The 54,279-nt window shown below is 43.9% G+C and overlaps 1 protein-coding gene across 2 annotated transcripts; it reads right to left on the reverse strand.

The window, feature by feature from the left end:
• Positions 1-32,311: 32,311 nt before the first annotated feature.
• Positions 32,312-38,491, reverse strand: LOC115046173 (transcription factor Sox-18B-like). 2 transcript variants are annotated; one of them, XM_029506372.1, is made up of 3 exons: positions 37,675-38,491; positions 35,713-36,274; positions 32,312-35,631 (listed from the first exon to the last, which is right to left on the reverse strand). In XM_029506372.1, exons 1-3 carry the CDS (start codon positions 38,054-38,056, stop codon positions 34,956-34,958), a joined length of 1,620 nt encoding a protein of 539 aa, XP_029362232.1. In that variant the 5' UTR covers positions 38,057-38,491; the 3' UTR covers positions 32,312-34,955. The 2 variants fall into 2 exon arrangements, with proteins under 2 accessions (XP_029362232.1, XP_029362231.1); XM_029506371.1 differs by having other exon boundaries at positions 32,312-36,274.
• Between the last annotated feature and the right edge of the window lie 15,788 nt (positions 38,492-54,279).

Here is a 54,279-nt window from a genome sequence, read left to right on the forward strand (position 1 = left end):
GAAGCCTGCCGAGTAGCCACTGATCTGAGAATCTCCCAAAATGTCAGCTCTCTCACCGGATCGCCCCATTAGCATTTGTCTTAAATCCCATCATCAGTCTGGTGTGTTCAAACGCCTGTGGGGTCTGTAGGAAATACTCCAAACTCATCAAAGACGTTGAAATTGTTGCTGAGAGCCTGTCGGGACGCTGCAGTTCTTCGTGTGTTCCCGAGCTGTAGCTGCATAGCTAATATTAGCTTCAATAGCTGTTTACCTTTTTGGTAAAGAGGTATAAAATTCACCATCTGGATTTATCTGGTTCCTCTCAACGGAGGACGACCTTCCTGCTTTTCTTCTCTGTCTCTGTGAAATCAGCATGCTAACCAGCTAGCCCTAGACGGCGCCAATGGAGAAAAAGGACGGTCAATGCTGCCGCCATCTTGTTTTATCGTTTTAATTAGGATGAGGTTTAGATAATGGAATGATTGAGTTGCTTATTTATGAAAAAAAGTAGCTATTCTGATCCATCAGCTCAGAAAGACTACGATTTGGTGCTTTGGTGAGAAAGCTGTCTTTCATTTTCAGGTTTGGAGCTCCGTGGTCTTCAGCTGACGGCGGCTGTGTGAGTACAGCTCAGTCCATTAGCCGAGTCCCATCGGCTAGCTAAGCTCGCTGCTGCCTCCTCATCAGGGACCATCCGCGCTGGAAGCTTTGCCACGGAGAAATTTACCCCCAAAGCACTGAGCATCCACCCTCACTGTGTTCCCAGTAAAATGCTAAACATTTATTTTGTGCCAAATTTGTGGGACTTCAAGTAGATGATGTTTTTTGCAGCCCGCTGGGTTTTTAAAGAAAATATATAATATTAAAAAACCTCAATGGGCTGCACAAAGAAATAAATAATGGATAAGTAAAGAAACCAGTAAATAAAATCCATCCCTCGGCCTTTTCCCACTTGTCAAGTCCTTCTTATAGTTTGTCTGAAGAGTGTTCAAACAATGCAAAGAAGCGCTGGGGAGGAAAATGTTCAGCATAAATCGAAATGTGTTTGCACACCAAAATAAAACCTTTATATTTGCATCTTGTGCCTCTGGCATTTTCCACCTCTGTGGTCTAAATTCCCAGAGTGTCGACTGGAAGGCCGTTCCTGCTCGGCGTTGCAGCTGCATAATCTCCTCTGCTGTTGTTCGACACCGTATCTTGACCAGTCGAGGTACGGTGGCTGCGATGTGACAATCCAGCTGAGCGGTGGGATGAAAACAAAATGAGGTGGTGTGGTTTTATTTTGTACTGACTGAAGGAGTACCACGGATGGATACCGTCATTTATATTAGAAAAGGATTTTGTGGACACTTTTGATGAGACTGTAGAAAAAGTCAAGAACATGACACGAGAGCCGTGTTCGATTCCCACGGTGTTATTATTGTAATCCCGACAACAAAGATCCAAGAAATTACGGAGTTCAACACAAACTGCCGTCTCCTCCTGAACGGCAGAGGAGAGACTGAAGTCGTGGAGACAGAGCTCAGCCTCCAACCTGAGATGTTGTTAAATTTACGCCTTAATGGTTCCCATTACTGTGTATTTCCTGTTTGTGGGAATATGTTCACTATTCCGGAACATTTCTCTGCTTCTTCCTGCGCCTTCTTTTAATGCTTGCAGACCAATTACATTTGAAGAGGGGCAGTTCATTTACCCCCCCTCTGCAAATATAGACTTCTTCTGGAATGCATGAGGTAATTATCATGATCACACAGAATAATCAGTGTGATCCGAAGAGACACAAACAACCTGGGATGAGTGTATTCTCTCGATACACAAGCTTGTCAGCTATCCAGTATGTCGGGAAATATCACTGAGCATGAAGGCAGGACTGCAGACACACACACACACAGACACGCAACAAATCATTATGAGTGGCTTAAAAACAACAACAGAAAACAGAAACAGAAAAACTGTAGTACTTGACTCCACTGTCCTGGAGGCAGTGAGGTTTAATTTTTAACACAGTTATAAATATGATTTCTCACAGCAGAGGCCGTAGGTGGACGAAACGCAGGAAACAGTGTGAAGACTGTCAGTGAAGCCACGAAGATGGATAGATAGAAGTGTGCGTGTTGTGATGTGTGAGTCCAGGAAAGTCAACTCAAGTCCAACATGTTCAGTCCTCACAAGAAAATAGTGACGTTTATGATGTAAAAAGGGTCAAACCTCTGTGGAGCACGAAAAGCCAGACGACCTCCAGGGCCGTGCACGGACATTTCTGGGGTGCACGTGTTCAAACAGACTGAACAGGCTTGTTGATCATCATCTGACACGCTGCTCAGGTTGGTGTTCAGGGCGGCAGACGGCTGTTTAAAGTCAAAGTGGGTCCTCACGAATACGCAGTGTGTGTGTGTGTGTGTGTTTGTGTTAGTATATGTCTGTGTTTAAGGTTCGTCGAAGGAGTGGGAGTTAGTGCAGCGTGGCAGCTGCCATGTTTACTGTTGTTGACTCACATGTTGTCCTGACTGCGAGCGCGCACACACACATGCACATGCACGCATGCACACACACACGCAATCACACAGTCTGAGCAATGCAGAGAGAAAAATTTGAGAGAAACTTTCAAATTCAATCAATGACTGCACAACTATATCTCACTCACACACACACACACACACACACACACACTACGTCTCATCCAGCTGACCGGTCCTCGAGAGCTCGACGTCTCAACAACTGATTCACAAAGACAGCCTGAAATAAACAACGCACACAGAACAATAGAGCGAGGTAGAGACACATGCAAGGGCAAGGGAGAGAGAGAGAGACTTCCAGAGAAGAGCATGACTGGGAGTCCGGGGGGGCGGGGGGCAGGAGGGGGGATCATTTTAATCCCATTATAGCGTTTATATTAAGAGGAGTAATTGCTCAACCCCTCGTTAGGATTTTGTTCTTCCTGAGACTCGCTGGAGGGCTGAGAGGACTAAAGACTCCGTTCACATACAGAATTATGGAATTCTGTTCACGGGTGTTTGTTTGTTATTAATACAAATAATGTGAGTTAAAACAGCAGCAGAGAAAGGACAGGAGAGGGGGAGGAGAGGGATGAAGAGGCAGCGAGCTCAGGGAGGGCCCCCTTAAATCCAGCCTATCGTGGCTCACCGTCGAACTGGCCGTGTTTCAACGCTCCTGGATGGAAAAGTAAGTCAGATGTGGCCTATTTTTGACTTTCATACCAACAGGAGACGAGTGAAAAACACACAGACGGGGGCTGTGTTGTGAGTAAGAGGCCTATGAATGTTTATCAGACAGCACAAACATGTACAGATACAGATATATATATATATATATGTTAAAAAAACACACACTTTGATTACCAAATCAGAGGCGTCGTGCCTGACAACTGGACTCTCGACTCTCTCGCTCTGTGTTTCAAAGTAAATCTTCACCCACTTGCAGCAGATCAGTTTGGGGCTTTTGTTTCAGTCGGTGATGATTCGGGGTCGTGACCAGGAGACGCTCTTTGCTTTATTGGTTTGTCATTGGCCAGGCTGATCTCCTGTCACGCTAAAACAGCCCATCTGATTTGTTTACCAACAAATTCACAGACTTTCCAGAATATTTTTGATTTATAAATCCTTTTCTGATTAATGAAAAATATTTGGATGATTGGAGATACTGGATTTTTCATTTTCATGAGCTGTAAACTCTCCTCATCCTAATTAACACAAAAGAAAGGCTTGAAATATTCACTACGTGTGATGAATCTGAATGAAAGTATCACTTTTTAAGCTTTTTTTGAGACATCTGTAAATACAAAATAAAAATTCAGCAGTAAATGATTTCAGTGTCGAAGATATTCCATGAATAATGAGGGGATTTGTGGTGTTGCCTGGCCCTGTTGTACGAAGTGCTTTTTAAATAAAAGATCTTCAAATTCATTATAAAACTGCTGCTTTCACTTAAAAGCAGAGCTGTAGTTGTTCTGGATGAGCTGAAGTCTCTCAGACTCTGATCAGTCAAGAGCCATTTACTCATTTATTCTGGCCAACATAAAAAATAATCAGAACATATTACAGATCTCTGACCTCCTGAAAGTAAGAAATAAAAATAATAATAATAATCAGGTGCCTTGACGTTTTTGTCACCTGGTGATTATGGGATTGGAGGTAACATCGAGATGTGAGGCCTCAGATTTAGATTTGTCCTCATTTAGATTTAAAAAGCTAAATGAAGTTGGGTGTCACCCGCATGTGGGGGGAAACAGTGCGTTCGCTAAAAGTGTCACCAAGATGGCAGCAGAATCTGCCAACCTTTTCTTTCACACCAGTTTAATACAAACGGAAAAACAGAAGTTCTTTTCAAAGGGATTGATAAGAACATCTCAAACATATTAACGTGTTTCGTTCCAAAGCGTGGAGGACTTTCCCTCTTTGCAGGTTGGAGGTTTGGATGCCGGCCTGGAGCCAGTCGGGCCTTTTCAACGGAGCTTTAACAACATCTGGAAAATCTTCCCCGTGTAAATAACAAGAAAGACCATCCAAGACAATATATTTCATATATTACCAATACGTAGAGTGATATAGACAGCGTTTCGGGCAGATTGCCTGCCCTTGTCCCATGTCAGCTGGGATGATTGTTTAACACATTCAAATGACGCGAATTTGTCAGCGTTGAAGAAAATGGCTTCAGTCCCCTCCAGCCCTCCTCTTCGTGTCTGACTGACAGACCTGATGCGTCAGGCAATGAGCCTCTGTCAGTGTTGCGACAGCACCAGCGCTATAAAAACATAAAAACATGTTGACAGAAGGCGGATCAAATCCTCCACCATCCCGTGTTCGTTTATTGACCGTTTGCCTTCTGATCAAGATGTGAAAGAGGTCAAAAGAATAGAGTGAAAACAAGAAATAATGTCTTTCATATTGACTGGAAGAAATAAAATGGTGTGTGGGGAGGTTGGAGCATTAGCAGATTCCAGATATGTGTGTGCTATGAATTCTGGGCCGGGAAATGGCTATCAGTTCATACTGTGACCATCTGGAACACATCATTTGGAAATCTGTTGAGTGTGAAAGCCTCAGGAACTCAGTTTACCCAAACCCGTGTTCATAAACACTATCTGTTAGTCTTATTATTGCTACGTAGCTAACATTAGCATTGACATCTGTTCCTTTGCCGGTCTACGAGCAGTGTTCCTCCTGCTGACGTTCCTTTCCATCGTTTCCACAGCTCGCCCCGCTGTCACCCCCTGAAGACGACGCATGATGACCGTTGGAGAGACAGACCTCGAGGAGAATTTTTGTGATTGTTGGGATTCAAAGTGCTTGATTTGTAGTTTAGTTTTATGTGATTTTTTTTTTTTTTTTTTTTTGCAGTGGAAAGTCGAAACTTGCAAAAATTGTGATTTGAAAAAAATGTGGCTCCTCTTTCTTTTGATACGATCCGTAAAGGTACGAGTTGACTATCAGATATTTCCTGCCCATAAATGCACCAACTCGCTGCCAATAAGGCAAAAGAAGAAGCTGCACCTTAATGCACGCCTCCCTTGCTGACATCTCACACCTGAATTCCCGTCACTTTCGGTTTTTGTGGAATTGTTTTTATGGGAATTTTGAAAAATTTGTTTGCTTGAACTTGTGTTAATTATTGCGATTCGTGGAGAAACTGTAAAGGGAACGATGGCCGACGCAAATCGCTTAAATTTCTCCTGAAACCTGCTTTTGTTGCTGATTAGCTCCAACGAGCCCAGCCTTGCTTGTCTAGTGAGAAAATTGGCTCCATATCAACACCATCTGTATTTGTCCTTTCAAGTCTAGCTGAAGGACACAAATGTTTGATCTGTTGGTGACTTTCGAAAAATACTGTCTGATCCGACGCCTGCTGATTCCTACCACCCAAAACTTTGGGCTGTAATTGCTTTGTTAGGCTCACACAACTTTAGTCAGACTTACTTGAAACATTTCATAACATTTCCCGAGTTTCTCTATAAGAGCTTTCTTTCTTTCCACCATTTGTGCAAAGTCACACAGCAGTTTGGGTCTATCTCTATATCAGAATACGGAGGTAAGAAGATTAGGAATGTTGGAATGAGACAAAAATAGAGTTGATAGAAGCAGGTGTGATTTAGAGATGTGACGGAGAAGGAAGTAATTCAGCAGGGAGAAGGTAGCACAAGCTGCTTCATAAAGACACAAGTGGCTTACTTTGCTTTATAGTATTTTAATCTCAAAGAAAAGCTGATAGAGCAGAGAGACTTTACATTCCTGCACACGTTCGTACCTGGAAGCCTTCCAGAACACGGCTGTTTGATATTGCGCCCGTCTCGCCGACATACCTTTGGGCACCTTCATGCGCCGATATCCAGCAATATTAGACAAAGTGAAAGGAAGGCATTGATTTTTATGAGTTCATAATAGCTTTGAAGCAGGTTATTTGTGTCGACAACGACCAGAACCTCTCAGTATTTAATACAAAAGCCACATTTCCATCTTTTTTTGTTCCGACTTTAATAGACTTGATAGAGTTTGTAATTCTTTGCCAAATCACCAAATTGACTCAGTGGATTTAATGACTGCGAGTGAAGCTGGAGCTGAGGGGTTGCCCCCACTCCTCTGTTTCAGGAGCTTTTTGAGCTCTTCGTTTGGTTTTACCGTTCGATCAGCCGCAGCAGGCGGCCAACAGGATCTGTACACCAGAGTCTTCCTCAATAAACAGCCTAAATTACCTGCTGCGGTTGTTGTATAATATATTTGCTATGCAGTGAAACCAGACACCTGCAAAGAGTGTGCAGCCTCAAATTAACCAAATCAAATATCAGCTGATCAGCCATGTTGATACAGATCTACTTTACGTGCCATTAAATGTAAGAACCATTTGGTCACTGCCCCCTTTTTACCTCGCTGACCTGCGTGGGTACCAAATAAAACTATAAAATATCACAAATTACTTCCATTTGGATATTTGTATTATTTTTTTGAGAGATGGAAATGGAGACAAATGATCACCAGCAGCAGCTTCAGGCTGTTGATGCCTAAAAAATTCAACTGAAGTTTAATTATAGAAGATTTGAGTGTGTACATCTCTCAGACTTTAGTCATTGTGCTCGATAAATCCAGCGCTGGCTTGTCTGCTTAAAAACAGCGTAAACTGGAGTAAATCCATCACTCATTGTCTGAGGCCTGATTGATGTTTCCATCAGGGGATGTTGTTATTGAGAGCCGCTGCTGGCTCGCAGCACTGATCCCATATTTAACTCCGTGGACTTCTCGTACTGCCCCATAAATAATGCAAGTCGTGCTCTTTTATCACAAGCACTTCCTGTACTCCTAAAAATGAAATGAGATGCAAGAAAAGCTGGGAAATGATAATGAGATGGACCAAAACTCAACATTGTCGGATGCAAACAAAAGAGAGAGGCCGCCGTGAATGTCCTTCCATCCAAGCTGGTTTTATGTCCACATACCAAAAGGCTCCTGCCAGAATCATTCAGCCAGACTGAAGATTGTGTTAAACTCACAGTACTTTTAGTGTGAAGTAAAAACACCATTTTAACATGCTGCTCAAGGTTCAGTACGATAAAGCTCAATCAACACCTGCAAAAAGTAGACGTTCAAAAAGTAGCCCTGAAGCATGAAAAGCTTTTTTTTAAGAACGTCTCATACAGAAGGAGAAATTAGCCACAGAGCTCATTTCTCCTCCTCCTGCTGTCAACATGAATATTGGTGTCTCTAATTTGGGCTTTTTCATGTGGGAGTCTAAGGGGGTGGGGGTGGGTAGCCCCCTCTTTTTAGTCCCAATCAAACACACACTACTTTGAGGCAACAGGATTTTTTGTTTGTGTTTTTTCCTCTTTGCTGTCTTATTTTAACACAACGGGGGGTCAAGTGAACTTCTAGTCCCGCAGTTGAAGATTTTAGTATTTCAGTGTGTGTCTGTGACCATCAGCCTTTATCTGTCTTTTGTGAGGCAGAGGGGGCAGCACTACACCAACGTGACTCGAGACAGGCAGGATGGACAAATGAAGAAGACGGAGGGGGTGAAGGTTGCTGGGCTGTTCCCAACATCCCCCCTCAACATAACAAGAACCTGAGAAATACTGTGTCGATTGGCAGAAAAAAGAGACCAGAGAGGCTTCAGTTCTAGTGAGTAAAGGTGTCCAGTTTTCTCTGGCTTTGTGTGAATGGCGTGCAGAGAGCGCTGACCTCAGCCACGACCAGGCCCGTCAGGACCAACCAGAGCGCTGACTGTGAGCAAAGCCTTATCGCCCCCATCAGTGCCGGACCTCATTAACGACATGAATTGGAGGAAATCTCTGCGGCCAGGTCCCAAATATCTTTCAGAGAACCCCCTCCCCTCCGCAGGTTGAAGCTCCCTGTCAGAGAACATGGAGCTGAGTGGAGCAGGTGGTGTAGGCGTTCAGGTCTCGGCGCCTATAGGTGTCACCATCCAAGTGTGACAGTCTAATGAAAGAGAATCGAATGTGACAGACAAGGTAATGACACTTTTATATATTGGTTTCCAGCCATGACGTTAAGGTTGGAAGTGCAGCACATTACAGAACCGCTGAAGTGGAAGAGACAATTCCTTTTGTCCGAGGAAAAGCCTGGTCCTGGTGTAAACCGCTGGAGTCGAAGTAAGCAACACCTATCCAGATGATTGACTTCACGCCTTATCTGTCTGAAAAACAGCAGTTCAAACCAAAAAGGTTCAGTCCACTCTCTCGCTGACGTCTCTGTCTCACTGAAATGAGTGGAAAAGATGAAAAATGCCCCAAATTAGCATTAAAGCCCCCCAAAAAGTATATAAGACTGCTATGATCGCTCCGCCTCTGCTCAGCCATCAGCTACAGCTTACTTCAACGGATTTTTCAGAGAGGCGTTCGTTCTTCAGCTTTTCAGGCGGACTGAAAACTGAAGAAGGTCCATTCTTTAAGCCTAATTGGTGTCTGCCGCTCAACTGGATTGTAAAATGTGACTAATTCTTAACTGCACGTAGGATCGGAGGCCTGTACATCAACCATGGCTTCCTTCCCCAAACGCCATCCCTTCAATTATTTAGCTTGAGCAATGAGGATGAATTACTCTTCCGATCTCAGTCTCCAAAAACGGCAACAGTCTCATTATGATTTTAATGGGCTCACTATGAGAGGAGGAACATGATGGAGGAGGAGATGGGTGCAAACTATTTTTACTGTCACGTTCACTTTGTTATTTTGCTATTTTTGGCAATAGACACTTTTTCTTTCTCATCTTTTCTGTTTTACTGTTTAAGAGCACATAATCTCCAGTTTGTGTGGCCCCCGAGTTCACTATTTTAATTATGTGACTACGAGATGATCCCGGGGTCGAATGTGACGACAGTCTTCAGTTCAGAAAACACATTCAGAACCTTTTCCATCTCTCTGCGCCTGAATCCTCCTGCCCTCGTGCTTGAACACCATAAACAGTGTTATATCTGGCAATGTGAGATATTCAGTATGTGACCTGACCTTTCGTGGAAAAGTACGACTACGCTTGTCAGTAATTGACAATTGCTCCTATTTCTGGTGCTGCTTGATATGTGAGAATAAATAGGAAAGCTTGGTGCTAATGCAGTATATCCACTTCTGCAGCTCCTGAATCGTGCTCTTTGCCCAAATCCATTAATCTGCAGCTACTGCTAGAAATAAGTCAGATTGCAATGAAGTCTATAGGAAAATGTCCTTCCCTCTCCCTGATTTATTAGCTCAGTAAACGTTTTCCTGATGACTTCATGGTCTCTTGATGGTCCATTTTGGAGGAAAATGGACCATCATGCCGGTCAGATCGACCCCTCAGTCCTCCTCCAAATCCAACTCTGTCTGGTTTGACAAACCAAGAACAGATTTCAACCTGGACGTCCCGGCGGGTTGATTTACTTTCTGCAGAGGCAGGTGAGGAGCTTCAGTTAGTGTCCCGCTCAGATTTTACTGGATGAAGACGCTTTCAAACTGTGGGGAGCAGCTCATCATGTGGCCGGTCTACAACAGCAACATAAGGCCACATAAGGTTCCCCTTCCTGTCAGCCAAGAACAGGAACCTGGGGATTAACAGCTGGGCATGTTTTTCAATTTGGACCTTTTAATGAATGTTTTCTTTGTTGATTATTATTATATATTGTGTTTATAGCCACAGTTTGCATGCTAAATTTAACGTTAGGACACAAATTAGGACAGTGAGGTTTGTGGTCATGGATGTGATTCAGTCATTGACATTGGAGCGTTAGTAGGGTATTCCTAATAAAGTGCTAACAGTCTTTAAGTGACAGTTTTAAGCATTAAATCAATAAAAAATATAACCATGAGAAATCTTTAGAAAGCTTTCTGTGATTTACGAGCGTCGATGATTCTGCGCCAAATAAAAGGCTTTCTAACTCGGTCACGTGCCGCAGAGACAAACTGCAGGAAGTCAGAAGTGCTGCTCAGCTGATGTGTTCGTTTAAAATGTCCTGACGATGAGTTTCCCTCTGTTAATGCTCCACCCAGTCGTTTAATATCACTTACAGCTGTTTATTTATGACCTGCATCCCCGTCTGTGTTCTTAGCTTAATTACTTCGGGGTTATGTGTGATCACTGATGGAACGGCTGGAGACGGGTGGAGACGAAGGGAGAGAAAATGGAGGGAATAAAAGTGAGATGAAATCTGGACGAGTGAGGAGGAAACGGGAAAGTGACACATTGAGGATGGGGTTTGAAAATTAGAACAATTCGATTTTCACTAAAAGAAAAACAAGAAGGAGAAGATATTGAAGATGTGTTATGATGCTCTTTAAGTGTAGCGTAGTGATGATTATTACAACAAAAAAAATCATCACCAACTTTGTGGGTGTGAGACGTGACAGCTGATGGAGCATCGTGATGCCATGCTTGTATTTTCGTAGTGATTACGCCTCGCCAAATGTTTACTGCAAAACATTTCAAGTAGAATTTTAAGAACTTTAATCTTCTGTTTGACGTGAAGGGGAATCTGCTCTCTGACTTTTATGCCAGTCACAAATCAGCGAAAAAGAAAGAAATGTGGACAACTTCGCGTGTTTGCATCCTTCTGGATCTCAGTTGCTATGGTTACAAAAATAAACATATCAGTAAACCTGGACAGGGATGAGAGCAGCGTACTTACCTCTGTCTCCGTGGTTACTATGAAAATGCTAATAGCTTGGTTAGGTTTGGAAAAAGATGGCGAGTTCGTCAATGGTCACGTGACGCCTATTTGTCCGCGACTCATTGTTGTCACGGTGAATAAAACAATGAACAAAAAGCAGTGATGTTGCAACAAATATGTCCTCATCATGAGGCGGATTTCGTCAGTTGGTCGTGGAGAAAAGGAAAAACATGGACTGCTCCTCTCACATGGGAATCGAACACGGGTCCATCCATCTGTGGCTCTATAAACTTTGTCGCTTCACTCTCCATCATTGCACCAACAACTAGATGTCGCCTAGCAACAACATCTAACTACGACGTCATGACGACCGACAGGTTCACTTTTCACACTAACCAAAACCAAATCGTTTCAAATCACGCCATCAAAAAACAAAAACAAAAACTGATCTGAATAAGCTGCGAGGAGATGAGAAATGTAACTGGAGGTGAAACCATGAATCATTTTACAGGAAGGGTTAGGGTGTAGGGAGAACTACAAAAACTGGGCCAACGTTCTAGCTGTTTGCCAGACAGATGCATTTTAATTCAGACTGGATTAAAAAAAAATTACTGAAAGAATCAGTGAAACGTTCAGTTCGGATCTGGCTTGATTAACTTTTTGTTAGTTCACCATGTGTTTATTTACATTTAACATAACAGCAGAAGGGAGTCTGGATGTGATACGGATGAACCATACGGTTCTTTCAGCTCCTGGCTACTCTGCTGCTGCCAATGCGGAGCTCCATTCATTCATAAAAACAAAAAACAAAACCAAAATCTTTGCCCTTAGCATGAAATTTAAGAGACAGGAGTAGTTTCCTGTTCAGCCATACTGGGGTCAACGGTGTCCACAGCAATACAGATGGCTTTGTACCTCTGCTGCTGAAGCAGCTTGGAGAACCAGACTCAAGCAATAAGCCAGCGCCGCTTCATTCCGCCAGAGCAATAAGCTAAACACATCTCCCCTCGGAGCCTCGTGCCTTAAAACCAATAAACCGAGAGCAAAGCATAATGAAATGGGCGATTCAGGGAGAGCATGAGCCAGAGTCCACAATCAATAAAGAGGAGAGCAGCTTTTCCTCCTGACTAAAGTATTTGCAGTCAGGGACTCTAAACTTTGGAGGAGCCAGCTCAGGGAGACACAATTGGCAAGACATGCACCTCTTTTATGATGCCGCTCCTTGTTTTATTTGCATTCGAAGCAGTAATGTCAGTCCCATGTGTTATTTTTATTTTATCTCCATCTTCGCTCCAATTGGGGGTTACTAATGCTCCTACTGGGGACGATACGTCAGTTAAAACCCTGTGGTTACTTTTTCTGAGTCATTTCAAGTTTATTTTTAGAGCACTTAACTTCAAGGTCTCCAAAGGATTTAGACTTATATACCTTAAAATCCAGAAAAAGAACAACAACAAAAAAAAAGTCTTACAAAAAGTTTGTTTCATGGTCAGGAAGCTGTTATTTCCCAGAATACATGGGCATCGGCGATTATGTTGAAATAGAAGGACGAATATGTATAACTGTGCGTTAATAAAACTTCAAGTCCAACAACCAAATTCAAAATATCACACCAAGTTAATTTTGTAAATTAATTTGAATGAGCTTGCAAAAAAACTATAGAGTTAGATTTTGGTTTCAAATCCATCACGATGCTTTCCTTGGTTGACATCAAACAAACAAACAAACAACAGGATACAAATTGAGTTTTTAAAGGAATTCAAAAGAAAAAAAAAAAACACTACTAGGAATTTGAATGCTGTCATTCAGTTTCAATTAACTTCAATTTCTTTACACTTGTTTTTAAAGCTCAAATTACGCATCAGTCGATGTGATTTTAAAATTGGTAAATAGTTTTCAATTATAACAGCAGCCAGACACAGACATTAGGCACATACAATATAAAAGTAATTATAATAAAAACACCTTGGGATATAGCATTCTCACATTGATTGTATTCATGATTGCACCTACTATAATTTAACTAATTAATTAAATAGATGGCAAAACTGAGTATTAAGCTAAAGAGCTCTGAAGACACTTAATTTTCACATTCCCATTGGTTGTCAGATGACTTCCCAGATTCAAATTAGATTTATGAAGAGGTTAATGGAAAAAAAAAATAAATCACCCGCAAGAAAAGAAAGAATATTGAGTTCAGTTCGGCTGTGGTGACAAAATCTGTCCATAGAGACATCTGACAGATGACTCAGCCCTTTTCTGTGATAGTTAGCTAGTTAGTCTTAGTTAACCTGACTGGCAACTGTAGCATCTGTTGCCCCTGGTTAGCTGCTGTAGTTAGCCTGTGCCCCTGGTTAGCTGCTGTAGTTAGCCAGTTCACCTCAGTTAGCGTCTGCTTACTCTGGTTAGAGTCACAAAAACATGGTGGGCCCACTTGACCAAGAACACAAACAAAACAGCTTGAGTTGTAAAAGTGCTTTGAGGTTCTCTTATTTACAAAGTACCAATGGCAGCGGTCCACCAAAGTGAGCAAACAAACATATTCCCTTGTCTTCCTCACAGTCACTCTCAGACCAGCCAACCCGCCCTGCTGGGGGGCCAGAGGCTTATAAGAACTAAGCCCCGCCCCCAGACCAACCAACCAACCACTAATTCTTTTAATTAATCAGCTCTTTTTTAAACATTGAAACTGCTGCAGAGAACATGAAGATTTTTTAAGACGCTCTGACAAAAGATCTTTGAGCCGAGTATGAATAAATCAATCCAGGGTTAACTAAACAGTGAGTTCTGTAGTTAGCCTGTTCACCTCGGTTAGCTGCTGTAGTTAGCCTGCTCACCTCGGTTAGCTGCTGTAGTTAGCCTGCTCACCTCGGTTAGCTGCTGTAGTTAGCCTGCTCACCTCGGTTAGCTGCTGTAGTTAGCCTGCTCACCTCGGGTAGCTGCTGTAGTTAGCCTGCTCACCTCGGGTAGCTGCTGTAGTTAGCCTGTTCACCTCGGGTAGCTGCTGTAGTTAGCCTGCTCACCTCGGGTAGCTGCTGTAGTTAGCCTGCTCACCTCGGTTAGCTGCTGTAGTTAGCCTGCTCACCTCGGTTAGCTGCTGTAGTTAGCCTGTTCACCTCGGGTAGCTGCTGTAGTTAGCCTCTGTGCTCCTTAGGTTGCTACTATAATTAACCTCTGTGCTCCTCGGTTAGCTGCTGTAGTTAACCTCTGTGCTCCTCGGTTAGCTGCTGTAGTTAGCCTCCATTTACTCTGGTTAGAGTCACAAAAACATGGTGGGCCCACTTGACCAAGAACACAAACAAAACAGCTTGAGTTGTAAAAGTGCTTTGAGATTCTCCTATTTACAAAGTACCAATGGCAGCGGTCCACCAAAGTGAGCAAACAAACATATTCCCTTGTCTTCCTCACAGTCACTCTCAGACCAGCCAACCCGCCCTGCTGGGGGGCCAGAGGCTTATAAGAACTAAGCCCCGCCCCCAGACCAACCAACCAACCCCTGATCACATTAATTATTTTAATTAATCAGCTCTTTTTTTCTGTGGTTAGCCTGTTCTCTTCAGTTAGCTGCTGTGGTTAGCCTGTTCTCTTCAGTTAGCTGCTGTGGTTAGCCTGTTCTCCTCAGTTAGCTGCTGTGGTTAGCCTGTTCTCTTCAGTTAGCTGCTGTGGTTAGCCTGTTCTCCCCAGTTAGCTGCTGTGGTTAGCCTGTTCTCTTCAGTTAGCTGCTGTGGTTAGCCTGTTCTCCTCAGTTAGCTGCTGTGGTTAGCCTGTTCTCTTCAGTTAGCTGCTGTGGTTAGCCTGTTCTCTTCAGTTAGCTGCTGTGGTTAGCCTGTTCTCCTCAGTTAGCTGCTGTGGTTAGCCTGTTCTCCCCAGTTAGCTGCTGTGGTTAGCCTGTTCTCTTCAGTTAGCTGCTGTGGTTAGCCTGTTCTCCTCAGTTAGCTGCTGTGGTTAGCCTGTTCTCTTCAGTTAGCTGCTGTGGTTAGCCTGTTCTCTTCAGTTAGCTGCTGTGGTTAGCCTGTTCTCCTCAGTTAGCTGCTGTGGTTAGCCTGTTCTCCCCAGTTAGCTGCTGTGGTTAGCCTGTTCTCTTCAGTTAGCTGCTGTGGTTAGCCTGTTCTCCCCAGTTTGCTGTGGTTAGCCTGTTCTCTTCAGTTAGCTGCTGTGGTTAGCCTGTTCTCTTCAGTTAGCTGCTGTGGTTAGCCTGTTCTCTTCAGTTAGCTACAGTAATTGCAGCAGCCAGCCTTGTAGTTGGTTCCATACAGCAGCAGGATCCACCGTCTGCCGATACAACCCTCGTTATTGTTGTGTTCTATATTTGGTGCTTTAAGAATAAAATGAACTTCATATGAATGAAATAGAATATTTTAGGATGAAGGGGAAAAAATGAAGTTAAAAACAGACTGAAGGTGGATACTTTAGCCGACGTGTCAATCAGAATCATGAGAGGGAACGTTGTCAGTGGTCATCTTAAAAATGCCCCCCCTCGTTGGTTGACGTTGGTAAAAGGGTTCATTCTGTTGGGTGGTTGTGGTTAAAACACACCCCAGATCCTGAAATGAGACAGTCGATGTTATTCTCTTCGTCTGCAGGAAGCCTGTGAGTGTCCCGCCACACTAAAGTTCTGCTCTTCATGCTGCCTCACACTTAAATACGGTATTTATAATCTGAAGGCACGCTCAAAGACGACACGTGGCTGCGTGTGCTTGTTTTCCATCCTCGCTTCCTCGTTGGTGTGTATACATACATGTATTAATGAATGAGTGAATGTTCAGATTCTGCTGTTGCAGCGTCAGACGGACAGGAGGGGGGAAAACAGCGAGCGAGGCGGAGGAGAGGCGTCATGGAGGGAGAGACTGGGGATGACATCACAGCAGAGTGGTGAGGTAATGTCTGTGCCACAGAACCTGAGCACATAGAGCGGCTCCGTCACTAATCACATCATAACTGCAGCAACACAACACTTCTGCAGTTTGACAAAAGGACGGCAGCGTTTGATTCAGCCTTCAGGGCATCACATCCATCCTCCCTCCCTTCTGCTTTCATGGGAGATACAGAAAATCAATTCAGCAATACTCTTGACTAAGAAACCCCCCAAAACACTGTCCTGAAAAATCCAACCTGAACAATGAGCTTCTGTTTTAAAGCCTCCAGTTTGTTGTTTGCCTGTCGGCCATTGATGGAGGAGGGACATTTTCCCATAGACTTCAATACAACTGAACTTTTTGCAACCGGTTTATTGACTCTTCAACATCGACTTCCCTCTTTAGGCCAGGTGTCCGCTTTTGTGTCCAATGAATGGATCTGGCCCGACCTCAGTTGTCATGGTAACAATAATCTTCACACAGACAATACAGAAGGCGGCGTATTTATTTTCATCACCATGGTTACCATCATATGCGTATAAACCTTCTTGTTCAGTGTTAGGTCAGATAATACGAACACAATACACAGCCTTTGTTGTCATGGTTACAATTACATCCATACTACCTTTAGCTTAGCGTCTCTTAGCAACAAAACCAAGCTTGCATCATAACATATTTATTTTAGGTTTTTTTTTTTGGTTTGCTTTTGGTTACAAACATCAAAATCACAACAACAAAAGTGAAACATTATTGTGTTTTTAAAATGCAAATGAAATAGTTAAATCAATTTGGATGCTTCGCTCATGTGCTTCCTGAGGAGAATGAATACGCCTTGCCAGCTGTTAAGGTTGCATCGCTTATAGAAAAGGCTTCCTTAGATTTATGGAAGGAAAAAAGAAGCGGATCTTTGAAACAAATCCAGTTTCCAGTCTGATCTGCTCTGCTGAAAACGCCCCTTCGCTCTCTCGCACAGTGAAACAATAATAATTCTTCTTCTTCTTCTTCTTCTTCTTCTTCAAAGAAGAAAATCTGAAATAAACTACACTTAAGGTGCGAATCTCCTCGTAAATCCGAGGTCACCTGGTGTGTTGCTGCTGTGTCAGGACAGCCCGGACTGCTGGTGATGCAGAGGCAGCGTTCGCAACGCAGCATTGGCCCTAAAGACAGTGATGTCATCTGAACTCAGGTAACCCCGGCGCAGGACAGGAAGGGACTTAGAGCAGAGGAAGACAGATGTTGACATGTGTACGTTGTTGGCTCTGTCTACTGCCTTTACTTCTGTGTTCAGCCGGAGGAGACAGATGTTGCTCTGCTTCCCCCTGATGGTCACATCAAGGAATTACACAAAAAAAACAAAAACAAACACCCTCATAAAATCCGGAGCAATCATAAACTAACCTCCATAAATGTGTCAGGGTATTTTTTGAGAGACGTGAATGCAGATAAAATTGCTCCGACTGTAATCGCTTGCTTCGGTCTACAGCACTGATGTTGAACCACAAAGCAAAACTGTTAAAACGAGTCCAGGTTTGTTGTCACAAGCAGCAGGGTGAATTATTGTGAAAATATCAAGTCCAGTATCCACTGCGGTCGTCTTTGTCTGGGATTGATCCAGAAACTGGTGTTTTAGTTTGTTCTGTTTGTTTAGCGTCTCCAGCTGCGTCTGATTCATCGCTCATAAACAGCCGGAGTCTTGTGACATGTGCTGCTATGAAATATGTAACGTACAGTGTTGTGATTAATAAAAAGAAGAAAGGTTGTGTCTGTGTATCTTACGCTGATTAATGTAAATAAAGGGCGTTTTTCGTTACGTTCGGTTTCCCGCTGTGTTTATTGTGTCCTTTGAACTCCGTCAAAAAAAACCCAACAGAACAAAACAAGATGGCGACAGCCAGCTGGTGTCTCCATGCTGAAAGGCCCGGGGAGTCTGGCTGCGCTGTGAAGAACGGGGGCAGTTTGTCTTTGACAGCTGAAAACGTCAGTTTTACAGTTAGACTCGTCATCTTTTTTTTATCAATCACAACGCTGTAACATATTTCATCGCAGCAAACTGTGCGTTTGTGCGCGGAAGAGCAGGCTCATGGGTGTTTGTGTTTGATGCATTCGCAGCTTCACACCTCTGCAGGTTTGGAGTGACCCTGCAGAAAAGGGGGAAGCGGCGCTGGAAACAAACAGATGCGAAAGAGGAAAAGATGTCAGACCTCAACATGTGCCGGCGTAATCATTGTTGTTCTGTACGTGTGAAGCACCTGTTACGCTGCGCTCGGGGTTTTCCCTCCTTACAGGATGTTTGGAGCTGAGAACAGGAGGTTCACACTCCCTCTTTGCCTCTTTATCGCCGCCTCCCTCAGCCATGTTCTCCGTTTCCTTTCTCTTCTCCCTCCTTATTGTGCTCCCCCTTTCACATCCCATCTTCCTCTCTCAACAATATCTGACCTCTGACTCTTTGACACAACAATCCCAACATTGTTTTTCCTCACTTCAGCTCGCCGCCGTCGCTGCAGGTTTGACATGTGAACGGCCTTCGGCCTCGGCGTGGTCAGGGGTTCATTCTGCAGCTGCAAACTGTCGTCACTTTGTCGTGTGCGTTTGGTTTGGATTGTAAACCAAAGAGCTGCCCGATGTCGTAACGAAGGAGAGAGTTTACAAGAAGTTTCCCAAGAAAAGAAGAGAATTTGGTTAATTTGCAGTCAAAGCTCCTGATTCATCTGCAGGTTCCCCAAAACTGCAGAGCAGCAGGATTAAGTCCAGTTCAGTTAATCTAAATCGGTGCTGCATCTGTTTGTCTGTGACGTAAGTTTAATACCACAGTTGTGATTTCTAGTGATGAGCTTTGTGTTTATACCAGCGAGGTGCATTGCATCCTACCCATTGACTGTGGTCAGGCCATGCTGACGTCTATGGGAAAATGACTTGACCTACACATGTTAACTCAGCTGGAGCTGAATTTGTGTGTGAAGGAAAAAGAAATCATGACAAATGATCGGTTATAGATCACTTCCTGTGTCCATTAAATACAACAGAAACTTCCTGCAGGGGCGACTGTGGCTCAGGAGGAAGAGCGGGTCGTCCCCTGCTGCGAGGTTCGATCCCCAGCTTCCTCAGTCCACATGCCAATCACTCCATCATTACATAGGTGTGTGTTTTTGATGTCAGATTGTTGGTGAACGTGGCAAAGTACCGCAAAGTATTCAGAGAGTTCGATAAGACCAACCAGGCCACAGAAAGCCAACTGTCCTATTACAGTCACCACAGACCTGAATGAGTCCATCGAGACTGTCAAACACGTAAAGCTTCAAAATAAACTGCTGCCAAGTCTCCAGGTCACACTCTGCGGTCTGGCGGCTCTTTTGGCGTCAGTAAAGTAGCAATAAAAACCTGGATCTTTCTCAAAGCGCTTCTGGCTTTTAACCCAAACCTGAGAAAAATAGCAGTTGATTTAACCTTTAGTACTTGGACTTCACTTTTTACTGTCAGTAAACAAACAGTGTTTAAGTCTGAAGGAATGAAATGTGCTGAAGTTCAGCTTACGAGCTTCAGACACACACTGTGCTTTTGTGTTGACCTTGAAAAAAAAAAAAAAAAAAAACACGATGAATTCGACTGGTGACTTCAGTCTCACGAATTGAGACTTCCTGTGCAAAACAATGACTTTCCGTCATAACTGTGACTGTCGGAGTCGTGCAGATCTACAACAGGACTCTGAAAACAGTTTGACTTCAACTGTAAAAGCAAATTACTTCTGACTTCTTTTTACCACCAAAACATTTAGCCTCGAATGACTCGGAACACATCGCAGGAGCAGAGGCTTTCCAAAGTGTGACACAAAGCAGGTACACAACAGACAATTGGATCAGCACATTCACAAATAAAGAGCCTGCTTTGGTTGGCAGTGTGAAGCCGTTACACAACTGGAATAACGTGAAGGGAAGAGACGGGCTGATTTTATCCTGAACCCATGTTAGTGGACAATTTGTACTTTAAGCTTAACAATATATAATTATATATTTTTCTTATTTTGCTGCACAGTCAAGTGGCTTTTTTCTTCACTGCACATGAAAATAGCTACCTTTGGGCTGTCTTAGTGTTTTTAGCAATAACACATTATTTTGCTAAAAGTTGGGTGCCGTCGGTCGCAGCTCGACGCTCCCTGTTCAGGTTTTAAGTCCCAACAGAACAGAATGAATGAGTCGATTTGTTCCGGGCTCGGTGGAGATTCTTCTAACTCTCCTTGTGGAGCATGACAGAACTTTAAAGTTTCTAGATAAACAAAGCTCTGCGAGGAAAGGCAGCGAGCCAGTGAGTCATACATGAGGCTGCGAATCAACGGCATCCTGGACTCACGTCTGGCGTTTGCGTTACCATTTTTGACTCTCGACAACTTTAACAAGATAAAGAGAAATAATTTGGCCAAGAGTTTATTTATCTTCTCATGATTTGTCTCATTACGACCAGAAGTCGAGACATTTAGAGCCAAGCTTTGTTTTCTCTTTTGGACCTGAAGGTTGGTTTAACACAGTTCAGCCTCAGGTCACACAAATACCATCCAGTAATGCTGATTAATTTCTTTTAATTAGAAGGACACAAACACAGCCTCCCCAAACTAAAAGCTTGTTCACGAACGTCAGGCTGCTGGATTTCACCTGGCTCATGACATCAGGGGTGATTTAGTCCACCGTCAGAACCACAGCTCGACACAGGAGACACGACAACATGACAGATCCAAGAAGCTCCCTCAGGCATCCAGGTTTCACCAGCCCGATGATCCACACACATAAATCCCACCAAATCCGAGCAGCATTTTACTGTCCTCTGGAATTTCCTTCGGCTGAAGTAAAACAGATAACTGCTCGTTATCGACAGCACTGGATGTTCAAAAGTTTTTAAGGGTTGAAATCTGTCACTTATTTCACAAGAGTTGATTTTACTGGATGTTGGATGTACATATCTCAATAAATCCATTAAATCGGGCCTTTAAATCACAACTATTGCAAACAGGAGGAACGTAAATGTTCTGAATTAGCCTCACGTCGAGATGAAAGAACAAATAAGACAAACTAATTAAATTAATTTGAATAATAACCGCTGAAAGATATTTAGGATTTTATATCATAACTTAGAACTTTTACCTTCAAGTTTTAATTGCTGTATATATATCGACCAATTATTGGTGCATATATTTTGATATTTTGCTGAAATCACTCAGGTTTTATTGATATTTGCAGTCAGCTGGACTGCAGCTTCAGTTTTTACATTTGGTTTGTTCATTTGAGCTTAAACTTGGACCACAAAAAAACTAGATTAAATTATTGAGTTCTTCTTTTCCCCCAGATAAACAAATGGAGGGGAGGACTAATAAGATGTAAAATAATTATCACAGAAATGAAGGAAAATATAAATGAGTTCTTTAGAGTTCTTTCCTCCCTCTTCCTTCCTCTCCAGAGATGCAGCGAGGATAAATTTGTGCGAAGCTAATACATCGCTGGTGTGTGTGTCTGTGTGTGTTGTGTGTGAAGGATACCTTGACCTTAACTGTGCTGCTGTTGATCACACACTAACCTGACGTCACTGCTGTTTACTACCGCTTCCTTCTGCTGTATGTGTGTGTCTGTGTGTGTGTAGTGAAACATACGAGGACATCACATCTCTGAGAAAAACAGGACGTAACGCTGAGGACATCATCAGTGCTGCTGCAAGTCTGAAGAAAATCGGTTTATTTTTAAATGAAACCTGACTTGTCTTTTCTATGACTAATGAATTACACTGTAGTTTTTATTGGGTTTTGTTAAGTTTTATGAAACATGAATTTAAAGAACTGGAATCATTAAATGCAGATAATCTGTTCCAGGTAATTAAGTTCTTTATTTTTTTAATGAAGGATTTAAAAAAATCTAAAGCAGAGCAGAGCAGATAAAATAACAATCCCGGATGTTTCTGCCATGATTCAGAATCACACAGTGTGATAAAATGGTCACTGTCCAGAAACCTGGAAGCTCCTCACAGCAGCTGAGAGCTCGAGGTCTCCCTGGACCGGGTTCAGGTCCAGCAGGTCGGGCTGGTGGTTCTCCTGGTCTCAGCCCCGCTCATTAAGAGGCCCAGTCGAGGTTTGAGGGTTGGACGGCTCGTGCTTGAAGAGTCGCTGGTTTGAATTCTCGTGCAACATCTGGGAAAAGGATGACTCAGCAGAATCAAAACCTTGATTGTTGTGTGGAAGTGGAACTTGTTAATGTTTTATTAGAAGAACGCTCTTCTAATTTCCTTTTTAAGTGCTCTTCTGGTCCTCAGGAGTCTGGACTTTTGAGCTTTTTACTCAGTGCACCATGATCAAATCCGAATGGCTGCATCTTCTGCATCAGATTCCTGTTTTTGTTGACTCGTCCATTCACGGAACCCACGACTGAAAAGAATATTCAGTAAGAGCAGGAAGAGCGAAAATCCTTCGCCGGACGTCCGTCCCCAAAATGGGACCTGCAGGCTCACGGTGGATAAACCCTCAAACATCCAGATGAGAGCTGGCCGTGGACGGAGGCGGACAGGAAGCAGAGTTCGTGGGCACGTTAACATGTTTCCACCCATCAGATAGGCCGACGATATTTTGTCTTCATCGGCGTTAATGATCCAATTAAAAATGCTGACTGTGTTTACTAATCCAATCATTTTTAGATGATTTTATTTCACAGACAGAGAGATACACAGTGGACGCTGTTTAAATAGTTATGAGATAACAGATACATTTGATGCACTTCAGGAAAAAGGAAGATTGAACCCAGAACTTCAGGAATGTGACCGCAGTCATCGTGTTTCAAAGTGTCTCCTTTAAATCAATGTTCATTCTGTCAATTCCAAAGCAGCTCGGTATTAATTCAGCGGGGAGATAATTGGTTGAAAATGGAAGTTCATAACCTTTTCAGTCTTCCATCCCCGCTTGGACCGAACATCTTCGCCGACGGGCAAAGACAATGATGATAGCCTTCGGCTCTCTGTTGGCGTGGCGGCTGCATTTTTTGGATAAATGGAAGGAGAAACTTCCTCCAACCTTTAAACTGCGGCTCCAAGGTATTATTCACCATCTGACACGAGAGCATACGATACTCAACAAAAGGCTGCGGCCAGAAATTCTGTTCCATCTGGCAGCTTTTCTCAACATATATATTTATAAAATTGGACGTGAAGGATACTCTGGATTTGCATATTATGGTTTTCTGACCCAAATAAGATCTTTTGTCTTCACTTCTATATTTGTAAATGTGTGTTTTAAACAAAACTGCTGTTTTATTTATTTTCTCATTTAAAGTTTGATGTTTTGGTGCACACATAATCACCTTTTTTTTGTTTGTTTCCTAAATGATTACCTTTTCTATTATGTACCTCACTTAGAGACTTTGCTGTGATGCCTAAACTTTTTTAAACTGTAATGTTGCTCAAAAATACCATTAAAGGTCGTTTGTGGTGAAATTTCTCCCTCGTGGCCATTTTCAGACAACCTTTGACAGAAAAGGACGAAGACAGAGGCGGCTGAAAATGACAGAGTCATAGCCAGAGAGAGAGAGAGAGAGAGACATAGACAGACAGAGGGAGAGAGAGCGAGGTGCCCCTGTGTCCCTGGTCACACCAGTGGGTAACCACACACTTCATCCCATGGCTCCAGACACACACTGAGGCCAATGATATGTTGGGAAACGTAGTGAGGGGGAAACCTGAGAAGGGGAAAACTGAACGACGGCGAAAAACAATAACAAGAACGACCAAAAATGATGGTTTCTGTTTTTTCTCTCTCTCTCTTCATCTCCATCGTGGTGTTTCTTTCTGAGTCACTTTGTCTGTCTGTCTCTTTCACACATCTGGAAGTGACAGCCGTCAGTATGAGATCAGGTCTCTTTTGTCATTTTGCATTCTGATGGGGGATTATTTATTATTTATTATTCTACAAATCCACGGCATTAGTGCTCTTTTTATTTTCTATTTTTCCCCCTGATGTGAACGTTTTTAATTTCCATACATTTTAGCTCAAAACCTCCCGATGATGTCATTCAGCGATCAGACTGGTTTTCCTTGTCGGGGCCAACTATGAAGGATTAGTCCAAAAAGCAGCAGCCCAGATTAGAATCATTGTGATGATCACCATAAAGGACTTTATATAATTCAGTCACACATTAGACTGTGTTTCAGTGAGCGGGATCAAAAACAAACCTTCGAGCTGGACTAAAGGGAAATGTTCTTATTTTATTACCAAACTGAGCCTTAAAACGAGCCAGTCAGGACTTCTGGTACTTTCTGATGTCACAACAAAGCAGCCACACCCCCTCGCAAGCATCATCTGGAGGTGATCAACGCTTAAAATGAATATAAAGGTGTGAAGCCTTTAAAACGCAGCTTCTCTTCTTTCTTTTTCTTTCTCGTTGTCTCTCTCCCTCCGTTTTTTCCTTTTCTCCATCACCTTCCCTCCCTCCCTCCCCGTCTTTGTCTTTTTCTTTCAGTTTCCCACACTCCTTTTCTCCCCGTCTGCTGGCAGCCATGTGCGATGCTTACTACAGCGTCATGCTGGGTCACCACACACACACACACCCACGCGGCGTCAGTGCCTGTTATAGTGACAACGCCGCGGACAAAACCAACAAGAGACAAATATATAAAAATGGGCTGAAATTCTGTTTAATTTTAGGAGATTTCCACATCAGCGCTGCTCTCATAAACCCGGTGTTTAGACATGCATGTAGGTTTTAGGAAAACCAGGGGAGCCAGAAAGATAAATGGGCTGAATTCTAACAGAAACTTTTGGAGCCGTTCAGCTCCAAATAGCACGGGTACTTTTGTCACCGGTTTAAAAATAGACGTGGGAGACCACGGGGAGCCTGCAGTCCCTGAAAACCTCCTGATGCCTTCTCACTCTCTCTCATTCGGGGCTCATTTTTCTCGTTTTGTTTTTCTTTTTTTTTTTCTTTAAAGATATTTCACACTATTTGTCATCTGAGGGAAAAAACACAAAAGGATTAAAGCAAGAGAATAAAAGAGTGAATCTGTAACAGGCGAGACTTTTGGGAAAAGTGACAGAAAGAAAGCAACAGAACAAACTTGTGAGGATAATATGAAAGAGAAAATTGTGAGCAGGAGAAATATAAAATCTCTGTGGACCAACTCGGTGCTTTTATTTCTACACCGTGCAAGAAACATTTTGGACCATGTGAATCAGGGTGTATTTTAGTAGAACAAATTACACGCTGACCAAAACCACAACCCAACCTTAAACAATGTTTAAACTCTGTTGTAAGACGGAGCCAACATCTGAAATATTTTCTTACATGAATTATCTTTAAACTCTTGCTGTTTCACATTTTCTCACATTTTTTTCTCCCCTTCTGCCTTCATCGTCACATTTTCATCTTTTTTTAACTTTCTCATTCCCAATCGACAATTTTTTTTTTTTTACGTCTTCCTGCCGTTTCCACATTGTGTCTTTTTCATCACATTCTGCTCCAGTTTTTAAAGCACGACGCCAAACTTCGACATTCAGACGCTCAAACCGTTTGCAACAACGAGTAACTACAAATAGAACAAAACTACACATTTCTGGATTCCTGCTGATTCAGATTCTGGCTCACTGATTGGCTGCTTTGCCTGTTTCCACGGTGATAGATGGGTTCCACCAGTCAAGGATGGCGGTTAGGTCTGCCCGGGATCTGAACCCACAACCCACAAACCCTTCAAAGCCAAGGCCACCAAACCAGCAGACCGCAGAGGTTTGACACCCACACCTTGGCTCCTAGCAAGGGGGGAGGAGAGGGAGGACAAATAAAAGGAAAGGAAGCAGAGGAGAGAGGGATGTCGGCGTTTAGATGGAGGATATTGGAAGAAGAAGAAGAAGAAGAAAGCAAGGGAGAATAAAAGTTTCATGTTTGAACTGATCTGGAAGGATGAGACCTGAAGTCCTCAGAACGGGGGGGGGGGGCAGCCACGGTACAATTCACCTCATGAATTTAAAATATTTCTACCACTTTACGACTCCCATGATGATGATGATGTTTGAACATCACGTTGGTTTGAAGAAGACTGAGATTGTCTGGCCTTTTTCCCATTCACTTCAATGGGAATATATACTGTCCTCCATAGTGGTACAGTAAAAGTTCTTATCTAATGGTAGTGTTTGATTCCTTGTGAACATTTATGTCGCCAAAACCTTTGACCTTTGACCTTCGGCCACTAACACTTGATCAGTCCGGATGAATGTTTGTCTGAAGTAGTTCCTCCACGAGGCCACATCGTTGTCACCTTAACCTTTGACCCCCAAAATTGTTCCACCATGTTTGTGTGTTTGTGCCAAATTTAGAGAAGTTCCTCCAAAATAAGAGTCTGACCAACGTGGACCGGTCTCCGGTTCTTTTAGGCCCGATCCAGGTCTGGATTCTTTCTGTGGAACCATCAGAGATCTGGTCTTCAGTCAGCCCAAATCCTTTCTGATCCACTTCCACCGAGGAGCCTCGTCGGGCATTTCCATTCCTGCAAACGAGCCAAAAGCAGTCCAGACCGTTGACCCCCCCCCACCTCTTTAATCTGAGAAGCTAACTTAGCTTAGCTTCGTTGTGGCTGAATGAATTCTCCTGTAAATAAGAGACTTCGGCTTTTGGCATTTAATAAATGAATATATTTCATCTTTCTGGGTGATTCAGGGAAGATTTATGAGATAAAAATGGGAATTTTGTCTGATTTAAATTAACTCGTTTGAGATGACTCACTTATTCTGCAGTCAGCGGCTCCAGGAAAAGATGGCGGCTGTGGCCTCGAGACGTAATGAGACAACAGAGGAGAGGAAGGGATGAGGGATGACAGAAAGGGTGGAGAAAGGATTAGATGGATGGAAAGAAAGAAGGAAGAGGGACAAACAGGGAGGAGAACAGAAAATAGAAGGGACGTGGAGAGCGGGAAGTCCGGAACGATCAGAAAGTCAAAATGACAGGAGAGGCAGAAAAAACGAAAGAAAACAGGAAATGAGCTGGAAGTGGAGAGAGGAAAAATTGGTGATGTGGCCAGATATGCGTCTATTAAAAGTAAAGACAGCTTGACTTGGGGTCAGAGGTCGCGCTGTGCTTCCTGTGCACTGTGGTGTTACACTCGACAAAACGCGAAGCCCAAAACTTCCTTTATGCTCCGCAGTTAACGAGCGGCAGAGTCTGGGTTGATCCGAGTCGTTGTCCTCGACCTCGTGTTTGATGTTTTCCCATCTTTTTCCCGTTTTCAGCTTTTATCTCGTCTGCTGCTCTCCTTCCAAAAAGCAGAGGAGGAGCTCTGAGGGTCGAACCTTTGGATCGAGCTTGTTTTGTTTCGGTGACCTCACGCAGTCTTACAAGCTGTGAAACTGTCAGCGGCGCCCCCCCCGACCCCGACAGGAGGTGGACGCAGAGCTACTTCCTGCAGAGACAGGAAACAGGAAGCAGTGGGGGTTTGGTAGAGAGAAAGCCTGACATCCTGCAGCATAGAAGCGAAGGAGAGACCCCCCCCACCATGACATCATTCGTCCATCCAGAGCACCTGGAGTTCAGACGATGGTCAAGATAAATATAAGAAATAAGAAAAGATTTAACACTTTCGCTTCCTCGCTGGGGGGCCGAGACGGCGAAGTTTTTATTCTGCTGGGTCAGAGGTCACACACAAAGTGTTTTAACACGATGAGACGACTTAACAGTTTTTCACATCAATATCTGAAATGTTTTACAACTTTTAGCTCCTCCTCCTTAAATTACTGTTGTGTCCTCATATGAAGATAATTGTGCAGCTGCAGGAGAGATGAGCAGACCGGAGCAGAGACAGACGGATTTTGTTCCGGTGCTGGGAAACCGGGCCAGGCTTTGGGTGAGCAGAAGGTTTTGGTTGGAGAGCTTTCGGAGTTGGTCCGGAACCAGAGACTGAGAGGAACCGACAGCAGAACTGGACCGGAGAGAAAGACCGAGCTATTTATACAGCAGGATTCACATCAGGTGAGGAGGTGAGCTGGCAGGAGCGAGGAAGCGACACACAAATAACGCCGGAATGCTCGAAACTACAAACAATCATCTGTGATTAGTGTCAGCTGACGGGCCGACGATGATCTTCACTCAGGAAGAAGAATGTTTCACAGTGAAGTCGTCGTGTTAAAGATGTTTTCATTAAAGCAACAAGTGTGACAGAAAGAAAATCAAACACAAAAAGAGATTCACTGACAAACCGCTGAGGCAGGGCTGTATCTGTCATCAATTCCTGTGACACACACACACACACTACCACAGAAAAAAGAAAGGTTGGTCACGCACACACACACAACATACACATCACCCTTTATGTGAGACCATGATAGTATACATAACAGTGTACACAAAGAAGTTGAGAAGTTGCACAAACTCAGAAACACATTCACAGTGTAAACCAGCTGTCATCTCAGATCAGAGTCTGTGAAATCACACACACATGGACGACCGCAGCTCACACACACACACACACACAGACACACACACAGAGTGAGTGTGTAGTTGCGGTGGCTGATCTGACATCCTAACCACATGTGGCCAATAAAACACCACAGAGACAGAAAGAGACGGGAAAATCCCTCTCTCTCTCTCTCTCTCTCTCTCTCTCTCTCTCTCTCTCTCTCTCTCTCCTCTCTATCTTTTGTTGCTTTTCTCTCTCTCTCCCTCATCCTCTCTCTTTCTCTCCTTCTCGTTCTCCTCTCCTCTCTCGCATCTCATCTCTCTCTCTCGCTCTCCTGCTCATCTCTCCCTCTCTCGCTCTCTCCCGCTCCCTCTCTCTCCCTCAGACCCATGGACGTCCAAATTCCACTCTTTCTGCTGCTGCGCCCTTCCGGTCCATATTGCGTTCGGGCGTCCATCTCCGATATGTATCTTACATCGTCGGTTTCTCCGCTCTGGTGGATTCACAATCACCAATTACATGTTTAAGGGGTTATCTAAAATGTCTCCTTCCTGCCCCTCCTGACGGTGACCGGGGGGGGGAAACGTCTCCCCACAGAGATGAGAGTGACCACGACACGGTTATACGTCGCCGTAGGTGGATGCGACAGGCGTTCACCACAACAAACTCTCCATGAAGTCTGAAAACAGCAGCGCTCCTGTTGTCGTGCGGTTTGTGTTGTCACGTCCAGCCAAAGTATGTGAAATCAGCAATAAGGATGACACGTTAACGTAGAGTCTGTTTTGGAAACGTTTCTCTGAACAACAGGGACACACCAAACTATGATTACTGTGTACGTAGAAATGTACAAAACACTTTTTCTGCGTTTGTAAGCGCAGCGTTGTTTCCAGGAAATATCCACACCCCTTCTTATCCTCATCCCCTATAAATGCAGTCTGAGTTTACTGTCCTGACAGAATAAAGACATCAGATATTTCATCATTGCTGAGCAGAACTCCTGACCAGATAAAGATAGAAACGACCCAAACACATGAGAGGAACTCTTCTTTGGAGAAGAAGGAAACATTCATGCGTTTGTCTTTATTATCTGAGCTGCTTTTCTCAGTTACACTGAGCAGGTTTTATTAGCTGAGGTGAGTCAAAGAGGGTTAGTCTTGTTTCAAAACGTTGCAGTAACTCTTAATTATAAGGAAAGGAAGAAACAAACAAACTATGCGTCTTCGCTCTCCAATTTCTTTTTAATTGTTGATTTTAAAAATGCTCAGTAATCCATGTTCACGTTCACGGAGGTCGGAAAAAAGTGCATTCTGGGAAACTTTTTGAAGTTTTCATAACCAGGCAGGAACTTTGAAAAGACCCAAAGATTTGTTAGGTTGTCATGATAACGACAGAGCGATACCTGACCGATACGAGCAGAAAGTAAAGTCTGTTAGAAGGCCCTGAACACACACACACACACACACACACACACACACACACTGCAGGCTCACGTGTGTTAATTTCCAGCTGAGAAAAGGGGAATCCAGGCTTGTGTTATCTTTTCCAGTCAGGGTAACAAGCAGAGGGTGAGGTGTTCCCACAAAAATATACACCTCTTCCTCTCGCCTCACACACACACACACACACACACACAGAGGCACACACACCCTTTCCGAACATCCCAAACTTCCACAGGAGTTTCCTCCTCGTTGTTCACATTCCAGTTAGTTACCTCAGCAACACACACACACACACACACTGTTAAAAACCCTTTTACCAACACACACACACACATTTTGACCCTGTGTAGCAAAACACACACACACACAGACACACACACACACAATCACAAGCTTGGTTTTTTACAGCCCAGTTAAGATGTGTAAAACTTTCTGTTCTGCAACCAAAGAGATAATTGAATCTCATGGAAACGTTAATAGTGTCAGACGGGTGGGGGGGTGGGGGGGTAATTGGGGCTAAATGGGGTGAAACGGCAGAAGAGAAGAACGGAGATGAAAGGCCAGATGTGGAACTGGTGGAATGAAGAATGAAGTTTGGAGGCAAGCGACACAAACAGCTGAGACGGGGAGGAAAAAGAAAAGACAATCAGATGAAGGATGACAGAAAACTGCAAACGAGGTGAGCTGATTCAGGATTCAGGAAGAGTAAGAGTGAAAAGAGATGAGTAGGTTGGTGAGAACAGAGAGATGAAACTGTTTTTTAAGTGCTGGTGGAAAAGTGATAAACCATAAAATAAAACTGGTGGGAAAGAAGAAGAAAATTAAAGTGGCTTGGAATAAAACGAGACTGAAAGACTGAAGCGAGAGAACAGTTTTTCCTTGTTTCATATGTTTTCTTTTGAGTCCGACAGCGGTTTGCTCAGAGGTTTGGCGGGCAGGGTGGGGTGGGGGTGGGGGGGGTGGCTGTCCCAGACGAGCCAAACTCGTTTAACATCGGATCTGAACCTGGAGAGGACAGAATCAGAGCAGATCACAGAGGACGGCCACACAAACACTGAGTCGATTGTTTCCCACCCCTCCCTTTTCTTTTCTTTCCTCCTCTTCCTCATTTCCATCCAAACCGGGGAGACACGAGGACGCAGATCCACAGCGGTCACGGTGGACTTTGGAAAATATGCGTGAATACACTGAGAATACTGTGTTTGCACTGGAAGATGCTGCTCTGCTGTATTATCACGGCAGAAAGGATGTGAAGCTAAAAGTAAACGAAAGCAGATCTGAAGTGTTGTTATGTTCCAAAAATCATCTCATTAATCAAACTTGGTGCTAAAATTTGAGACAAAATTAGTCAGAAAAGGTTCCAGCTGGATTCGGTTTTGAGCTGTAGGATCTGGTCCTGGTCCTGGTTCTGTTAATTTACTCAGCTGGGACCAGAGAGGCCGTCGATTAAATCAGGGAGGCGGTTCATCGGCCACCTGGGGGGCTCAAGAGCTGACGGAGCTCAACCTTTCCTCTTTCACTGGACTCCTGTCGGTGATAAATTTGAGTAAGCAAAAGTTGGCAGTCACGATCAGAGCTGGTTGTGTGGGTGTCGATCATAAAACAACACAAACAATAACATGGGAAACCTCAAACGAAGTACAAGGATTACAATGATTTGTTCAGATAACAGCCCGAACTCAAATGTCACCAACTGGCTTGTAAAATCAGCCATCTTGGTTTTTTTTTGTCATATTTGAAGGAAGTGTAATCAACGGCTTGCTGAGGTCATAAATGAAGAGAGAAGTAGGGGCGTTTTCCCATAGACTTCAACACTATCTGACATCTTTTTACGACCAGCGGAGTCCCCCTGTGATGGTCACTAGAGTTCAGACCTTTAAAGCACTCTGTGACCTCCTCATCTGAACATTTAGAGGTCAAATTGTCCAAAACAGAAAATCCTGCACTTCCTGATTATCAGACGCAGAGATGTGAGGAAGGTGTCTCGCTGCTCCCCCATCCTGAAAACAATACAACCATATAAAAAACAGCAGGATTTCCTCCCCACCTTCGAGCCGGACCATCCAGCCCATCTAGACCTCGAAAAAACGGATCTGCAGACCTGATGAGGCGGCCGGTTCCGGCGCAGCGTGAAAATATTAACACGTTGACGTTAAAGCTCTTACAGCTCTGCTCGATAAGCGCCTGTTTTGTGTGTCCTTAAAGTGAAAATCATTTTTATTTTCATAAAAATAAGGTTCACAGGAAGGAGGAATGATGGAAACAGGAAGTAGCTTGAACCTGAACCGACACTGTTTGACCCTTTAAGTCGTTTAATTTCCTTATCTGTAGAAAAGCTTTCGTTTCCAAACCTTCGACTGAGCTAAAGTGGCTTTAATCGCAGTGAGCAGAACTAAAGAGCCTTCACATATTTGGAGCAGCTCTGACATGTTGTTGAGTGTTTGCAGATGAAGTATCTGGGACATTGTGATGGCTCAACCTGCACCAGAGACTCACACACCAAAAGTGCAACCTCAGAAGTGTTTATTTTGTGAAATTATTTTATAAAACAGAACAGATCCATTTACAGTCATTACACTTTTTTTCTTCCCCCAAAAAATATAAACAAAAACAAAACTCGGGAAATATAAAGATGATCCCTGTCAGACAGATTTAGAAGCATCAGTGACACTTCTGGGAAAGTCCTGGTTTTAATTTGTCGTTAAAAAACCGCTGAGAAAATGCCCCTTTGTTTTAATCCTGAAAAATCTTGGGTGTTTTGTTTTTCTTTCTTTTTTCTTTTTTTAAATCCAGATAATTATTACCAAAAGTCCAGAGTTATTGCACGGCTCCAAAAAATGCCTGTCTCTGATGTTCTTTGTGTGTCACAGTAAATTAAAATAGAAACAAGATTCTGTTTAGTGTCAACAGAGAAGAATGTGAAATGCAGATGTAGGAGTATTTTTTAATACTTAAAGCTTGAACCGCCGCTGCCCTGCGGCTCCAACCTCCAGAGGAAACCTTTGGAAAAATCTACTGTTGCTCTGTTTTCAACCGACAGCAGCCACAAGGAACAGTGTGGTAAATAGAGCTGGTTTCACTGTACAAGATACTCGATTTTCTTCTACTGTTTCATGTACAAAAAAAAAGTATTGTCTGTAGGACTAATGCAGAACAGATGCAGGATAATTCCCGGTAGAAGGACTTCTGCGATTTGCTCCAACTGTATACAAAACTATTACGGGATAGATGCTACATAAACACGTACAGAGAGGCCTCGACAGTGGCTGCAACTGTTGATTTTTCATTTTCTCAGCACAAACAAAACCAGAAATTCTCATTTTAATTTCCACGCTGGTGTGGGCGGGAAAGTTTCCCTCCGGAGGGGACCGTCGTCACAGCGGCAGATTGTGACACACACACACACACACACACACACACAATCCGAGGCCTTTAAATCTGAATGATTTGACTCGTAGAGGTTAAAAAATCGACACCAGCGTCGTGTCTGTGGGAAAAGCGTGTAGCAGGAGCCGGGAAGAAATTAGCCTAGCTTAGCATAAAGACTGAATTAAGATGGAAATGGCTTGATCGGTTGGCTTCTCAAAGTTCTGAGTCCTGAGTTATTTCAACCACACAAACACACATGTACGTAAATATGTTGACAGAGCAAAGTAAATACCTCCCTCTGCTGCCACTTCTCATTTTAAAGCTCTGGTTTGTACATTTAGTGATGATAAAGACACGAGGCGCACCAACTTTTTAGGAAATCTACGTTCTTACCCAACAACTTGTACTTCCTGTCGTCATGCTATGCTAGGCTAATTGGCTTTGGGCTGCAGCTTCTTCTCAAATGTTCCTTTGAGAAAAACACAAGAATCTATATTATACACACCAAAAAAACAGAAGTCTGTACAAAATGTAAAAATAAAAAAAAAAAAAATCACGGACACAAGCAGCACGTGTTCCTTCTATACAGCTAAGACTTTAAAACCCAGTGCAAAGAGAACATTTCATAGTCTCAGTTTCTCCGTCACATACTGCCAGGAGGCGTAGCATCCATATCTGTACAGTAAACTGGCCACGCCGCAGGTTTTTCAATGAGCTCTGGCACGGCAGCATTTTGTCAACGTGCTCATCGATATCTGGGAGTGTTTGGTCGCTTTTGCTTGACTTTGCAAATGTGCAGCGTGGAGACATGATGATGTTTTCATATCTACCACACCGGACTTAATGCTCAGCTTAGTGGAGCTCAGTCTTCTGTTATTTATTTAGAGCTCAAATTGCATTTTTTAACTTTAGAAAACTGCACTTTGTTTGAACAGGCGATATGTTTGTTATACCAGAGAGGCTCGCTGGTTAAACAGAATGATCTTTTAATCATCAGGACCATCTGTGTTTGCCAAGAAGCAGAGCAACTTAAAACTTCCAGATTTTGGCATGGTGTTTGACATGAGGCCCTGTTGTGGACTGAGAGATAGAGCGGGAACAGCAATTATAATGGTCAGAAAGGAAAAAAAAAGACCCGGCCTGTAAAACATCCTGATAGTTTGTGGGAGACATCGGCGGTCTGGTCTGGGTCCATTCTGCTCCGAGAAGATGGCTGAATCGAGTCTTTCACTCTCTGCGAGTTTGTCCTTCATTGTGTTTCATATTTGAGATGAGTTCAGTGGCGATGAATGTGTGTCTGCTCCTGAGATTTTATTTTTGGGGGTGACCGAAGGAGGCACAGTGCAATTAAAGCATCATTTCATTTTCCCCTCACATAACCGTCCGACAGCATCCCTGAATCCTTCCCTCCCGTCCACACCAGCTCTGAGCTGGTTGAGGTTTAGTCTGTAGTCAGTTTGAATCGGCAGACATAATAAAGTTCATCCGTGCTGAAATGCTCAGCAGGAAAAACAGAAACACCAACCATCAAACAATCTGAAGCGAACGACTTGATGCACCTGATTTCAACCCGTAGCTACGAAGGAACGATGAGTGAGCTAGCCAATAGGTCTGAAGTTTTCAGTTTCCAGTTAGCATGTTTTTAAAAACCTGTTGCTAATGCTTCGACACGGAATTCATTAAATTAGAGTCTATAGGAGTTTGAAAAAAAGCTGTATGAGCCAAAACTAATCTTCTTCATGTTTTCCAACGATGGTTCAAACAAACCAAACCAAACTGTGCAGTGTGAAGGAGGTATGAGCTCGTGGAGTCTTTATCCAGTGATACAGGCGCTGTAATAGACAGCACTGCTGGCATCAGAAAGAGCAGATATAAGAGGGCTGCTCCCCTCATCGCACCCGCCGGCCCCGCTCATGATGCTGCTAATGCCGCTATTGCTGCTGCGCCCGCCCAGGCCCTTGGGTCCGCCCACGCAGCCCCCTCCGAGCCCAAAGGTGTCCTCTCGACTCCTCCCGATATTCACGTACTGGTTGAACTCGTGCCGGTCCACTTCGGACCAGAACTCGGCGGCGGAGGACCCCAGGTGGCCGGAGGACTCAGGGTTGGGGGGGTCTAAGTGCATAGTGGGCAGGAAGGTTGAGGAGGGGATGGAGGATGAGCAGGAAGAGGGGGAGGTCTCAGGTGGAGGGGAAAGCTGCCCCAGGTGGGAGGGAGTGAAATGGGAGGCGTTCGGGCCGCCACCTCCGTACATCTGACCGTAGTAGCCAACGGGGGCGGAGCTCAGGGGGGCCGGGTGGCACTTCACTGTTTCTGAGAGGCTGATTGAGGCCTGGGGGAAGGACACAGGGGAGGGGGAGGAGGACAGAGACGGAGGACACTTCAACGGACTCCTCAAGGCGATGTGGTGGCTGGAGGCATGAGCCGGATTTAACCTGGAGTTGACCGAGTTCACCATGACGGACGTGACGGAGCTGATGCTGGAGGTCATGCTGGACTCCACGGGACTCATTCTGGAGCTTCTGCCTGGACTCAAACTGGAAGTCATACTCATCCCGGAGGCCTGAGCGTGCGGCACCGCGCCGTGGATGGAGTTGTGGTGGCTGTGGTTGTTGTAGTGATGGCTGTAGTGTTGGTTGTGGGGGTGGAGGTGGTGGTGGTACCCGCTCCAACCTCCCATCCCCGCCTCCTCCTGCATATGCTGGGGGAAAAACACGGAGTCCCCGGCTCCGTCTTCCAGAACGTCCAAGGGAGACATCTCCGGAGTGGGCAGGCCGTAGCTCTCCAGCTCCGGGTGTCCCGGACCCTGGAGGTCCCTGAAGTGCCCGAGGGAGGGCAGCAGGTGGTGGGAGTGATGGTGGTGGGTGGATGGATGTCCGTACGCAGAACCCCCAGAGATGTTTTCTGCACCCAGGGGGCTGACGCTGGGTCCCAATCCAAGGCCTGGAGCGCCGCCCTGGGCCAGGCTGTGGAGCAGGAGGCCTGGCTCGACCCGCTTCAGTTTCTTGGTGGTCTTTTTTCTGCGAGGCCGGTACTTGTAGTTCGGGTGATCCTGGAGGTGTTGGACACGGAGCCGCTCCGCTTCCTCCACAAACGGTCGCTTGTCTGCAGCGCTTAGAGCCTTCCACGACTGACCTGAAAGGATCGAGGTACATGACATCCATTAAAGAAAAGCTTCACCTCTAACATCATCATCATCAGCAGATTCTAACTAACTGTCATTCACAGTGATTAACCTGGAAATTAAGACGTTATTTGGCCTTAAAATAAAGAAGCAAACGTTCAAAAGGCGACTTTCAGTTTCAGGATCAACTGTCGATCAGCTATCTGGTTACTGAACCAACATTCTCAGAGGGCTCCAGAACAATCCTCTCTGTTCTCTGTTTTCTCCTGACAGTTGCAGCAGGACCTGAGAGCAGCTCCAATCCCCCACAAGTCTGCCAGGTCCAACTACTGAAACAGGCCACTGAGCGTCCTGACGTTCCCGGCTCGTCTTCTGGTTGGAGCTTTGAGAGTTCAGCTTCCTTCCAGAAAACGTCATGCTTTGTGCTGGAGAGCGGCTCCACAGCTGCAGACGGCGGCTGACCCGAGCAGCTCTCCGTGTGTAACCGTCACACATTTGTGCCGTCGTGTGCAGAAATCACATGTCGGCCTCCAAAGCAGAATGGAACCCACGACGGCGAACCTCAGTTTACATTTTAAAATCACAGTTTGACCAGAGGAGCTGACACCGTAACCTCTGACCCCATATGACCAGCTCTACTCAGTTAATACTCCACCTTAACTCCTTTAAGGTGGCGAAAGCCTTTGTGGCCTCATCACAGCGGTTGTGGTCAGTTTGGGGTGAGAGAGTTTCTGATAAAAATTTGGACTTTCCGGAAGTTTGGAATCAAGAGATTAAAACTAAAAAAGCTGAAGATGTGAAATTTCATTTGTTCTTCAGTCAGATGTGTGTTTTTATGTATTGTTTGATGCCACTCTTTGTGAAGTAGTAGTAATAATCTGAATGTGCTCACAGATATAAAAGTAAATCAGCAAATTCAATTCCACCTTCACTGTAACATTAAATATGTTTGGATATCATATATCCAATAATAATAAAAAATCTGCTTTTAACTTAAATTGACGATAATTATGTAAAATATATTTGATAATATTTGAATCATCGTATCATTTTGAATAATAATTAAAAGCAGTTTGTGCTTCTGTATAATTACATTGCGTGTCAGACCTTTAAAGATAATCCTGAAGCTCTTCATGGTTTATATTAGTTTTATAGATGACGCAGATGGGTGGGGTTTAAAAAACTGCTCAAACACTTAGTCACAATCACATATTTTGTATTCTAAGTAATTTAATAAATGTTGGTTTATAAAGCGTTGAAGGCCTCGTTACACAAAACGAAGACCTGGTTCTGATGTGGTCCGTTAGTGACGTCCAGCGTTAATTAGATTTAATTAGAATCTGTTGTTTCCCAAAATTGTGAAGAAAAAGGATTTCTTGTGTGTGGTTGTGGGTTTTTGTTGTTGTCTTACCGAGCATCTTGCTGAGCACGGCGTTGTGCAGGTCCGGGTTCTGCAGGGCCAGCCGCTTCCTCTCATCTTTGGCCCACACCATGAAGGCGTTCATGGGCCTGCGGATCCTTTGCTCGCCCCCCACGCCGGCCTTCCCGTCCCCTGGCATGCCTCCCGCCTGGCTCAAGTCCGGACTCTGTCCCCCAGAACCGGGCGTCAGCGGCGTCATCCTCGTCTCTGCCTGCCTCACGTTCCCAAGTCCGAGGCCGTCGGGCGAGCTGCAGTCCCCGGAGAGGTTCTGCTCAAAACCCATTTCAGAATCAGAAGCAGGACTCGGGGTTCTGGACGTCCAGGGGCCCCTGAGGGACGCCCGGCTTGGAAGCATCGGCTCGGTTAAATTCATTCCAGAACCGGGCTTGGATTCAAAAACTTTTAGTCCGAGCAAGTTTCTGCAAACGTCTGTCTCAGTTTGTTGGGTTGCAAAGTTCTGGAAAGAATTTGTAACTCAAAGAGTTTGAGGCAACAAAGGGAAAGATCAAGAGAGCAACTCGGTGGATTTGGAGCACAAATCCCAAAGCAAAGCATCGAGATCTGAGGGGAGGGAGAAGAAGAGAAAGAAAGAGAAAACAAACAAGTTGTGGTGCCGGATATTCCCCCTGAAAACGATCCACAATGACTCTGCCTCTTTCTTTTCTCCGCTCTTTTTGTTTTTTGTTTTTTCTCAAAGACAACAGTTCTTGTTTGGAGTGTGCGGTGCAGCGGTTTGTCCAAAAGCTCGACTCCCCTTCGTCACTCGGGCCGTCCGACTCGCTGTCTCTCTCTCACGTCTGTCTGTCCCGGCTGAAAGTTTTGAAACTTGTGGCCAGACTTAACCGACCCACGCTGAGTATATATACTCCGCCCTGACCAATCAGATAAATATATAGCTGGGGATTTAACCAATGAGACGCCAGGCGGGTGCGAGGGGAAGGAACAAGTGTGTGTATGTGTGTGTCTGTGTGTGGGAGAGAGGGCACAAGGGGGGGAGGGGGGGGGGGGTCCAAACGCTGCCTCTCCCTCTTTCCTCCGCTGCGACCGCCACCCTTTCCTCCCCCCGAAGCTCTGCATGCACACACACACACACACACACACATTGAACACACACATACAGGGAGATGTAATCAGAGAGGTTCCATTGTTTCTGCCCAACTGAGAGTGGAGCTTCTCACACACACACACACACACACACACAAACAGAAGCTCCCACACTCACAGAAATGCACAGATGCATGAACGTTTATAATTAAGTCAGAATTAACACACACACACACACGTATTATGTTTCTATATATATATATGAGTGTGTGTGCGTGTGCGTGTCAGTAAGCATGCATGTGTCTATTTGAGTGTGTATTGACAGCAGTAACTGTCGACCGCGGCCCCAACCAGAGCAATTAGTGGCTGAACTTAACAACAACTCATCGTTGGGGTAACTGGGGGGGGCAGTTTCCTCGAAAAAGACTCAGACACTCAAATGCCCCCCAACTTATAATGTTCCACAACTCCACTATTTCCATTATCGATCAGTTTCAGATTCAAATATCAGGACTGCCATCGTTGTTGTTGTTGTTGTTGTTGTTCGGACAAAACAAGAAGAAAGTGTTCAACTTTTACCTTTTTTTTTGTATGATTTTATTTTTAGAAATAAGATGGAGTGAACTAAGGAAAGAAGAGAACTAATAACTTTTTAAAACACAGGACGACAGTTCACGTGACGTGTTTAAGGATCAGTCACCTGAAGGCGACGTGAGGCGTTCATGGACCGACGGCAGATCGGCTGTGATAAAAAATCGTTTCTCAGATAAAATTATTTCCTGCAATAAAAAGAAAAAACATAAAATATTGGTCTGTTTGATTCAAAGTCTCTGAGGTGAATCACTGAAGTTGTTTTAAGATGAATATTATATGTGGTGTGTTTGTCTGTCTGCCAAGGACATGACCCCCCCCCATCCACCAACCCCCTTCCTCCACCACAACATAATTACCCCCTGCACACACACACACACACACACACACACACACACACACACACACACACTGACTTTCCTCCCCACGCCCAGCTCCAGGGGAGACTGCCGTGGCGTCTCAGAGCCTCCTGCTCGACCAACCAGGAACTACTCCCACTTACCGCTGCTGTCCCAGCCTCCATGAGTGTGTGTCTGTGTGTGTCTGTGTGTGTCTGCGTGCGGCTGTGCGTGTGTGTCTTCTACATCTTTATGACACTGTTTAAATTGAGTCTGCAGCACCGACCTAAATGTGAATTTCTGCGTCCCTGATCAGTCGTCTCATTGTGAGGAGGAACTGCTGTGAAATCAGGATCAGGTGTGAAACAGTGAAACATTTGTGCATCTGAAGTTGTTGCTGTGTTTGTTGTTGTTGTTGTTGTTGGCCTGGATTGTGGTGTAAATTCAGATTAAAGTTGTGGTTTGCGGACAAGTTGAATTCTTTTCTGCAGAGAAGCCAGTGATGGTTTGACACTGGAGAGAATTAAAGCACGAAGCGGGACAAGCATTAAATCTGTGAGAGCTTTTCGTGCTGAAACGATAAAGGATGGATGCATTTAATGCCTCCAATGTCCGTTTCTGAGTTTATTGTGTTGACAGAATAAAGACAGTCAGATATTTGGAGCTGATCAGATAAAGATAGAAACGACCCAAACACATGAGCGGAACTTTTCTTTGGTCGTTCTGCTTCACATAGCTTTTATCCAGAAAATGAGGAAAAAGTGAGTCAGTTTTTAATTTTTTCTTTATCCCTGATTACAGTAAACAGACATCTTTATTGAGTTTGAGCTGATTCTGAACATCTGGACACGTGGTGATGTTTTAACTATTATTTTATTATGTGGCTCTAAATTCCTTTTAAACTTGAACATATATTTATAAAAATATATATTCACAGAGAACTGTGCAGGTTCCGATACACTAATCTTTTGTGAAACAGTTTTGGGAAACTTGAATATTTCCCGTCGGTGAGTGAAGAAAATTGATACCGACCACAAGACATTTGTGGTCAAATGATTTCTCATCAAACAAACGAGCTTTCAAAACTCAGAGAGCTTGTCGTTTCAGGAAAAGGGAAGCGATAGAAACCAAATGTTGGTTATTCAAATTTATTTTATGGTCAAGAAGGAACAGTTTAACTAGCAGGTGCAGTCAAAGTCAGCAAAACGGACGCCGCAGAAAACGACGCCACCCGACTGAAGGTTTTTCTGAACCCAGTCCGGTCCAGGCAGCCGCAGTTCAGCAGGCAGCTCTGTTCATCTTAAATGTTTCCTTCGCTGGCTTCACGGATTCGGGAGCTGATGTGCATCAGGTCTGACCCTCTGGGGACCGGGACCCTGCAGAAGCGTTCATGACTCATCAGATTTCCTTTTTGTTTATTCTAGAAGTGATTTAGTGGCTTCGGCATCCAGCGTGCTTCACTCTGTGCTCACAAGAGTTCATTATCACTTCTTGTCCTGTCCGCTGTGTGTGTGTGTGTGTGTGTGTGTGTGTGTGTGAGGCAGTGTCGTGGCACCACACCTTTGCCACAAAGGAAATTTGGCAGTGACTCCAGACTTTGTGGCGAGCGAGAAAAGAGAGCAGGAGAGAGAGAGAGCGAGAGAGCGAGAAAGAAGGGAGGACATTCAAGAGGGAACTTCTGATAACGCACACACACACACACACACACACACACACACGTTCGCACACGCATGCTTACTCGCCCACTATCACACACAAACACAAACAAACACGCAACCACTTTCTGGACAAGAACCTAAGACACAATGGCATCATAATGGGTGTGTTTACTAGTGTGTGTGCGTGTGTGTGTGTGTGTGTGTGCGTGTGTGGGAGAGGTCATGTTCACACAGTGTTCTATTTTCAAATACGCTGAAGGAGGGAAGTGTGTGTGATGATGGATGGAAGACACACACACACACACACACACACACACACACACACACACACACCGCTAACACGGGTCTCTGCGGGAATCCCCCACCTCTATCACCCAGTGACACACACACATTGTTGCATAATACACAAACCACACAGAAGAACAGACAGGCACATGAACGGACCTGATTTGTCTGACCTTTGACCTTGATGGACTCTCAGTTTCACTAAAACTAAAAAATAAAAGGCTCATCAGGCTCCTGGTGTGATGCGTTGCCATGGTAACGTCATCGATAAAGGCCGACGGTTCGACTCGTTCACGAAATGAAGTTTCCGACTGACGTTATGAGAAGTGTTGGATCGCGTCCGGGATTAAACACAAATCCATCCGTCATCGATTTTCTGTGTCATGCGACCTTTTCGCAGTCTAACCTTCGGACGGCCCGCTGAACGGATAAAACCCTCCAGAGGAAACGGCAGGGATCATCCTCACAAAAGACACAAATACAAATAACAAAGCAGTTTGGGTGTAAACCGACAATAAATCTGCAAACGCACAATAATGACACAAAATGCTTTATAGGGCACACAAAGCGAGTGTGTGTGTGAGGTGACCTCCGTGGTGGATAAACAGACGTTTCAGGTCGTAAAGTTTATTTTTGACAGCTGATGCTGCAGAAAGAAAAGCTCCACTTTCGCTCAGCAGCACCTTTTCAAAGCGTCTGGCTTGTTTTGGCCATTTTGCTTGCGTTCGACGTCGCCGTGGTCAATTATGTGCTTTTTGTGTGTGATGTTTTTATGATTAAAAAAAAAAAAAAAAAAAGCTACAACAGACCGTTTTATTTGAACTGGAGCTTTATGGAAAGCGTTTTAGAGTCCTGGATCCAAACACTGATTGAATAATTTCATAAATATCAACCCATGTGTTAAAATGAAACTGTTTTTCCAAACAGCTGGAAACGCAGAGAATAAATATTTTATTTTTCCCCTTTTGGAGACATAATATGAAAACATCTGTTTCTCAGACTGCACAGCTGAAACGAATTCTCCGCAGCGACAACCGACTTGCTCTAAAAGTGTCGTGTCACTCTGCTGGATGAAGATTTGAAGGAAAATGTCTACCTGCTCGTAAAAAAACTCAAAGAGCCTTCGAATGAGGAAAACCTGAATCAAAAGCCCTTCAGCTGAGCTTACTGCTCATTACAAGATGGTGAGAAAACGCTGAAGAGTGAATTCAGTGCTGAATTGTATTGAAGTCTATGGGAAAATGTCCCTCCTCCTGACTGATTTATCAGCTCAGTAAACGTTTTCCTGATGAGTTTATGGTCTCAGTCTCTAGTTTCAAGTCTTTGAAACACAACACAACATGATGTTTATTTCTTTTATTGTTGCATCGGGGCTGGAAGGGGGGGGGTGTGGCTTCGGACCAATTAAAGTACAGAGCAAATCAAATCCAGCCCTCGCTCCTTTCCCTCCAAAATGTGGTTTCTTCTGGTGAAATTGTAAACTCAGTTTTGACCTCAAAACAGCAGCTCTCAAACCAGATCGAATATTATATTAGATTATGATCCCGCTGAGAAATTCAGTCCAAGACACTTAATTCCAGAATTGATTGGATTGTTGGGGTATTGTTGGTTTGGCAGGTCGGCCTCTCAAAGCATCAGAAGACCGCAGCTCTTCAGTTCTAAGATCTCATCCAAGAATCAAGAATTCTTTAATGTATCTACGCGAGCACATGATGAAACGTTGTTTCGTAGCTCCAGGCACAAAAGGGTTAGGGTTAGGGTTAGGGTTAGGTATTCACAGAAAAATAAAACGGGGTTAGGGTTAGGTATTCACAGAAAAATAAAACGGGGTTAGAATGAAGTATTCACAAAGAAAAATAAAACGGGGTTAGGGTGAGGTATTCACAGAAAAATAAAACGGGGTTAGGGTTAGATATTCACAGAAAAATAAAACGGGGTTAGAGTGAATTATTCACAGAAAAATAAAACGGGGTTAGAATGAAATATTCACAGAAAAATAAAACAGGGTTAGAATGAAATATTCACAGAAAAATAAAACGGGGTTAGGGTTAGGTTAATGTGTAATAAATACACACACCGTTGGACACAATCCAGCCTCAAAAATACACAAGCATCAGACTTTAAATCAACAATAAGGCCTTCTTGTAGCGCCACCAGCTGGTCGACAGCGCCTCGGACCTGCCGAGATGACTGATGCTCGGCCGCCTGCGTTAAACTTAAACTGCAGCGTCCGGCTGCACTGTCAGCTATCTGTCTGTCTCTCTGCCGGTCTATTCATAGTTCAGCAGCAGAGCTTATCATTTCTTATCCTGTAATTAATGCACCGCAGCGCCGCAGGACAATATACGACCTTTCCCACCGAACACAGCCGCTCTGTTCCCCAGACCAACATTGTTTTTGTCTCATCTCTTGTGTCCCGTTGTCTTCTTCCCCTCGCCACCTCTGTCATTTTCTCTTTCTCTAAGACACTCTCACACTTTCTCTTTATGTTATGAGATATTTGTTTTTTTTTTTTTTTTATCATTTTTTAGGTGTCAGTTCTTAGGAAGTCTGGAGAAATGTGTTTTATCAGAATAGGCCATGCACACAGACTTACAGGAAGGCCAGCAGAAGGGTCAGGAGATAAAAGAGCGATGCATGATGGGAAAGTGACCAACGGGCCATGTGATGTCATGATCAGGGTTATTCATAATGGGCAGATCAGTGAGTCAGTAGTTTGAATGTTGAACAAAGATAAAAAAAAAAAAAAAGATATTCTGCTTATTAAAACTAAATATTTATATAAAAAATCCATCAGCTTATATCTTTTAAAGAATAATATCTCATTAATTTTAAAATGATCATCTTCCTTTTTGGGGTAAATTATACAGCCAATCATAAACCATAAAACCATAAAACACTAAAGTTCAGGTGTCACTTAAATCATCGACCGACTTCAATATTCTAACATTGAGGAAAGAACCTTGTTTGAAACTCGTAGCTAACGAAACGCGGCTCTTCCAAACTCCCTTGCTTGATGCACGATGTAAGATTTTAAATAAAATGTTTAAATTCAGAAGCTGTGCACGTTTTCAGAATGCACAGCGTCCCATGATTCTTTATGGGAAGGCGTCTGGCATTTTGTCCTATTTTAGTAAAAGTATACATCAGATCTCTGCCAAGAGTCGTCGCATAACATTCCTCCTGATTACAAGTGTGTGTGGCGCCCAAAATGCAACGGCAACAGGAAACAAATAAAGCACTCACACGGTACATATATATATATATAGTCAGCTCTGAATTTCTCAACATATAGTGGAGACTGCAGTTGGGAAATAAAGTAAAATAGGACGGATTAGCATAGTTGTGTGACAATTGTGGTGCCTGCTGGTAGTCTTTAATCCACAGGGATGTTTACACAGATATGATTAGCAGTTTGGAGATGGATGGACGGGAAGTGTTATCTCACCACCAGCTTGAAATTACAAACCTCCACTGAGCTGCCGAGTTATTCATTAAAGTCTTTCCACGAAGAGAGAGTTCTCCTTTGGTGACCGCATCTTCAGCTCTGTGAGCTGCCGTCCAACTCGTACCGCGCTGCCTAATAACGGGTTCAAAGGTTAAAAGTTCGGGAAAAAACGGCTCTCCCTAATAACCACTAAGGAGGCCAAAGTTATCGTGGCGGTTTTCCTGTGGTTACACCGAAAATCCCTTCAATGGAATAAAAGTGGAGGACGAAAGAGCCACCAATTGGCCCGACGGACAAACATTCGCTCTCTACGGAAAATTTCTAACATCCGACAGCAGCTTCCATCAGCATAAAACTGAAGGTTCAAACTTCAGCATCTCAGCACTCAAGACAAACTATCAAATCAATCAACGACCACATCTGGAGTTCAGCGTTCTTTTCAATTTCAACAAAAGACACGTCATCAGGTCACTCGGCGCCTTTCTCACTTTGAACACGTGGCGAGGATCGACAGAAATAAAAAAAGCCTCTGCTGCTCACGATGTCCAGATGTCACCGGAGTTTCAGTGTCTGGATCTGACGTTCTGGCTTCCTCTGGATCTCAGTCATGTGATAAAGGAAGTCAAAGCGTCAAAGCGACGCAGAGTTGGATGTGATTTCCATTCATAAACACGTTACGGTGAATTTCAGCAGCTTATTGGCGTCTTCGAGCCTGAACGACTGATCGGCCGACACATCCGCAGAATATTAAACATTTTGGTATCTTTAGCATCTTAACTTGGTGGAATCGCATACTTCACTGGCTCCACGTTAACAAAACACATTCTCCACTGTAAATTACAAGCTTCTTACAAAAGTGGGCAACTTCAAGAGGCTGAAATATAAACACTGTCAAGGCTGCAGTAAACTGAAGTATCATAATTGAAAGAAAAGAAAAAGTCTGACTATAAAACGGTCGTATTTCACACATCGAGCTGCACTCCCAGACTATTTTCACACAGATGATGAGATGTTTTGTGTAACCTCGCTGCGTGTTTCTGGCCCCGCTCACACACATTCCTTCAGACTGGTATGAACCCTTTTGTTGATTTCTGGAAGACACATATTGTCATTTTCAGCTCTCAGATCTGAAAGCTCGCCTTCCCTCCTGCACGTTGACTGAGATAAAACCAAAAGTACTGTGCACTTTGTTGTGTCGCGCTGCTTTCATTGTGCGTTAGTGTAAATAACCATTCACCTCAGTGTTACATTTCAGTGAGTCCATTTTGAGGGCGCTGTGTGTGAGAGGACAGAAACATTCTCTCTGCTCAACTCTTCAAATCCTTTCAGTCACTGAGCTTTACTTAACAAATGTGCCAAAAGTGAAATTTAAACTTTCTACTCTAAAGTTTGTCCAAGTTGAGGTTCAAAGTGCAAAGTAAATAAAAGAATTCCAATTAAAAGTAAAATCCATAATGTACACTTTGTCTTCTGAGTGACCAAAAAACCTTTCTGGGCATAAGGGGAAAGTTTACCTGAATGTTTTTCCCTTTTTTACCTTTTTAAAAGTGTGACTGGCTTTTCCACGCTCGCTCTGCCTTCCACTCCTCAGACACTCATCCTAAACCCAAAAAACAATCAGAAAAAAGGATGAAACTTGTTGTGATTGGTCAAACACTATAAAATATATCAAAAAGCTGAATCCAAGCGGAGCAGCTTCGAGTCTTGGGGCAAAAAATGTTCTCCTTCCATCTTCAACAGTTGCGGTTCAAAGCAAAGGATTTAAAAACGGAGAAATAATCACATCACAATGTTTAATATTTGAAAACGATCGAACTTATCGCTAATAAAATGTCCGGATGGAGACACGTGTTTTGAAGTTTGAACAGAAAAAAAAACAAAACAAAGCATATGGAAGAAAATAATAAGGACAAAATTCTTCCTCAGAGGAAGAACATATGTTTGGATGGCTGACAAAACAATAATCGTACATCGACTGTGTTTGTAATATTTCCCAGTTGGATGATGGACTCGGGACCATCAGTCCTGATGAGCCCAGTTTGCTCAAAATGGCCGCCTGTCACTGGGGGGGGGGGCTGCTCTGATCCATGTTTGTTGTTGTCATTTAACGCCACCACATCAGTTGTGTGTTTTGTTTTGTTTTGTTTTTTTGTTGTGCGCTGTGTTTGATTAGTTTCCACGTGTGGCATTGTGGGCAGTCGCAGCTTTGAAGCACATGGAGAGAAACTGAACGGCTGCCAGTTTGGACGCCGTTCAGCGTTTTTCTGAAGGGTGGTGGTGGGGGGGGGGGGTTGTCACATCATTAACTGCCGCTGTTACTTTTGAGTAAAGCCTTTTAGCACTTTGTAACTCAGACATTGATAAGTGCAGCAGTTTAAAGTCAATCATCATAATCGTCAATTGGACGCATGTTCAGCGGCGGACCGCTCCGGGGGTCAAGAGGTTCCCGACTCCCCCTCGCCACGTAGCCGGTCCGTGCAGCATTTCACGTATTCGCTCTTTGTTTCATAAACTCAGCAGAGCCTGTTTAGTCTCTACGTTTCCACTTATCTCATTTCTTTCCCGTTTTTTCTCCCTTTTGCACCGCGAACAACAACTTTTCTGTAAACTCCCCGCATTTTTGTGAGCGGCGTTCATTTCCGGCTGCAGCCAGAATATCTTCCGTCCATCAAAGTGATTCTGATCAGGAGAGAGAAAGAGAGAGAGAGAGAGAGAGAGAGAGACTGCAATGTACACAGGACAAAAAGAAAAGAAAAGACAGCGAGAAAGGAGGGAGGGGGGCCAAACAAGAGGGAGTCTGGATTGTTTGGCACAACGAAAGGAGCTGGGTGGGAGATAAAGTGTTTTTTCTCTTTTTGTGGTTGTGCGAGTGAAGTCTATTTTTTTCTTTTGTGGTGTGTGTAAAGTGTGGGTCTTTTTTTATTTTTTTTTTCTTTTGTGGTGAGTCTGTGGGAACTGCTGAATGAGATGGAGTGATTCCTGAAGTCAATGCTATCAGACTAAGACACACTCAAACACTGGCCCTGGTTCAGACTGCCGAGGGGGGCGCGATAAGGGCCGGGATGGGCCCGATGGCGGCCGGAGGGTGATAAGGAGCGAGATGGGGCTCGAGAGCTGCATAGAATTTGATCTTGATGCCGAACAGAACGAATACAAAAGAAAACAAGAAAGCAGACAGTTTGGGATCTGACCCGCGTTCAAATCCGGCCTGATCCTCCCAGTTTTTTCTTTTCTATTTCTGCACTTTCTTTAAATCCTGCAGCTGAACTAAAAAACTTAGAGCCTTAAATATTTCAAGCTCTAGACCACAGACGTGTACGTAATGATCACTGAAGTTTTGTTCCCTGTCCTTAAAATTAAAAACAAAACTGCGTCACTTTGGGTCAGCAAAATAATTAATGGGGGCGTTCTTTTCCTTCTTCCTCATAGCGTTGACTTTCTGAATTATTTGCCGATCCATTATTTGTTGTGACAAGATAAAAAGAGAGAGACAAAAAAGGAGCTGGTTGTCTCGAGATGACAAAATAAAGTTCTTGTGATCGTGAGAAAAATTTCACTCACTAACATCTGAGAGCCAGCTTCCACATTGAAGACATCAGCAAAATATTCAGAAAGTTACACGGACGCTGTTTTTGATTTCAGCAGCAAAGAAGCCTTCCATTTGGTCGGCTGACCTAATTCTTCTGCAGACTCTCCCATTAGAGCTGAATTTCCACCTGACAGACACAAAAGTCCGATCTGAAACTGACTGAACGCATTCCTGCTCCCCAGAGGAGCTCTCATCATTTCATTCGATTCCATTAGATTTGGATTGGCAGGCTGAACTCACTGATAGACATAAATGAAAAGACATTTTTGTTTCAGGTTGGTGGGTGATATTATTTTATTAAAATGCGTCCAGTTGGTGAAATGTGAGTACTTCAGACCGGATCCTGATGATGAGCTCCAGTTCCTTCACTCGGGGCGTCCCGGCTTTGCTGCAGGTCACAGTAAACACCACGTCGGTCCAGCAGCAAAGCCGAGCCGGCTCAAACTCCAGCGCTGCTCGGAGCTTCGGCTGCTGTTGTTGTCACAGTGATTTAGCTGCAAAGTGACATAATTACAGTGTTTGTTTCAGGCATTTGCGGCCGGCCGTTGTCATTAATTAGAGCAGAGCTGAGTGTCTGTAGAGACGCCTTTTGTCTGTGCAGCGTTGAGACCAGACCATCTCCATCCCATATTTAAAATCTGTTTCGATTCGAGCGGTGATCTCATTTCATTTGTGTGAACCAGAGGAAACGCTCTCCGTCTTTCGTTTCAGCGTTTTTGTTTTGTTTTCGTGCCAACGCGCCAATTACAGGTGACCGTGAGACTGTTTCCTGTTTTATTTTGATAGTTAACCCCCCCATCTCGTTTCAGTCTCGTGACCCCTTTTTGCAGTTCCAGCTCTGTTTCTGATGGCTTTGTTGTGATTTTTATTTGTTTTAGACAACAAAAAAGAAAGTAAACAAGCGTTCTCTCAACACTTAATGTGCCAAAGTGGATGTCAGCAGGCGGTCCAGAAGGTCCAGGTGAAATTCATCCGCTGATGGCTGAGGTCAGCCTGGAAAACCTCAGAGGGGTGAAAGGTCACAGTATTAACACCCAACAGACACAAACTACTGTTAACACTCATGTTTGTGATGTTGAGTCAACCCACTTAGAAGTCATTTTTACAGCTAAAAGCAGAAGCTCATTATTCACCAGAAACGACCCTGAGCTCATAAGTACGCCTGAATTTTTAACATCAAGATTCAAAATGTGATTTCCTGGAGAATTTAATGAATCACAACGTGAAGGAGAAAAGAAAAATAGCCAAACACCGCTCCTCGTCGTTTTGCTGACCCGTCCGTGGGAGTGACGTGGACTCTGTAAACAGCATCGCCGCACTTCTCTCCCGTCTCCTAGCAACAAAACCCAACTACGAGGTCATCGTAGCCTTCGGCAGAGAAAACAGACGGTTTAACCATGAAGTGGGATAATGACAATGAGTGTTTTTTTTTTTTTTTAAATCTGCATTTATCATTTTGTTTTTACATCATCGGGTCAACATAAACTGCGACCGCTGTCTGTATCCAAATACAAGTTTACAGCTTCATGCGTTCTGTGTCTGTGTGTGAAAACATCACAAACCACTAATTTCAAACCCAAACACCATCCATTTTCGAAGCTGCTGTTGTTTTGAGAGAGAAAGTGATTTAGATATGAAGTGGGATAATGATGACGTTCATTCTGGTAATTTACTCTCTCTCCATAACTTCAGCTCTGCCCCACTTTCATTCTGCACTCTAATTCGTAGCAGCTTTGCAAAATTAGGAGCACTCTGGGATTATTTTGTAGACTAAGTTTGGTTGATTTCTCAGCTGCTGATAGATGTCGTCCCACAATGCAAAGCGTGAGCAAAATAGCGAAGCTGTCCGCAGCTGGAAAAAATTTAAATAAACAGCCAACTGTGGTGAAACAGCTCCAGAGAGATGTAGAAAACACACAACAAGATATTGAAGCGTCGGAGATGTTGCTCCTTCATGTATTTTAGTGAAAGCAGCTCGACTGACAGCTGCCGAGCCTCGTGTCATTTCCTGTTAATGCAAAACAGCGAAGCAGATTTGCTGTCCCTCCGTCACACCCTGAAACTGCTGCCTGGCCATTTGTTAAAACAACACAAAGTCATTTCTTCAGTAAAGCCACTAATTTAAAACCTAAGTTCTGTTTCACCACTTTCCAGAGGCTGCAGCTGTTTTGAATGTGGTCGAGGGGAGAGAAAGTGATTTAGAGGTGAAATGGGATAATGATGATGTTCATTCTAGTAATTTCTGAGGCAAAAAACATCCTCATTTAAATCAGGACAGACGATCTGTGATTAAAGCGTGGCAGAGGAGGCCGACAGGCTCGGGGCAAATATAATTATAGGTGCTATTGTTGGCTGGTATCTGGTTTTCCTGGAGTCGTCTTATAAGTGCGACTGGAAGCACGTTAGATTTATTTGCTGAATTAAGTGCTTCTTCCACACACTCGCAGCAGGTCCGACGGATTTTCATCGAAAAAAAAAAAACCCAAACAAAAAACAGCAGACTCAGAGCATCTGACGTCGATCAGACTGTGGGATGGTGAGTGAGTTAAAATGAACGAATAAATAAATCTCTCAGAGCTGCTCGATAATAACTAATGCAAAGTTTTACTGGCTGCCTGAAATTAATCTGTGAAAAAAGTCAGAACGGCTAAATTGGAGGATAAAGACGCTAAAACCACCTTTACAACCTTTGTCCTGCTTTTCCGAAGACATTAGAGGAACGCTTTTTGTGGAAGAGGTAAGAGCTACACCGACCTCCAGGCTTGAGTCTGGTACACACTGATGTCGAAGGCAAAAACTTGTGGTTGCTGCAAAAACGTATTTCCTTCTCGCATCCAAAAGCCCGTGTAAAAACCCCCACTGGCTATTTGTTGAGGGAATCAGGTTGAAGCTAACGTCTGGTTCGGCCAACAAAAATACATCCACACTGGATGTGGCGCTGAGGTAAAACTTACATCGCTGATATAATTTAGTGCCTCAGTCCAGGCTTCTGGGTTCAGTTGTTTTGAGGTTGTGATATGATTTAGTTGTGGAGTGGGATGATGTGATGATATTTTGGAGAGAGACAAAGCGGCTGCTGCTTTACTGAGTCCTCAGCAGAAACAGATAGCAGGAATGCAACGGCTTTCGACTTTGATTTTTCTTGGCCCGCACTTTGTGTTTGCTCTTTTACTGCTCACTTTTGTTTGGTGGATGAAGCCGGTGGGTGAGACGCGTCTGATAGATTCCAGCATGTGACGGGTCCATAAGGCACCGAAGGAAGATGGTGGCGTCTTTGCATGTTTGACCTAATTTAATTAAAATGATGTGGACTTTCATTCCCTGCTGACACTTTCCGAAGCGCAGACCTACAGTGAGTTTTTATTTGGACTTCCCTCTTTCCAAGCAGTCTGTGGTTTTAGTTGATTCCAATAAAAATCACTTTATAGTGATGAATTGACAGCTCATCTGTCATAGTCAGCATTTATTTATTTCCCCATTTTTCCCCCAAAGCTTCGCTCTGTTTTCACGTAACGTTTTTGTTTAAAACACCACCTGAACAACTCTGAAGGACCAAATGTGAACTTTGCCAACATTTAACAGACAAAGTGATCTTTGTCTGCCCTGCCCTTTAACCCCTCCCCTCCCTCTAAATGGAGCTTCATTTAAACCATGAACATCATGTTGTATTTCAGACTGAGACCATAAACTCATCAGGAAAACGTTTACTGAGGAGGAGGAGGGAGGTTTTCCCATAGACTTCAATAAAATATAACTGGACTTGCGCCGTGATGGTTCTAAGGCTGGTCAGCTTTGGCTTCACTTTAAAGACCCAGAATCCAGGACCAGCTTTTTAAACAGTCAAAGATGAACATCAGTTGTTGACCTCGACATCGTTTAGACGGCTGACACAACAACAGTTGGGTTGAATTACGCAGCAGCTGAAACGAAACGTGGCTTTGGACTTTCACAAAAGTCTTGTGTCAAATATGTGGTCATTAAAAAGCTGCTGTTTCTCTCCGAGTGTCAGATTGATTTATGAGCATACAAGCTCTTCATGTCGCGGAACGGCACTGATGCGCAGATTCGCCGACTTTCCTTCACTTTGTGATCGAATCTTGAGGCATCTGAGAGAAACCGCAGCAACGAGCACTTGTAAAGGATTAATACGCTTTCCCAGACTCCTTTTATTTGTTTTTGTGACAATCAGGAATTTCTTAAAAACCCAGATTCCCAGAGGAGGAAAAGAGAGAATGAGACGTTTTGAAGACGTTTGAAGAGGACAAATTAAAAATGGAGAAGGACACAAAAGACAACAGAAAAAATGTGAGAAAGTGAAAAAGATGGATACGAGGCAAAAGAGCGAAGGAGGCAGATGAAGAGAGAGAAGAATGAGAAGAAGACTGATGGCGAACAAACTCGGAGCCTCCAGTTTGGTTGGCCGCAGAAAGTTGGGAAAGTATTCTGTGGTCGCTGCAAATATTCAGAGAATGTTAGAGACGGGGGGGGGGCATCACTGACTGCAGAGTGTGTGTCTGTGTGTGTGTGTGTGTGAGAGGCATTCATCTCACAGCTTCATGTAAATGCTCTGCTGAGAATAGAGACGTGCACGGTTAGGTGATGTGATGTGCACGCACAATGCGGCTTCAGTTTATTCTGGCGATCGTGTTGAGTTTTGTATGTTTACTCGACGTGTGTGTCTGTGTGTGTCTGTGTGTCAGACGCCGCTGTGTGATGTAATTATAATTGAAATCAAACTGTGGGATTGAAATGACATCACTGTTTACACCGTTTGTGAGCCGAAGGTCGTTTCATCCACAAACAATCCAACATCGTGAGTGAGAGTTGAATAGAAGGAACGTTTTTCCTGACTGCTTCTTCTGTTCTGGTCCAGGTCTCTGGACCAAGACCATCTCAGGCCGGACTCTTCTGGTCTGAGGTTCCAAGATGGTGGAACCGGATCCTGACTCCTATCAGAGCAGGAATGTCCTCGTCTCCAAAGCTGCTTGTGTTTTTTTGAGTGAATTAATGGAATTCAACATCTACTGAAGATTTTTTCTGCTGCGTTTGAAAAGCTAACCAAAACCACAACGGGACATCCGCAAAAAGACTCAGGAGGGCCGATCCTAAAGGCTTGGTCCGGGTTCGAGTCCAGCTTTTGCTGTTTGCGGTCTCTGCCCCTCCAGGCACTTCCTGTCTGGCCGTCAATATTGAAATGAAGGAGAAAGATGCCCCAAAATAAATAAAAATCAGACTCAGGAGAGTCTGAGCCCCGAATATCGAGATTCCTGTCAGGCCGCGATCATATTTTATATCTGCATATCTGTTTAAACATCCTTTTTAGTCGACAGGTTTGTAATTCATGAACTGGGGGGTCAACAGACACGCAAAAGGCCAAGCTGCCCTTGAGCCCTCTGGGCCACCGTACGGGGGTCAACAACACAAACAATCAGAGAACAGCTGACGGTGCGTTCTCACCGCAGGGGAAAACAAACACAAACAAAAGACACACGGGCTCACAGAAAAGCAAACATACATCCCCTGTGTGTGTGTGCCATGTCGTCAACAATGCACACACACACAGAGCAGTGCCACATTTGCTGTGTCCCACCATTGTCCAGCTGCACTTAGCCCATACACAATGTAAACACAAGTCGACACACG

This window comes from Echeneis naucrates, chromosome 7 (assembly GCF_900963305.1).
Source record: "Echeneis naucrates chromosome 7, fEcheNa1.1, whole genome shotgun sequence".
NCBI classification, from domain to species: domain Eukaryota; kingdom Metazoa; phylum Chordata; class Actinopteri; order Carangiformes; family Echeneidae; genus Echeneis; species Echeneis naucrates.

Coding starts and splice junctions, on each gene's coding strand:
- LOC115046173 (XM_029506371.1), bottom strand. CDS start 38,056: ATGAATTTAACCGAGCCGATGCTTCCAAGCCGGGCGTCCCTCAGGGGC. Junction 36,275..37,674: donor CGTGCTCAGCAAGATGCTCG/GTAAGACAACAA, acceptor CGATCCTTTCAG/GTCAGTCGTGGAAGGCTCTA.